The sequence below is a fragment of the Microtus oregoni genome, unplaced genomic scaffold (assembly GCF_018167655.1).
Source record: "Microtus oregoni isolate MIOR12 unplaced genomic scaffold, Mior012 000071F_ref0000514, whole genome shotgun sequence".
In the NCBI taxonomy this organism is placed as follows: domain Eukaryota; kingdom Metazoa; phylum Chordata; class Mammalia; order Rodentia; family Cricetidae; genus Microtus; species Microtus oregoni.
Genome location: NW_024543978.1, coordinates 4,450,402 through 4,522,490, shown reverse-complemented (window position 1 = coordinate 4,522,490; position 72,089 = coordinate 4,450,402). Strand labels below are relative to the sequence as shown.

General features: G+C 46.6%; 1 protein-coding gene and 1 long non-coding RNA gene across 2 annotated transcripts; one reads left to right on the top strand and one right to left on the bottom strand.

Annotated features, from left to right (window-relative positions):
• Positions 1-43,972: 43,972 nt before the first annotated feature.
• Positions 43,973-71,437, bottom strand: LOC121440832. The gene is made up of 7 exons (XR_005973389.1): positions 71,120-71,437; positions 69,475-69,637; positions 61,268-61,473; positions 60,106-60,238; positions 58,152-58,221; positions 45,268-45,459; positions 43,973-44,225 (listed from the first exon to the last, which is right to left on the bottom strand). It is a non-coding gene; the product is annotated as an uncharacterized LOC121440832 (long non-coding RNA).
• LOC121440831 (neuroendocrine secretory protein 55-like) lies at positions 61,132-62,318 on the top strand. The gene is made up of 2 exons (XM_041641794.1): positions 61,132-61,317; positions 61,409-62,318. The coding sequence occupies exon 2, from the start codon at positions 61,482-61,484 to the stop codon at positions 62,316-62,318; it is 837 nt and encodes a 278-aa protein (XP_041497728.1). The 5' UTR covers positions 61,132-61,317; positions 61,409-61,481.
• Positions 71,438-72,089: the final 652 nt, after the last annotated feature.

Here is a 72,089-nt window from a genome sequence, read left to right as displayed (position 1 = left end):
GCAAAACAGTAAAAGTGAATGATAAGTCGGAGCTAGGTTCATTCTCGGTAATATATAACTTGGCCACTAAAGCAATTACTTAATGTAATGTTCCTTGGGAAGGGGCGGGGACACTGAGCTTCCTAAGTGGGTGCCAACTGTGTGCCAGGCCCAAACTGGGCACTTCATCTCCTTTAATCCTCCCTGATGTGCAGATCCTGGAGGCTCACACTTCTCTGACACCCCCATATATTTGTACCCACTAATTATGAGACATTGTGCCATTTCTACTTCCAGACAAGGCAACATTCAGCCATTCTCTTTGTCCCTTCCCCAAGCCCTCTGTGTCAAGGCCATGGGCTTCAAGGAAACTTGCCAATGGGCGGTTCTGTTTCCTTACTACACCTTGAGGGAGACAGGAGAGACAACCAGTGCACCTCGTAATGAGTTGGTCCCTTCTGCTAATCACAGCATAGACTAAAGTTGAAAACAAGGACCTTCAGACTCTTGTCTCAGACCACTGTGACAAGCGGAGCCCATTTCTCCATCTGTAAAAGACCAAGATGGACCCAAAAGTCCTTAGGCCCCTGCCTTCTTTACCGTCCTCAGACTGCGACACACCTCCTTCCCCTGGTTGAGTCCTGCACAGAATTCCCTAGCACCATAACCATCTTTTCCCAATCATTTGAAATTCTGTCGCCTCCAATCTTCAAAGCATCCTCGGTGACCGAGCAACAGAGGAATAAAGAACTGTTGAACTCTCGGAGACTAGCCTCTGAGTAGTCCCAACGCCTAGAAAGCTCTGCTTCTCATGACCTGGCTGTGACTCAGTCTTCTCCAAGCTCGTACAGAGTGGCCCACCAGACAGTCTCCTGCCTCCCCATTCCATCCCAGCTCTCCACCCAGACCTATGCTCTGTTCCTCTCCTGCTACCTTGAAAGCACCATCAAAATCATCCCACAGAGGGAAGGCGGCCTGGGAGCAACAAGGCCCAGATATTCAGGCTTGCTCTGTCATTTGGCTCCCTCCACTCCTCTTCCCAGAACCTCCACCCCTCAATTTTCTCATGACTCTGCCCCACTTCATACTCAGTTTCACTGACCTCCCTGCTCTGCTACCTTGTTCCTAAACTCTAAATTCCTTTACTATTCTTCTTACCAACTAGCAATAGTTGTCTCTTTACTTGCACTGTTTATCACTGTGGAGTGCTCTCTGAAGGGTCTGTTGGTGTGGAGTGCTCTCTGAAGGGTCTGTTGGAAGATCCATTCTAAAGCACAGTATTTGACAGGATGGACAGACGGATGGATGGATGGATGGATGGATGGATGGATGGATAAATGGGTAGTTGGGTGGATAGATGGGTGGGTGGATGAATGGAAGGATGGATGGGTGGATGGAAAAATGGGTGGATGGATGAATGATGGATGGATGGGTGGATGGAAGGATAGATGGATGAATGGATGAATAGATGGATGGATGATGGATGGATGGATGGATGGATGGGTAGATAGAAGGATGGGTGGATGACAGATAATTGGGTAGTTAGGTGGATGGGTGGGTGGGTGGATGGATGGCTGGGTGGATGGATGATGGATAGATGGATGGGTGGATGATGGTTGGGTGGATGGGTGGATAGATGGATAGATGGGTGGATGGAAAGGGGGATGGATGGATGGATAGATGGATGGATGATGGATGGATGGGTGGATGGATGGGTGGGTATGTGGGTGTGTGAGTGATTAGATGGAAGGAAGGATGAATGGAAGAATGGATAGATGGGTAGACGGATGGTTAGATGGATGGAAGGATAGAGGGATAGATGGATGATGGATTGATAGATGGATGGATGGGTTGATGGAATGATGGATGGATGAATGGGTGGGTGTGTGGGTAGATGGATGGGTGGGGGGTGGGGGATGGATGGATGGATGGATGTGTGGGTGGACAGACAGATGGATGAAAAGTAGACTGTTAGATGAGCCTTTCATGTTCCTCCCACTCAGGGTCTCAAATTTTTTTTGTCTTTAAAATAGCAGAGTTTGCACTCAATGGCTTTTTCCAGGTCGTTTGTGGTTTAATGGTCCACTCCACAGCTCCTTTTATGGAGGCCCTATTAAGGGAAGCACTGGGGAGGTCAGACTTGGTCCTGCCTCCCCACCAAGACACTCCTACTGGGGTAGAGAAAAGCTCCCATCTGGAACAGAGCCCACATGATCACAGTGGGAACAGCATACAGAGCATTTCAACCATCACACACACCCAGCTTCAGGAAGGTAGCAGGCGTGGGGAGGGCTATAGTATAAGGAAGGAATGGAGCAATGGGTCACCAAAGAAACCTGCAAGAATGTGATAAAGTCCGGGAACTCCCTGGGCTTGGTGTTTTCTCCCTGACTCTGATCAGAGCATCTCAGAGTAGAATGAACACAGAAGATAAAATGCGCTCCAAGTCAGTACTGCTCCAAAGATGGGAAGGGAAAATCCAGGCGTGGTGGAGCTGGGAGGTGGAGACAGGTGGATCCCTGGTTTGCAAGCACCAGGCCAGGGAGGGACCTTACCTCAAAAACACAAGGTAAAGAGATCTGAGGAATGCCACCTGAGGTTGATTTCTAACCTCCATGCCTACACATACACACCTACACATATGCATGCACCCTATATACACACATACACACCTACCTGTAGACACGCACCCCTGTATGTACACACATACCTGCAACAAACGCCTGTACACATGCACACATACACCTGTGTGCACACACAAATTCACAGAAACGTGTTTGCAGCGGCCCACCTTCTCCCAACACAAAGGCAAGAAGAAAGGTCTCACAAGCTGCCCTGTGGTTTCCAAGCTCCATTGGGACACTCCCTTCTAATGAACCCCTGGTACCTTAGAGCATGCGCTCAGTGATTTCCATGGACAGACTGCCTGTTTCCAGACTATGCTCCAGACGCACCTGAGCTTAGTTAGCTACTCTAGAAGCTTCAGAAGACCAACAGTCAGATTCTCAACTGCCAGAGTGCTAAGTGTGCATTTCCTCCTCTGAGGGGAGCAAAATGCCGCTAGTCATCCTCGCGACTGCACAGGGTTTGCTTCCCTCTGTAAAACAGCATGAAGACACCTGCATTTGAAGGGAAACTGGAAAAAAGCAGAGAAAAATGAGATGGAGGACAGTATTTTTTAAATGCTGTTTTCCAGTGCCACTTAGTACCCATGGCAGGGCCCCTGAGCCTAGACTGGGCTTCCCTCCCATCTGCTCTCAGAGATGTGTGCGTTCCCACTAACATAAAAAGGTTTGCTGGTGATCATATGCCTGCCCCCTCTGGAGACCAGGGGCCGGAGAGCTGTTCCCAGAGAGGCACAGTAAATGTCTTAGATCCTGTGTGCTGGTCTCTCCAATCCCATTTTGCTATGTGGCATGGCAGCATCTGTAGACATCACACAGACAGCTTTAGCTACAAAAGCTGGAGGCTTGGCTATGGCTCAACGGCCAGTTTGCTAACACCCAGAGCGCACAAATGGACAAAACCCAGTCCATAGCCCAAGAGAAGCATGTCTACAGTTGTTGTCCTTTAAATGAAGAAACCATCGTGGTCATGGACTCCGTCACGACCGTCTCATCTCAGTCTGAATGACAAGCTGGATTGTCACCCATGAGCCTTTCCACCATTCGGAGTTGGTCCCCTAAGGGAGCAAACACACCTTAAAAACCCCCATGACTGTTCATTTGCAAACCACGTTGTCATGGAAGGTGCATCGGCAGCCATCATCCCAGGGCTATTAGGTCCTCTTCATGTGCTCAGGTCCCCCATCCAGCCTGAAGACTGAAGCATGACTAGCCTGGCCAATGAGCGAGCTGCTCTCCTGTCCTGGGGACTGTCAGCTCTTTTTCCTTTGCTGCCCTGACCTAACCCAGAAAGAGAGCCCGGGCTGAGAAAATCAACCATCCTGATCCATTGGTCAAAATGGATCAACTGTTTTCCTGAACCTTCAGGATTCTTGGTGATGTTCAGTAGCTTTGTGTGGGCTTCAGGAGAAAGAAAAGTTGCCAGCTCTGGCTTCCCCCCAGCTCACCGACTCCTTCTGCCCCCATGACTCACCAAGCATTGCCACTTGCTGTGGATGCAAAGGTATGACTCACCTCTCTTTGTCATGGTGGGGCCCTGGGCTAAGAATCCAAGGCTGGGTAAACACTTGTAGATGTTAAAATGAAAGATTCTAGATTGGATTTATAAGTCTGTCCTCCCAAAACCTGTGAGGAAAATGAGTTCAAGCCACTGGGAGACACGGACGGGAGACATCGTAATTGGCTTGGTCTGCTAAGAAAAAGAAACTCAGTTTGACTTGGTTCACTCTAGATTGTTAGGAAGTATAGACTTTTTTCTCTTACTGTTGAATCACAGCTGGTTCTAGAACTCAAACTAAAAGAGACTTTCCTCCACAATTTACCTCATTTAAGGCTAAGAGGGGAGAGGGGTTGCGGGAGGGCAGAGAGCAGGCACCGTGTTCAGAAGGGTATTAATTTTTCATTGCATTTATTTAAACCGCAATCTCCCTAATAGATTTCTAATATTTGGCTCATTTATTATATTAAGTAGATAATGCACGCGCGTAGTTAAAAAATAATTCAAATGGTCTGAAAGGGATAGCAGTGAGAAGCTGCTCTGGCTCTCCCTCGAGGCCAGTGCCATGGCTAGCTTTTTCTGTGAACCTCCACAGACAGCACTTTGTATGTAAAAGCGTGTGTACATACACATATCTCATTTTCTAACAAATAACAGCACGTCCTGTATACGGTGTTCTATTCTTTGCTCCCTTCCCACAGCAACGTATCTTGAAGCTTACTTCATATCAATATATATAAAGCTGCCTCGTTTTTCTAACAGCTCCATAACATTATACTGCTGGCACACGCCATAATTTCTTTACCAGGCCCCCTAGCGAGGGACACTCATTCTCTGCTGAAGTTTTTCAAAGAATGAGATTAACGCTCGATTAGCTGAGCCATAGTAGCTAAGCAAGGTGAGTCTTGTAGCTGAGCACAGGCTGGTGCAGGAGGTGCAGCAGACGGAGAGGCTCAAGAAAGACCCTCGTGCATCTGACCCAAATGCACACCCCCTGGCTGTGCTGGGGGAATGTGAGTCGCTCAGACAGTTGGCACTGGTATCCTCGTTATGATAGGAAGGCAACCTGCTCCCCAAAATCCGTCGACCTTCTCCTCCAGGAAATAAGGGAAACATGTTTGCCTCCCCAAAAAATGTCTGAGGAGTGGCTTCAAAAGACAGGTCCACCCCACCCTGTTCCCTCTAACTCCACTGCAGGATCCACTCAGTGCCATGGGCTCCCCAGCTCATCTTTTAGGGGGGCAGGGAGTGGAAGAAAGAATACTGTGTCTAGGTGTGGCTTCCCATTCCTGAGGAAACCCTAATCTCACAATATCCCCCTCTTGCTTTCTTGTTTTCTTGGGGTTCATAAAGATCCCAGCTCAGAATCCATGAAACATGGAAAAACAAACAAACAAACAAACACCCTCAGGATGATGATGAGTGGGGTGTGTGTGTGTGTGTGTGTGTGTGTGAGAGAGAGAGAGAGAGAGAGAGAGAGAGAGAGAGAGAGAGAGAGAGCCTGTTTTGGGTAAGGTCACAGGATACTGCACAGTTTGATTGGAAAGACAGACTTTGGGCATCAGGAAGGCTACAGACTCCTGCTTAATATTTCATAGTGAGAGACTGAATTGCTTTGGCACACACCACCTTTTAAAATAAGAATCCTGCAAAATACTCCACCATATTAGAGACTGGGTTTAAAAACTACCAAGTTTCCCAACCTGCTTCTTAATTTAAAGTTCAGAACAGTAAAAACAAAATAGATCTTTAAGCATATAGACCATCCGTGGACAGTGCCCTGCACCTCAGAAAACAGGGGCCACCTTCACAGAGGGCAGATGCCACAACATCTGCCAAAGGCACCCTGCAAGGAGCCTCAAGGTTCTGACTCCCCCCCCCCCCCCCCCGCAGCTCCAAAAGGACGCCTACAATGGATGACTCGGCAAATGGGAAGAGAATCGAATTCCCTTCTGCAGAGCAGAGCCCATTCGCCGAGTCTATTAGCAGAAGCTCCAATTGCCACCCTGGGGACAGCAGGGCCTGTCAGGTGTGCCTTCCTGTTAAATGGGAAGATTATGCAAGCTGGTGGTCTTCAGAAACTGATCATCAAAATAATGAAGTTGAAGGATGCATGCTAAGAGCGAAACAGCAGGCTGTGGGCTCCCAGCAAACAGCTCAACTGTGCCGAGCTACTCCAAAATGCATCACATCGCCTGAAATGGTGCAAAGGAGACCTGAAGGCCAAGAGAGGCCTTTAGCTGGGCTCTACAGACCAAGGAAGCCCTTCCTCTTATAACCAATTGACAGTGATTTTGTGGACCAGCATGGGACTCTTTGGCAAGTTGACTCTTGACCTGAGAATGCCCAACATTCTCAGAACAAGCAGGAATATGTATGTATTTCTGCTGGGAACTTCCTCTGACCAAACTAATCAAGGAAAGAGAGCTGAAGATTAGATGTGGGAGTAAGAACACTGTGGGCTTGATTGTGGTCATAGGACCAGCTAGGCAGAAGATCCTGCTAGGCTCAGGGATGTCTACCCTGTCCTTGATTGTGGTCATAGGACCAGCTAGGCAGAAGATTCTGCTAGGCTCAGGGATGGCTACCCTGTCCTGCACAATAGAGCTCCAACCTTGGAACACTGGAAATTCTCAGAGCCTCGAGGTGCTGAGAATGTGACAGAAGTACCTTTGAGTAGGGGCAGAACCAACAGGAAAGAGCACCTTCCTGGGCTCTCTCACTGCTGCTTGTGGCTCCATGGGGGACCTAAAATAACCATACAACTTCTTGGGTTCCCCATAGGATTGTCAGAGCAACCGTGCTGTAGACACAGGACCCAGGGAGTGACTGCTCCATTGCCTCTGGAACTTTCCACCCAGGAAACTGTGGGGCTGTTTTCACCGCTGCTGAAACTCCTTGATGCCAGAAGCGCACAAGCATTTACTAAAGTGAAGGCAGGAACTGTGAACTCCAAGAGCAAGACTCTCGACCTTCTCTCACAGCCTAGATTTGCATGAAAACCCAGTCAGCAATGCTTTGAGACTGACCAGTACAGACAGCTGGAAAGATCATGATAAGAAAGTGGTCCTGAACATCCCAAATTCCTTCCGGAACCTTCTCCATGAACTGTGCAGTATTTATCGGCAGTTGGAATAGGTGTCTCGATGAAGTACACTGTAGGTCCTTGTGAAATGGCCTAGGCCTTGAGCCAGCTATAGCTTGCAAAAACCCAACAAAAGTTTGCAATGAGAATAACTCCAATTCAAAACCCTGTTCTGTAGGAAACCTCTGCTGGAGAGAGATGAAGCTTGTTCTCAAACAAGATCTGCACCGGTTTTTATGAGCCACCAAAACGAATCCGAGGGTTGTAGCTTCAGCTAAGCACCCTGCAGGAAAAGGCAAGCTGAGAAGGCGAAGCCTACCACCAAGGAGGCCGGCCGCCTGTGGCTGGAAGCTCTATCTGTTTATTGAGCGGTGATTTGGGTGGTATTGGAAATCAATCCTTCCCTCTACCTGTGTTGGGGAACTTTAGGGTTGTTTAGAGAAGTGTGTTGTGGATCCGGTCATGTGACCTTATTGACAAATGCAAATGTGTTCCTGGTGGTTTCTTCTGTGTCTCTCTGACCCCGTCTACCACTGTGGAAGCCTAGGGCACGGAGAAGGACCAATATACAGGCCCAGGGCACCAGACTGGGTTCTCCAAGCTTGGTCTTCAGGGAATCTGGACAATGCCAATACCAGGGGTGTTGAAGAAGCTAGAATGTCAGTGGGGAAGGACCAGAGTTTTCACTGCACTGAGGGCTCGTCTTCTGTCTGGTCCCAAGTTCTTCTGCATGAAACTACACATGCATCTCCAGCCAAGGAGGCTCTCACCACAACCCAGTTAAATGAACTGCACCCTCTGGGTCTTGCCTGAGGTTGCCTTTAGGGACAATGGTCTCTTGCAATGCTCAGGAGTCAATGTTGTGACCCCAAGGGCTGTCCCTTCCTTGTACAGGGCCTGGCAGTTGACAACTTCTTAGTACATATTTCCAGAACAAACAAAGCAGACACCCCACAGCAGGCGCCCATGGATATTTTCTAAAACATGATCCATGGCTCTCGGTTATTCAGGAAGCCGTTATGAGGTTCCTCCTGTGTTCCCTGGCTGCGCTGAGGATGGCAGAGACCGTCATAGAGGTAGCAACACCAGCTCTGCCATCCAGGGAATCAACAGGTCAGTGGAGATAATGCAAAGAAAACCCATTAAAACAGCATGGGATCGGGTCACATGGGCTGTTCAGAATCAGAGTAGACAGAGACAGAGACCCACACTGGAGCACCAGACTGAAATCTCAAGGTCCAAATCAGGAGCAGAAGGAGAGATAACACGAGCAAGGAACTCAGGACCGCAAGGGGTGCACCCACACACTGAAACAATGGGAATGTTCTATCGGGAACTCACCAAGGTTAGCTGGCCAGGGTCTGAAAAAGCCTGGGATAAAACCAGACTTGCTGAACAAAGCGGACAATGAGAACTACTGAGAACTCAAGAACAATGGCAATGGGTTTTTGATCCTACTGCGCGTACTGGCTTTGTGGGAGCCTAGGCAGTTTGGATGCTCACCTTACTAGACCTGGATGGAGGTGGGTGGTCCCTGGACTTCCCACAGGGCAGGGAACCCTGATTGCTCTTCGGGCTGATGAGGGAGGGGAACTTGATTGGGGGAGGGGGAGGGAAATGGGAGGCTGTGGCAGGGAGGAGGCAGAAATCTTAAATAAACAAACAAACAAACAAATAAATAACAAAAAATAAATAAAATAAAATAAAATAATAAAAAAAAGAATCAGAGTAGAGATGAGAGGAATGTGAACCAGTCTCCCTTGCTTGGGTCATCACAGTTCTTGCAAAGAGACATCTAGTATAGTGAGTCTCGACCACAGGCAATCCCCCCCTTCACTCGTGACATCTGCCAACACCTGGTCCTACTGATGCCTTATGTGTAGAAGCAAGGGATGCCCCACCACACAACCCCACACACTGGCGAGACTGGGAGGACGAAGTTCTGCTCCAGCTTAGCAGCTAATAAATAGCTCAGGTTTCAAGCCAGCCCGCCATGGGGTTAGATACTTAAGCGCTGCAGTCCTCCACTCCCTCATCAGCAAAATGAAAGCAATAGAAGCATCTCCGAGGCAGGCTCATTTCATCCTATGAGAATGGAATGAGATGGCGCACGTTGAAGGCTGGAGGGCAGCTCCTAGCTCATGCATTTAAACGGTTTTGTTCTCTCAGCTACTCTGAACCTAAAAACTGTCAAACTGGAACAGAAACTCAAACTTCACCCCACCCCTCAGAGTTTTCCTAGCCCAGGAAATCTCCACAGCAGGGTGTAAAGTACAACGTGACCTATCTTGGAATTCATCTTGGTGTTCCCAAGTGGGTTCAGTCACACGGGGTTTCACCATCCAAAGGGGAGATGCGAGAGCTCCCAGCTGACCCTGCACTCCAGAGGCCGTGATCATGACTCCTACGCTGGCTCTTGCTTCCCAGAAGAAGGGTCTCAATCACTGAGTGCCTGAGACAGTTTGGGGCCTTCATCCTGTTGCTCCCTTCAGAGATCTCCCTTTGACCAATGTGGTGTCTCTGGGGCTCCTGTCTCACGAGTCCCAGGTTGTGACAGGAAGAACAAAGGAGAGGAGGTGATAGGAGGCATTCCCTGGACCCCTAGGGGGAACTGTGGGACCCCCCAGCCCCTGGAGACAGAAGGTAGCAGCACTTGGGGGACTGGAGGTATCTGCGCTGTGGTATTCAAGGGACCCGTCTTCCATCCAGTCTCTCTCTTGTGTCCCCTCCCTCGCTCCCATTCTCTCTTCTTTTGTCCCTTCTCCCAGACTTGATCTTGCCAGCAGGAGTACCATGGTCCCTGCTACCCTTGCCTCCCACTCCCTGGTTTTATCTCACCTAATCTCCTGTCATTCCCTGAAGAGCCTTTCACCACATACGCTATGTCCTTCCCCAGTGACCATCCTCTCGAACGCAGAAACAGCGTTGAGTAGTGCCGTGGTCTAACCACAGTATTTAAACTCCCAGGCTGGGCCACTGAGAGGGTTCAGTGGGTGAAGAAGTCTGCCACTGAGTCTGATTACCTGAGTTCAGTCCCCAAAATTACAAGGTGAGAGGAGAGAACCAACTCCTACAATTATCCTGACTTCTGCATGTGCGCTATAGCACATACTATCCACCCCAACATACACTAAATAAATAATAATTAATTAATTAATAAGCCTCCCAGGCTACTTCCAGAACCCATGGAAGCATCTTCTCAAGAGCCCATGATGTATCATACATGCAACCATGAGGAAAAGTGACCCACATGAGAGCATCCTCACTTCACACGGCCTGGCAGCAGACGGACGAGTGAAAACTGCTCTCACCCAAGTATAACATTATAGCTGTGCCCACAGACACCCACTGAAGGCAGAACTGGAGAGAGCAGTCAGAGAGGCCGGGATAGGAAGAACCGAGCGAGAGGAGGAACGAGGAGGCATTGAGGATTTAAGGCAGGCAGGAGGAGGGCGGGAGCCCTGATAGCAAGAAGCAAGCTGATGGAGAAGGAAGGTCACATCGTGCGCTGAAGGCCACCGCGAGCATATTAGTCTTCATCCCAAGAGCAAGGTTTAGCTAGAGAGGGAATGCAGGGTAACTCAGAAAGACTGTCTCAGCCTGGAAAGACGGCTTGTCTCAACAAGCATGAGAGCCTCGCTTGGCTCTTCAGGTCCCACAGTTTCAACAGCCCAAGCCCAGCTGGAGAGTTGTTCAGTGGGTCAAGTGCTTGTCTCGTCAGCGTGATGACAAGAGTCTAGATCTTCAGAACGCACAGAAATGCCGGGCAGGCGTGGTGGCCACCCCTAGCTCCAGCACCTAGGAAGATGATGGAGAATGATGGAGAATGATGGCGAGCTAGGCTGGCCAGAGTAGTGAGGTGGCAGTCCACTTAAGAGACTCGGTCTTAAATAAAGTAGAGAGCAATCTAGGAAGCCACTTGACTTCAGCCTCTGACCCCACGTGCATGTACACACATGTAACCAAACATATATGCTCATTCATGCAAAACAGAAAACCCAGGTGTGGTGGCATTCACCTGTCATGCCGTCAATGAAGAGATTGGGGGTGAAGACAGGTGAAGCCTGGAGCTCAGTAGTCATCCACCCCGGCCAACCTGATGACGCTTCAGGTCCGCAAAAGATCCTATCTCTAATAAAAGATGGACACTCCCTCAAAGCTAACTTCTCTGAGTGCACACGAGCACATATGCAAATGTGCACTTCAACACACACCAACACAAGCAGACATGCACGACATGCATGGACACACAAAAAAGCATATCTAACTGCTATACAAAGAAGAGACTAGAGAGGAGAAGAGTATGGGAACAGACTGGCGGGACACTGCAGAGGTACAAGGAGATCTGGGCGGGCATGGCATCTCCTCGGGCAGGAAGGTGAGGACAAGCGGGGAATGAACTGAGACTTGCATGCCACGAGGGGGTTGGTACACACTGGAGATGAGGGAGAGAGGTTGCTTACAAAGCTCTGCTTGATAGATACCCCATCGGCTGTGGGAGAAGTAGAGCAGAAAAAACAAGGATAGTGGGAAATCCTGACAGATTGGGGGAGTCGAGACTTGGAGGCCTTTAGAACATTCAAGACCATTCCCCTGTCCAATCATCGCCCTTGTCCACCTGGCAGCTACTTCCTCCACACCTAAACACACTTGTCACCATGTCTTTACCCAGTCAGGAGCAGGCTTGCCTAAGGGAACTCTTTAGGGACCCAAGCTATCCTTCCAGCCTAGCTTTCTCTCCAAGGCATCCTGTAGGTGTTTTATCCAGCACCCCAGACTGAAGCATCCACACAAGACCTGGCCGCCAACTGCTCTCCATACAACCAGACTCCACTTGGGCCTCTCCTTGAATTAGTCTCTGGTTATTCACCTGGGCTTCTTAGCACCCTATCTGGAGGACAGAAACCCTGGGCTGTAGTGTCCGGCTCACCCCAGATCCACACCTGAGGTCTTGCTCGGTGTTGTCACCCGGTGCCCTTGCTGAATGACAGCCCCCTTCCCAAGTGATGGGTCACAGCCACATTTACATGTCAGGGTATGCATTCCAAATGGGCCGAGGGAAGCGCTTTCTAAAACACCATTCCATCTTGTGCTCCGAGCCGAGGTCGCGCAAATGGATCTGTGCGGAAAACGCTCTTTAAAATGCATTACGGGCACGAGTTTAAAGGGTGGCCTGCTGCTCGGTGAATTTCAAACAGGAGCAAGCCTGTGATGAATGACCTCAGGTTGTTACCAGGCTCAGGAATAAGGGGCTCTGTCTGTCTGCCAGTAAATAAAGTGTGGTCATATATCACCTATGGGGCCTCTGCCAGGGGAGGCTCCAAGACCAGCGGGACAGGAAAACACAGGTCCCAGCTTAGAGCAATAGCATGCAATAAGGTTCCTATTTGGGTAAATGATGGAACCGCCCCATATCCAACAGGAAAGGTACGTAGGGTTCTTGGTCCTACTTGGACACATCTGAACAAGAAGACAGCCTCTGTAGACAGGAAACGTGTGGAAGACTGCCTCAAGACATAGGTAAATAGGTGCAATTGTTTGAGGGTCAGTGTTCACGAGTAGGGGTGTATATGTATGAACAGTGTGTGTGGAGACCAAAGGTTGAAGCCAGGTGTCCTCCTCTGTTGCTCTCCAACTCATTCTTTGAGACAGGGTCTCTTACTGAGCCCAGGCTCACCTGTTTTCCTAGGCTGATTACTCAGCAAGCCCTACAAGGCCTCCTATCTTCACCCTCCACAGCAGGAACTGCAGATACACACTGCCATGCCCAGCTTTCTACCAGGGTTCTGAGGGTCCTCGTGATCACATGTTCAACACCATACCTGTGAGCCATCTTTCCAGCCAAGAGTTGGGGTTTGTTTGTTATTTGTTTACTAACCTAGAGAATTCTACCTTTGAAGTTTCCAACCTGGGCACGCCATGATGAGATGGGTGTATGCTATTTCAGGTCAGCCTGGCTCAATGAGTAAAGGAATGAATGAGTTGAGGTCATTGATGGTCTATTAATGACACACCTCCGTCTCCTATTCTCCTGCAGCTAGCTGTGAAACTCGGAACTGAGTGAGCTATCAGCCAACCATTCATAACATTTCCCACGTCCAGAGCAACATGATAGGCACCATGGGGTAAGCATTTGGCAGCAGCAATGCTTCCGGTGTTCCCAGCCTCGCCATTTATATGTGGACAGCTCGAAACGCATGGAGGTGCCACACACCCGCCATGCTGAGAATATGAACAGGAGTAGGCACATGTGCCCTGGAGATTGGAAATAAAGGGAAGCTGTGTCCCCAGTGAACCACATCCACAGCCTGCTCACACTTGGAGGGGCAGAGCTGTCTGTCTGAAGACTTCCTTTCCATGTATTACACATTGTCGCAAGTCTCCCTGGACTGGGTGCCACTGTTGTCACAGGGAGATGTACGGAGGCAGATGCAGGATGAAGGATGGGCTCCATCTCGACAAGGTGATCAGGTGTATAATCACCCTGGAGACAGGGGTTTGGGGAATTATTCATACAGACTATTTTTTTCCAAGATGGACAGCTTCTCATCAGGACTCAGGGGAGCTGGGTTTGTGACCTTGGACAAGTTATTTGCTTCGGGGAACTCTACCTCCTCACCTCCCCCCAATCTGTGGCTGAGCAGTCCTTGCCAACTAGTCCCCAGGGCGCATCTGCGAGCCCTCCCCACCCCAAGCACTTCTTTATTCCAGCTCACGCTGGGTAAGAGAAGTGATGAATGACGCGTGGGCGCCAGACTTGGCCCTGAGATGGAAGGCAAGCTCCTTGCTCAGCTCCCCAGGGCCAGCCTTATTCATTAAGCAAGCTCTTATTGAGTGCTTCTAAGGTGTCCGGAATACTCGCACACAGTGCTGCTCCAGGGAGAGGCTGTCTCCGGGAGTCTTCTCGGTTTGGCGGTTTGGGATGTCTGGGGTGGTTAATTTGAACTCAACTCTGGAAACACTTTTGTGGCAAGGGTCATACCCACACTTTGCTGAAGAGACAGCAGTGCAAGCTATTGCAGGAGGAGCTTTGGTGTTCTGATGCTTGGGCTCCAACCCCAGTTGTTGGCACTCATACTGCCATGATTCAAAGCAGGGACATTCCTGCCCCAGGAAGAAGCAAGCCACTGAAACCGTACTGATGTGGAGGGACCCCCCCCCCCCCCCCGCAGAGGAAATGGACTTCTCACTGCCTTTGCTAGGACTATTAGGCTCTTTGGGGGTGAGGGGAGTGTGGGTATCCAGGTATGTGTGCATCATTGTTGAGTTCAGAGAGCAAACTAAACGTGCTTTTTTTTTTTTTTTTTTTTTTTTTTTTGAGAAAAGGTTTCTCAGTGGCATCTGGGCTCACTGATTAGTCTCGGGCAGGCTAATGAAGACGCCACACACTCCGGTCTCATCCTCCCCAGCATGAGAACTCCTGAATAAAACCATTCTCCCTTAAGTTGTATTTGCCAAAGGATTTTATCCCAGGCACAGAAAAGGAGACTAAGACCCGCAGTGAGCGAGTCACACACTGAGCTACCTCTCCACCCCTTACTAGAGGCTCTTGAAAAGATCATCTTTGAGGCCAAGTGTGCCCTGGGGAGCACCTCTTCCTTGGGCTTTCTCCCTGGGCACCTACGGCACAAACCCCAGTTTGATGCCTTCTCTCCTGCCTGGTGGCTCTGGACAGCTCTCCTTGCTGGCTGTGTCCGGCAGTAGCAGAGTTCCACCGAGCAGCCTCTGGGGCCAAGAAACCCTCCATGGAGGAAGAGACTGAAAGGGTCACATTGCAGATTGAAGGGACTGGTTTCAGCAACCCCACCTCCAGGTCTCCAGGCCTTGGAGCAGGAATCTCTGGTCCCAAATCCCAGCTCGCTTGTGTGGGCAGAACCAGAAACTACTAATGGCTCTAAAAATCAGTCAGTATGGTGACAGAGTAAACATCAGAGTAACACTGCATGTTTCTTCCCAATAGCACGTCCAACAATCAACAACAACAAAACCCACGTGTTTTTATTTATGAGTTTTCAGTTACTTTTCCTGTATCATCAACACCTGAGATTCTTCCTTTCGTCTCTGCAGCCTGTTGCTTATCCTTGCCTCTGTGCTTCTGTTCCTTTACCCAGATTTTTCCATTTCCAGAATTCCCTCGGGTTGTGTTTTCTTCATTGCCTCTATTTCAGTCTTAAAGTCTTGAACTGTTTGAGCTCTTTTCTTCACCTGTTGGATTGTTTTTTCTGGTTTTCTTGGGTTTCTTTGAGAGATTTATTGATTTCTTCCAATTTCTGGTTTATCTTTTCCTTCATTTCCTTAAGGGAATTTTTCATTTCCTTTTTAAAGGTCTCCATCATCCTCATAAGTTATGTTAAAAACTGTATACTTCTGCTTCTGGGTTAGTATGATCAAGTCTTCCTGTGGTATGACTACTGGATTCATCAGTCAAAGAAAACATTAAATCCAACAAATTATTTTTTTCTTGATTTTATTGATATATATATATGTATATATATATATTTTTTTCTGTTCCCCTCCCAACATTTCCCCTCCCATACAACCTTCTCCTATGATCCCCCTGTTACAAATTTACTCAGAATATTTTTTCTTGTTTCTACTTTCTATGTAGATTAGATTCATGTGTGTCTCTTAGGGTCCTCATTGTTGTCTAGGTTCTCTGTGATTGGAATTGTAGGCAAGTTTTCTTTGCTTTATATCTAAAAGCCACTTATGAGTGAGTACATATGATATTTGTCTTTCTGGGTCTGGGTTACCTCACTCAATATGATGTTTTCTAGATCCATCCATTTGCCTGCAGATTTCAAGATGTCATTAATTTTTTTCTTCTTTGTAGTACTTCATTGTGTAAATGTAACACATTTTCCTTATCCATTCTTCAGTCAACGGGCATTTAGGTTGTTTCTAGGTTTTGGCTGTGACAAACAATGTTACTATGAACATAGATGAACACATGTCCTTGAGGTATGATTGGGCATCCTTTGGGTATATACTCAAAAGTGGTATTGCTGAATCTTGAGGAAGGTTGTTTCCTAATTTTTTGAGAAATCCCCATACTGATATCCAAAGGGGATGTACCAGTTTGCACTCCCACCAGCAATGGAGGAGTGTTCCCTTTACCCCACATCTTCTCCAGCATAAGTTGTCATCAGTGTTTTTGATCTTGGCCATTCTTACAGTGTAAGATGGAATCTCAGAGTTGTTTTGATTTGCATTGCTCTGATGACTAAGGATGTTGAACATTTCTTTAAGTGTTTTTCAGCCATTTTAGATTCCTCTGTTGAGAGTTCTCTGTTTAGATGTGTACCTCATTTTTATTGGATTATTTGTTCTTTTGATGACCAGTTTCTTGAGTTCATTGTATATTTTAGAGATCAAGTCTCTGTCTGATGTGGGGTTAGTGAAGATCTTTCCCCATTCTGTAAGCTACTGTTTTGTTTTGTTGACTGTATCCTTTGCTTTACAGAAGCTTTTCAGTTTCAGGAGGTCCCATTTATTAGTTGTTGCTCTCAGTGTCTGTGCTACTGGGGTTATATTTAGGAAATGGTTCCCTATGCCAATGCATTCAAATGTACTTCTCACTTTCTCTTTTATGAGGTTCAGTGTTTTTAGCTTTATGTTGAGGTCTTTGATCCATTTGGACTTGAGTTTTGTGCATGGTGATAGATATGGGTCTATTTTCATTCTTCTACATGTTGATATCCAGTCATACCAGCACCATTTGTTAATTATGCTTTCTTTTGTCCATTTTATATTTTTAACTTCTTTGTCAAAAATCAGGTGTTCATAGGTATGTGTGTTGATATCCAGATCTTCAATTTGGTTCCATTGTTCCTCCTGTCTGTTTCTATGCCAATACCAGGCTGGTTTTGCTCCTGTAGCTCTGTAGTAGAGTTTGAAGTCAGGGATTGTGATGCCTCCAGAAGTTTCTTTATTGTACAGATTTTCCTTCCTTCCTTCCTTTCTTTCTTTCTTTCTTTCTTTCTCTCTCTCTTTCTTTCTTTATTTCTTTCTCCTTCTTTCTTCCTTTCTTTCTTTCTTTTTGGCTACCCTGAGTTTTTTGCTTTTCCATATGAAGTTGATTATTGTTCTTTTTGAGGTCTGTGAAGAATTTTGCTTGGATTTTGATGGGCATTGCATTGAATCTCTAGATTGCTTTTGGTAAGATTGCCATTTTTTCCTATGTTAATTCCACATACCCAACAACATGGAAGATCTTTCCATTTTCTGGTGTCTTCTTTAATTTCTTTCTTCAAAGATTTAAAGTTCTTTTCATACAGGCCTTCCACTTGTTTGGTTAGAGTTACTCTGAGATATTTTATGCTATTTGTGGCTATTGTGAAGGGTGATGTTTCTCTAATTTCTTTCTCAGCCCATTTATCATCTGTGTAAAGAAGGGCTACTGATTTTTTTTTTATTAATCTTGTATCTTGCTACAATACTGAAAGTATTTATGAGCTGTAGAAGTTCCTAGGTAGAATTTTTCGGGGTCGCTTATGTAAACTATCATATCATCTGCAAATAGTTAGAGTTTGACTTCTTCGTTTCTATTCCCTTGATCCCCTTTTGTTGTCTTATTGCTCTAGCTAGAACCTCAAGAACCATACTGAAGAGATATGGAGAGAGTAGACAACCTTGTCTTTTCCTGATTTCAGAAGGATCACTGGGAGTTTCTCTCCATTTAGCTTGATATTGGTTATTGTATAGTGTCTTTATTATATTTAGGTATGTTCTTTGTATACCTGCTCTCTCCAAGACCTTTATTATGAAGGGATGTTATATCTTGTCAAAGGCTTTTTCAGTATCTAGTAAAATTACCATATGATTTTTATTTTTAACTTTGTTTATATAGTGGATTGCATTGACAGATTTTCGTATGTTGAACCATCCCTGCATCTCTGGGATGAAGCAAACTTGATCATGGTGGATGATTTTTCTGATGTGTTCTTGGATTCAATTTGCCAGTATTTTCTTGAGTATTTCTTGCATCAATGTTCATGAATGAGACTGGTCTGTTATTCTCTTTCTTAGTAATGTCTTTGTGTGGTTTGTGTATCAGGGTAATTGTAGCCTCATAAAAAGGGTTTGGCCATGTTCCTTCTGCTTCTATTGTGTGGAGCAATTTGAGGAGTATTGGTATTAGTTTTTCTTTGAAAATCTTGTAGAATTCTGTGCTAAAACCATCTAGTCCTAGGCTTTTTTTGGTTGGGAGACTTTTGATGACTGTTTCTATTTCTTTTTTATTGTTCACTTTTATTTCTTTTTTATATTGATTTTACTGAGCTATACATTTTTCTCTGCTCCCCTCCCTTCCTTTCCCCTCCCTTTCAACCCTCTCCCATGGTCCCTATGCTTCCAATTTACTCAGGAGATCTTTAGCAGTTATACGCCTATTTAATTTGCTTATCTGGTCTTGATTTAACTTTGGTAAGTGATATTCATCCAGAAAGTTGTCCATTTCCTTTAAGTTTTCCAATTTTGTAGAGTACAGATTTTCAAAATATGACCTAATGATTCTTTGGTTAAACCCAGCAAATTCTTAGTACAAACCATCCAGGAAATCTGAGACACCATGAAAGACCAAACCTAAAGATAATAGGGATAGAAAAAGAAGAACTCCAGCTCAAAGGCACAGAAAATATATGCAGCAAAATTATAGAAGAAAACTTGCCCATCTTGAAAAAGGATATCCCTATGAAGGTACAAGAAGCTTACTGTAACGGCGTAAATGAACGCAGACAGATTGTAAAAATATATACAGCTTTAATGGGGAAATAGACTTACAGAACCACCGTTCCTGCAGAGACCAGGAAAGCAGAAGCAAGGCTGAGAGCAGGCTCGCCAGATTTATAGGTAAACATTAGCCTGAGGCGAACACGCCCCCTTAGGGGCGGGACTTATCCCTACATCTCTTCCTTTTGTCTAAATAAGACAGAACTAAACCAAATACAACTATATACAATAATAACAAATAATAAATATAACAAACAATATTGAGAATCAAATGTTTTGCTAAACATTCTATCTCAAGGAGTCTAAATAATGTAGAAAGTAACTACAATTACATAATCTTCAACTCCGTCAAAGATCTGAGAAGGGAATAAATATTACTTAACAAACAAGATATATCCAAAATGTGCAACAATTGACAGAGACAACTGACTACCTGGGCAATCACCCAAAGTCTCGTTTGCAATGTTGAGTCAACCAACTTTGGCTAATGCCTAACATAACTGACATACCATTATTAAAGGCAAGGAACTTTTCAAAACTATCTTACCCTGTCTTGGCAGGATATGACAGTCCTGTTTTATCCATTGATGCATGCTCTGTATCTCTGTCAGTGGTTGAGGTATGGGCATTTCTTTGCCCAAAGGCCAGTTCTGCCAAAAAGAAAGGCTCCAGGTGGAGTGTCTTTAGTGCTCAACATTCTCTCGGGAATAGAGTGGTGTTTCCAGGAGCAATTGTGTCTCACTATCACAAAACTCTGAGTTAGATTAAAGGCCATTTTCTATAGCTCTTTGAAGAGGTTGAAGATTATCTATACTGAGTATAATCTCTATATATCTAAAGAACCTGATTAGTCTAATTATAAATGACAAACTTAGATGACTATTAATCTATATAATTCTCAATATCTATCTAACTTAAAGACTAAGACAAGAAACAACTGTGTAACAAATGAGGATAATGATCTCCAAATATAAACACTGTACAAATATACATTGCAATATGGTAAATATATATCAATACACAAACATTATATAAGTATCTTAATCAGAGGTAGAAATGTACACTGCAATATGGTAAATATATACTATATATATATATATCAATACAATATATGTCAATACATAAAAAAATGTTTTAAACAGAGGTAGAAACATGCATGCATACAATAGTCAATATAATTTAACTTTGTATCAATATACAAGAATCGATACTAATATATTTGTCTAAAAACAGTTACTCACAATTATAAATCTATTATCCCATCATTTCCTCTTTTTTTTTTCAAAATGATCCCTGAGCTTATAAAATTCCTCCCCCAACCTCCCAACCCCTAAATGATGTCCCTAAACCCAGGGGCAAACTTTACTGGGAGAGGGGACGTCGTCCTCTAGAATTACTTCCAGCTGTCACGGGGGCGACATTCTTTCTGGGGGATCCTGTGAAAGTAAAATGATGGTTAAATTTCAAGATCAATGTCTTTTAAAATTGCAAATAGTCTCTGAGTATTTTGTGGAGGTCTGGCCAGAATGTTGCACAAGATGTGTACCATTTCAGCTAACCAAGTTGGGATCGTCTTGTGCAGCTGGTACCCAAAACAGGTCTTGTAGTAGCGCTATCAGTATCATGATGTCATATCAACCAGGTAGAGTTGTTGTTGTGGGGCAGTCTCTTTATTTAACCAATGAAATCAACACATAGATGACATTCCCACATCACCTGCTGATCCTGCTACCAACAGAAACAGCCTTTCTCAGTTTTAATCCTTGAGAAAAGACCAGAAGTTCTCCAGGGTATCTCCAGGGTTCTGGTGCTAGATCAGAACTGCTGGAGCACCCAGCCAAGGACCAAATAACCTCCAGGGTCTTATCCTGTCAGCCTCAGGGATGAGACAGCTGTTGTTGCTATTTCAGCCAAAGCTGGCTTCATAAATTAGCCTCTCTCTCCCCATGTATGTGTGCATACACACACACATGCATACACACACATGCATACACTCGCACATGCATACACACATGCATACACTCACACATGCATACACACACATGCATACACTCACACATGCATACACACACATGCATACACTCACACATGCATACACTCACACATGCATACACTCACACATGCATACACACACATGCATACACTCACACATGCATACACACATGCATACACTCACACATGCATACACACATGCATACACTCACACATGCATACACACACATGCATACACTCACACATGCATATACTCACACATGCATACACACACATGCATACACTCACACATGCACGTGCACTTGCACACTCATCCTCTTGTTTCTATTCCTCTAGAAGATCTTGACCAATTAAACAAGTTGTACAGAAAACCAGTCCCGAGGAGTGGATCCTGTTGCTGATAAGCCTGTGTCATCAGCCTTTAGGACTGGTCCGTGAAAGAACTTCGAGCTGCAGCTGGAGACGTCCTAACATGCTGTACATGCTGTGGACAGAGCTTGCTGGGACTTCCTGGTGACAATCTAGGTGACTAGCATATGGAGATGTGCACAGATGATAAAGGACCAGCACAGGACGTTTCAGAGTGGAATGATAGCTCCACTGGGACCAGTTCTAGAGGCCATCTGCGTTCAAGTCTGGCAAAGCATCCGGCTGTGTTCTGAGAACATGAGCAAGGCTGAACTCAAAAGTGATAGATGAAGTTGTTTGATGAAGAAAAATGCAAGACAGGACAGCATTTAGGCTGTGGCACGGTCACTACTCACAGCCCTTCTCCAAGTTCACAGTGGAGAAAGCAAGTGGATCAGAAAGGTTGACAAGCAAGAGTGTGGGTTTAAAGCAAGCTGCATGCCAGGTGGGGTGGAGAAGGTAGAGCCATGGAGGTTAACAGCTGTCAAGAGAAACCAGGGCTCGGCACTGAGAAACGTAGGAGGTAACCTGAAAGCAAGACTTCTCATCTAACATCCCAACTTATAAAAACCCAGATTCATCTGAAAGAGGAGACCCCGAGCAGGAAATGCTGTGGTGAAGTTCCCTGATCGCAGATAGCTGGCTAGGAAATGTTTGCTCAGGTTCAGCTACCAAGGCTGCAGTAGAAGAGGCCAGACCACATCTGAACTGGCAACAGAACCTAACAGTAGGTGCCCAGCTCATGAGGTTTCACAGAGGAACAAGGACTCAACTGGGACCCCCACCTGCTGCTGGTGTCAGAGCATGCCGAAATGCAAGAGCAATGGGGTCGCTCAGGCTTGCATCAGGGTTCCAAACTACTTAGACCTGAAAAGACATTGCTTGAGCTCTGACAGGGAAGGTAAGCTGCAGGGGAACCCAGAATGCTGGAGACGCTAGGACAACAAGACAAGGAAACCTTCAAGCATGGAGTGGAACTGGCCCAAAAGAGACTGTAAGTGCGGCAGGCATCATAACTGGAGGGAGAGGGGTACAGAAGCTGTTGGGGCCCAACTGATACCACTAAGAATCCTAATGCAGGGCAGGATTTGCTGTTCGCCTAGAGGCAGGGTTTGTTGTTCACCTAGCTGGGCCCCAGCTTCGATTTAATCCAATCCTTTCTTGCTGTGTCCCCTCTCATCCTTTGCAGAATGGTGGTGTTTACTCTGTGTCATGTATTTAAGAACATATAAGATGGGAACCAGGGATGACTAACTGCCCGTTAATAGCCCACACTGTCTTAGGTAGCATCCATTTCCCCATGGCTTCTATTGTAGCCAAAGAAGAGTCTGTGCCATCAAAATACATAAAACTAAGCTTAGAGGAAACAAATGTATCCTTCCTTTTGTGTCTTTGACTTTCAGGGACTCACAATGTAAGAGATTTCCTGGCTCACAGGAAAGACTACACGCCATTTTTAACCATCAAAATTGCTAAGATTTGGGGACTTTTGGAGTTATACTAAAAGCATTTTTTTTTTGCATTATGGGATGTATTTGAGACTTCAGGGACCAGGAACAAATGTTCTGATTTAAAGGTGACATGTTTGTGTGTCAAGTTGACAAGGGATAGATTAGTGCTGGTAAATAGTGATTGTGACTTTGAAATGACTCAGAAGACCCAGGAGACAAGATGCCTGGCTGTTTCTGTAAAAGCATTTCCAGACTACCCTGAATGTGGACAGGACTCTTCCACGAGCTGGAGTCAGAAACTGGATCAAAATGGGGAGGAGAAAAGATCTGAGTGCCAGCATCCATCTCTCTGTTGCCTTGCTGTGGACACAGTGCTACCAGCCACCTCAAGCTCTTCCGCCACGCCTTTTCCACTGCGGTGGACTGCATGCTCAGACAAGAGCAGTCACAAACCCTTCCTCCTAAATTGATTTTGTCTGGCAGTAGAAAAGAGGTATTTCTTCTGTACTGTCTTGGCAAAACATGGACAAACGGGCCAGGGGAGTCTTGGATTGTCCAAGCCTCCTGGCAGTCAAGGGTGGCTAGTTGCCCATCAATGGCCCACACCCTCTTCATTTCATCTCCATTTTACCATGACTTCCGTGGCAATCGGAGGATATATTCTGCCTTAAAATACATAAAAAGAAACTTAGAAGAAATATGTATATTGAATCACGATTAATAAAAACCCAGAGAGAGAAATTGGGGTTCAACCTGAAGGTCCAAAAAGCAAAACAGCAGCCACTGGCTCTTACCTCTACCTCAGTCTGAAATGGTGATCCTGTCTCCAAGAATTCAGAATGAGACTGTGTCTGTGAGCTCTCTCTCTCTCTCTCTCTCTCTCTCTCTCTCTCTTTCTTTTGATTTTTTTTTTCAAGAAAGGAACTAGCTCTTGTAGTGCAGGCCTTGAACTCACAGAGATATGCCTGCCTCTGGCTCCTGAATGCTGGGATTAAAGGCATGCACCACCACGGCCTATCATGAGCTGTTTCTTTCTTTTTATAATCCTTCCCTGGACTGGGATTAAAGGCATGTACCACCTGGTTTCTATGGCAACTAGTGTGGCTATTGGGATTAAAGGTGTGTGTCACCACTGCCTGGTCTGTAAGGCTGACCTGTGTGGCTGTTTTACTCTCTGATCTTCAGGCAAGCCTTGTTTATTAAAACACTAATGAAATACCACTACATTTTCCCTTTTTGTCTAAAATAAAAAAGAATGCTATAACTAAGAAAAACTGTATACAATAAGTACAATAACTATATATAATATATAGAGGCAATAGATACATCAACAACATTTAGTTCTTTTGCATTTGATAAATTCAGAGAAAATACTCCATATCTATCCTATTTTGGTGAATCCAGTCTTTTACCTAATTTACTTTCTATCACAACATGCTTTCTGTGTCAGGTAAATAGGGAAAGCTATAACTATCTATTCAACTACCTGAGAGACACAAGAAGGAAATAATATTAACTGAATAAGCAGGAAGGGTAAGCACGTGACTTCCGAAAAATGTGAGTAATGACAGAAACAGCTGGATGCCTGGACAGTCACCGAAATATAGATGAAGCAGAAGAAACTTACCTAAAAAATAACTTTAGGAGAATGTTTGAGGCCCTTTAAGAGGAAATGGAAAATTCCCTCAAAGAAATGGAGGAAAAGACAAACAAAAAATGGTAGAAATCAACAAATCCCTTAAAGAAAACAAAGAAAAAGCAATCAAACAGATGAAAGAAACTATTCAAGACTTGAAGACCAAAAAAGAGATAATAAAGAAAACACAAATCGAAGGAATTATAGAAAGAGAAGTTATGAGAAAATGATCAGGGACCACAAATACAAGCACAAACAGCAGAATACAAGATATGGAACAGAATCTCAAGTGCTGAAGATACAATAGAGGAAAGAGACTCATTGGTCAAAGAAAACATTAAATCTAACAAAAGCTTAACACAAAATATCCAGGAAATATGGGTCATCATTAAAAGACCAAACCTAAGAATAATAGGGATGGAAGAAGAAGAAGTCCAACTCAAAAGCACAGAAAATATATTCAACAAAATCATAGAACTTTCCCAACCTAAAGAAAGATATGCATATGAAGATACAAGAAGCTTACAAATACAAAAAAAATTGAAATAACCCCATGTATCTTATCGAATCACCGTGTCTTAAAATTAGAATTCAACAGCAACACTAATTCCAGAAAGCCCACAAACACATGGCAATTAAACAATGCTCACCTGAATCATCAATGGATCAAGGAAGAAATAAAGGAAGAAATAAAAGACTTCCTAAAATAGAATAAAAGTGACCACACAGCATACCCAAATTTATGAGACACAATGAAAGCAGTGTGAAGAGGAAAGTTCATAGCACTAAATGCCTACATAAAGAAGCTAGAAAAATCCCACACTAGTAAATTAACAGAACATTTGAAAACTCTAGAACAAAAGGAAGCAAACTCACCAAGGAGGACTAGATGGCAGGAAATAAGCAAATTGGGAACGGATATCAACAAAATAGAACCAAAGAAACCAATACGAAGAATCAATGAGACAAATAGTTTTTTGAGAAAAATCAAAAAAATAGACAAACCTTTATCCAAACTAACCAAAAAGCAGAGAGAGAGAGAGAGAGAGAGAGAGAGAGAGAGAATATGAAACTCAACAGAACCAGAAATGAAAGGGGGACATAACATCAGACATGGAGGAAATACAGAAAATCATTAGGTCATATTTCAAAAACCTGTACTCCACAAAATTGGGAAACTTAAAGGAAATGGACAACTTAAAGGAAATTATCCAGAAATGAATATTTCTGGATAAATATCACTTACCAAAATTAAATCAAGACCAAATAAGCAAATTAAATAGGCCTATAACTACTAAAGAAATAGAAATGGTCATTAAAAGTCTCCCAACAAAAAAAAGCCCAAGACCAGATGGTTTCAGCCCAGAATTCTACAAGATTTTCAAAGAACTAATACCAATACTACTCAAATTGTTTCACACACTAGAAACAGAAGGAACATGGCCAAACCCTTTTTATGAGGCTACAATTACCCTGATACCCAAGCCACACAAAGTCATTACTAAGAAAGAGAATAACAGACCAAACTCACTCATGAACATTGATGCAAAAGTACTCAAGAAAATACTGGCAAATTGAATCCAAGAACACATCAGAAAAATCATCAACCATGATCAAGTCAGCTTCATTCCAGAGATGCAGGGATGGTTCAACATATGAAAATCTGTCAATGCAATTCACAAAATATAAACAAACTGGGGGGAAAACACATAATTGTCTCATTAGATGCTGAAAAAGCCTTTGACAAAATACAACATCCTTTCATGATAAAAGTCGTGGAGAGAGCAGGGATACAAAGAACATACCTAAACATAATAAAGGCAATATACAACAAGCCAACAGTCAACATAAATCTAAATGCAAAGAAACTCACAGCGATCCCACTGAAATCAGGAACAAGACAAGGTTGTCCACTTTCTCCATATCTATTCAATATACTTCTTGAGGTCCTAGCTAGAGCAATAAGACAACAAAAGGAGACCAAAAGAATACAAATCAGAAAAGAAGAAGTCAAACTCTCACTATTTGCGGATGATATGATAGTTTACAAAAGTGACCCCAAAAATTCTGCCAAGGAACTTCTACAACTCATAAACACTTTCAGTAATGTAGCAGGATACAAGACTAACTCAAAAAAAAAAAAAAATCAGTGGCCCTCCTTTACACAGTTGATAAATGGGCTGAGGAAGAAACCAGAGAAGCATCACCCTTCACAATAGCCACAAATAGTATAGAATACCTCAGAGTAACTCTAACCAAACAAGTGGAAGACCTGTATGACTAGAACTTTAAATCTTTGAAGAAAGAAATTTAAGATGACACCAGAAAATAGAAAGATCTCCCATGCTCTTGGGTAGGAAAAATGGCAATCTTACTAAAAGCAATCTAGAGATTCAATGCAATGCCCATCAAAATCCCAACAAAATTCTTCACAGACCTCAAAAAAACTATACTAAACTTCACATGGAAAAGCAAAAAACTCAGGATAGCCAAAAAAAAATCCTGTACAGTCAAGGAACTTCTGGAGGCATCACAATCCCTGACTTCAAACTCAACTACAGAGCTACAGAAATGAAAACAGCCTAGTGCTGGCATAAAAACAGACAGGTGGACCAATGGAACTTAATCAAAGACCCAGATATAAATCCACACAGCTACAAACACCTGATTTTTGACAAAGAAGCAAAAGATATAAAAAGAAAAAAAGAAAGCATATTCAACAAATGGTGCTGGCATAAAAGAGAAAGTGGGAAGTACACTTGAACACATTGGCACAGGAGACCACTTCCTAAATATAACCCCAGTAGCACTGACACTGAGAGCAACAACTAATAAATGGGACCTCCTGAAACTGAAAAGCTTCTGTAAAGCAAAGGACACAGTCAACAAAACAAACAGCAGCTTACAGAATGGGGAAAGATCTTTACCAACTGCACATCAAACAGAGGTCTGATCTCCAAAATATACAAAGAACTCAAGAAATTGGTCATCAAAAAAACAAATAATCCAATTTAAAAAATGGGGTACAGATCTAAACAAAGAACTCTCAACAGAGGAATCTAAAATGGCTGAAAAACAGTTAAGGAAATGCTCAACATCCTTAGACATCAGAGAAATGCAAATCAAAACAACTCTGAGATTCCATCTTACACCTGTGAGAATGGCCAAGATCAAAAACACTGATGACAACTTATGCTGAGGAGGATGTGGGATAAAGGGAACACTTCTGCATTGCTGGTGGGAGTGCAAACTGACAGCCACTTTAGATATCAGTATTGTGATTTCACAGAAAATTAGGTAACAGCCTTCCTCAAGACCCAGTAATACCACTTTTGGATATATACCCAAAGGATGCTCAATCATACCACAAGGACATGTGCTCAACTATGTTCATAGCAACATTGTTTGTCATAGCCAGAACCTGGAAACAACCTAGATGCCCCTTAACTGAAGAATGGATAAGGAAAATGTGTTACATTTACACAATGGAGTACTTACTCAGAGGTAAAAATTAATGGCATCTTGAAATTTGCAGGCAAATGGATGGATCTAGGAAAAACCATATTGAGTGAGGTAACCCAGACCCAGAAAGACAAATATCATATGTACTCACTCATAAGTGGCTTTTAGATATAAAGCAAAGAAAACCAGCCTACAATTTACAATACCAGAGAACCTAGACAACAAAGGAGACCCTAAGAGACACATACATGGATCTAATCTACATGGGAAGTAGAAAAAGACAAGATCTCCTGAGTAAATCAGGAGCATGGGGACCATAGGAGAGGATAGAAGGGGAGGGGAGAGGAAGAGAGAGGAGTGGAGAAAATATATAGCTCAATAAAAACAATAAAATAAATAAAAGTAAATTCAAAAATCTATCTTGTTATCATATCTATATCCCCCTTTTTTTTCTTTTCAAAACAAAAATCTTGAATCTAATTTCCTTTGTTTAGTTTTTTTTTTTCTGGCCATTATCCATAACAACTTGTAACCAACACACTAAACAGAGAAAAACATCCATAATCCATTTTTTGGGAATGTGGACATAGTTTTCTAGGCTACTTCCTGCTTATTGGGGGCACTGATAATCTTATAGGGACCCAAAAAAAATTTAGGATTATGGTCAAATCCTGACCTGGATCATCTCAGCCAGCAGTCTTGATGCTGTTCTGGATGTAGAACTCAGAGGAAACTGCAGCAGAGGTGCTCTGAAACATTGGATCATCTGGGCCATCTGTTCCCACTGGAGATAATTTTAGGGGGTCTTTCTTGATCAAACCTTATTTTTCTTAACCCGGAATGAACCCACAGATTCTCATTTTCTATGGAAACAAAAGCAAAACTTCTCTCCAAAGTAACATATCTTTTGACTTAAATTTTGAAGTCAATGTATTTTTAAAATATATAGGTTGGATTAATCCAGCAGCATTTATTTATTTTTCATTTTTTATTGTTTTTGTTGTGCTATATACATTTTTCTCCACTCTCCTCCCTTCCTTCCCTCTCCTGGGACTTCCATGCTCCCAATTACTCAGGAGAGCTGGTCTTTCTCTCCTTCCTATTTAGATTAATGTATGTATCTTTTAGTGTCTTCTTTGTTGTCTAGGTTCTCTGGGGTTGTAAATTATAGGCTGGTTTTCTTTGCTTTGTATCTAAAAGCCACTTATGAGTGAGTACATATGATATTTGTCTTTCTGGGTCTGGGTTACCTCACTCAATATGGTTTTTTCTAGATCCATCCATTTGCCTGCAAATTTCAAGATGTCATTATTTTTACTGCTGAGTAATATTCCATTGTGTAAATGTACCACATTTTCTTTATCCATTCTTTAGATGAGGGACATCTAGGTTGTTTCCAGGTTCCAGCTATTACAAATAATAAGCAGCAGCATTTATAATCAAATGACTTTTAGCAGCTGTTGCTCTTTCCTCAGCTGTCAAACAATTTAAAGTCAACACAATAACATACAGTATCCAGATTCTCTGTGTACTTTCCATCACTACATTTTTTTAAAACTTTGTTTCTTTTATTTTTTTTTTGTTTGTTTTTTGTTTTTTTTTTTTTTTTTTTTTTGAGACAGGGTTTCTCTGTGTATCTTTGTCTGTCCTGGAACTCGTTCTGTAGACCAGGCTGCCCATTAACTCACAGAGATCCACCTGGTAACATCATAAGACACCTCCTCACTCCAGGTTGGGTACCCACTGGCCCTGATAGTCCTGGTTCTAGATACCCATGCAAAAGAATCACAGAGAGAGAAAGAGCCAGCCTGTCTCAGGGCCGACGGACCCAGAGTCAAGGCTATGATTGGAGTAGGAATGTGCTCCTAACCATCTGTCCTAATTTCCTTTCTGTTACTGTGACAAAAAATGGACCAAAAACAACTTGGGGGGGGGGGGGGGCGGGGAAGGTTAGTTTGATTTGCAGGTCACAGTCCATCCTCAAAGGAAGCCAAGGAAGGAACCTGGAGGCAGGAACTGAAGCAAAGGCCGGAGAAACAATGTTTACTGGTTTGCCACAGGCTCATGTCCAGCTACCTTTCTTATATAACACAGACTCGACCTGCCTAGGGATGGTACTACCCACAGTGGGCTGGGCCTCCTATAGCAATGAGTCATCAGGAAAATGCTCCCACAAGGAGGTCCACAGGACACTCTGATGAAGTTACCTCTTCCTAGGTGTGTCAAATGGACAACCAAGACTAGCCATTGTGCTACCCCGAATCTTAAGATGCCATCCCCCCAATAGTCCTGTAATTTGGTCACTGTTATCCACACTGCTCTTGGGGACTCCCAAGGGTCGTCTTTTATGCGATCTGATTGAGATGGTAGCTTCTTTTTGGTGTTTTCAAATTAAACGGTACCACTCTTTCCTATTCATTATTCTTACTTTGTGTGTCAGTCTCTATCACCCCAAACCTAGCAAGTTGTTCCTCTAACGTCATCAGAATAATCTTACAGTGTGCGATTTGAATGGAGAAGAATGCTCCAGCAACACTCCGAAATAGTTCATGGTGACCCCTCGCCCCTTTTAACTGCCAGCTTCTCCACGAGATCCATAAAACGAGGTAAGACAGAGGGTGTGACGCTGATCTGATCACACGAAGATTGATAGAATGCTCTTAGGGCCACAAAAAACACTGCTTTCTGATAAGGCTCTATCTGAAAGCTGGCGAAAAGGCTTTGCTAAAACTTCTAGGAGTCTTCCATGGGGTGCCAATGCCTCTGGGAGAACGAACTAAAGGTTTGAGGATGGCTCCCTCTCAAGAAGTTAGCCCAGGGTTTGGAGAATAGAGAAACCAAGGTTAAAAAGCTATGGTCAACAGACAATCCATGACGCCAACACAGAACTTTCAGAGGATAAAAAAGAAGGGAGACAGGCCTAGGACATACTCCATAGTCCCTGCTGGGGATGAGTGAGAGACAGGCTGAAACTTCAGTAGAGGGCCCAGGAAAATCAAGCCATCAAAATGAGACTCTTGTTCTTTTCAAGTGGGTTTTGAGTTCTTAGAATTAAGTGGGGTCTTTGGGGGGGAACATAAATAATTCTATAGATTCTTGTCCCCCACTCAGATGTCCACCTTTGGAATTCATTATTTCTCCAGCTCAGTTTCCGGTTATGATCAGGCCCCATCTCTCGGAAGCACTATTGTGCGGGGTATGACCCCTTAGTCACATGGAATGTGACTTTGAAAAGTGATGGGGGGAAAATTAGCATTTCCAGTGAACTGGAAAGAATGCATCTGGTTTCAAAACGCGTACTTAAAAAAGAAAAGATGCCGAGATAGAGTCTACCAACTCCAGGGCCAGTCTGCCCAGCCAGAGTGGAAATGCGTTTGTGCAAAAGGACAAGTTTATGTATGACTTTTTTTTTTTTAAAGGAAAGAAATATGAAGATCTAGGCAGCGGGAGGGGGAAAAGCGCTGTGGAATTAATATAGCTTGGATTAATCAAAGCGCCTGCTTTTAAACTGCATGCCCACACAGAGGAGAGATTTAATGAGCACTTTATGCAATGAATATATTTTTTTCTTTCATTATCTAGGTATTCCAGAGGAATGTGCTGCTTTGGACTTGAAGCCTCCAGGTACTCCTCTTTCACTTTGCATGTATAATTTCAGCCTCGAGTTGTTTGGAGAACAAGTCTCAGGGTGGAGGAAAACTTGAGGCCCCTACCCTCATGCAAATCAAGCCCAGTCCTCACATCTACAACAATTCTCATCTGACTCCTTCGGAGTGAAGATTCCACTTTGGAATCATCCTCAGGCCAGTCTCTCTAGGGCTGGTTTGGGGAAGGGGTGCTTTTAATAAGAACACAGATGCCCAGCCCCCACCCCCTACCCCATTCCCACCCCCACCTCTAGGAGACTTAACTCTAACAGGTCTGGGGCAAGGCCTGGGAACCTGTATTTTTTTAAAACTCATCTGGTGAATATGCTAAACCACCACAGTGAATACATGAACCGTGCTCCCCTGGTGGTCTGTAGATTCAGGGCTGAACCTCCTGTCTTGAAGGAAGAGAGCCACTGACTGGGGAACTTTCTCCCCCATATCTCAGGCTCAATTGCAATGTAGACCTCAGCATGTGTGGGGCTCTGTAGAAGGGACCTGGGTTTATCACCACCGGTCTTGCTCCAGGAGCTCCTGTGTCTCCTGGGCAGAGTTCTCATTTTCCACAATGGTTCCAGCTTCCAGAAGATGGGGGGTAAGCCAGGGACTAGACAGATGGGATTTCCCAGAACTCCAGGCTCATGACTTTATTCCCCTCTGCAGCTGTACTACACTGGAAAGCCAGAAGGCCAGAAACAGAAGGTGAACACACCCAAGAAGGTTGGAGCCATTGAAAGCTCTGGACATGAATGTCTAATTGGTGGAATGTCCCCGTGCCCAGCAGCAGGCTTTGGAAGAACAGCTTGGACGTGTCCTTCACAGCAATGGTTTCAGCCATCTTCTACCTGTCCCCTCCTGTCCCCTTTTAAGCCAAAGAAGTAGTCCTTGAGCTGAGAAAAGAGGCTCTGTGGACCTGCCTTGGTTTAATCCATATCCCCTGGGTCCCTATGTCCAGAGCCCCAGCATTTGTGATTGCATCTTTCACTCAAGATTAACGAAGAAAAGAGCTGAGACGGCTCCTTGGCTGATCTCTGCCTCACCCCCACTCTTTCTGAGCCCAGAAACTTTAAATTCAAGCAAATAGAAGCAGCCCTCCTTCTGGCCACCCTCCCTCGGCTAGCCTCATTTCCATTAGCACAAGCCGCTGCAGCTCCCAAGGCCCGGACCTGGGTAATTATGTTCTCATCACTTCCATTCACATTCACCTGCAACCTTCATTAGACACTGGTGTAGAAAATGGTCATCTCTCTGTGCTCACAGCCAACCGGGCTGAATCCGCCTCCCAGCCCTCCACCCACGCCTGTTCGCCTGCTTCCTCCACAGAGCGGCTAGCAACACTTCCCTGTCCCCACTGAGTGCCAAAAGAAGTGATTTGGAGTGGGGGAACGGCTTTGTGCCCTCTGCAGACCTCTCCCCTTCAGTGATTCCCACCAGCAGGCCAGGGATCTGAATTGACAATGGTTCTTTTCTTGTGCCTGTAACAGGTGTGGGGAGGGCAGCCATTTAAACAGCATCTTCAGGCTCTGTATCTTCCCTCAATCACCCGGAGCTGGTCCTGTCTTTGGCACTGATGACCCAGGTAGTCAGCAAGCCCTCCCGCAAGGCTGCTTGTGTTTACTTTCTCAGTATACCCTGTATTGAATGCCTACTTGGTGGCAGGCACTGGTATTGTTAGGAGAAGAAACTCAGCAGGGACTCAGAGAAAGCCTGTGTCCTGGTAGAGGCCATCGTGTTAGGAAAAGGGACAAGGGTAAGATGGAGCTGTCTTTAAACAACCAGAGCTGCAATTGCTCTTGGTTCAACTCAGTGCATTGCAGGCAATGACAGACAATAAACGGCCCCTACTCATAGAGATGGAAAAATGGAATTTGCCAGCACCTTCTTGGGAGTGGGGGAGGTTATCCATCTACACCCAGTAGGCAAGCTCTATGATGTCTCTAAAGTAAAGACAAAACCACTCACGACATGCAAGCTTGGGTCAAAGGTAAATGCCTGGAAGACAAAGGCAGAGATTCATCACCACGGACCTCTTCCCAGTTTCTTTTTATAGGTCTGCCCTCTCCCCTGGGAGCTGAAGTGCTAAAATGTGCTACAGTTTGGATATGCCCTGACCTTTCTCTAAGGAACACGTATTCAGAACTGGCATTTGTACAATGTGCTTTGAACTCTCTGTGGCTCCCAGCTTGCTGCATCTGTAGCCATAGGCAACTGGAGTTGTTTTTCTTTTTCCATCATTCCTTGAAGGTGATTCTACTTCTAGAATCAGATCCGGATTGGAGACCTATCCCCAGTGGTCTCCATCTTTGTGACCATGGCTGTAAGAAGGAGAGCCTTCTAAAAATGGTAGGGACAACACCAACCCTTCTTCTAGATCCCAGTAAGGTAGCTACATCCTAATCTACATCCTAAACTACATCAAATGGTTTGGGATCCCTTAGTTACCCAACAGACAGGTGTAGGAGGCTCCCTGGGCCCAAGCCTACTTGCATCCATCAACACAATTGTCTAGATTATCTTTAGATCTCAAAAGGGTATTCCATTTCTGTCCTAGGAGGATCGTGGACCAGCCAACAATGGTGGCTCTGCAGAGCTGGCTTTCCCAGTTTATGATCCACAGCTAAGATGCTAGTTAAAGAGAAAGACCAGCAGAGGAAAATGAACAAGCAGACAGATGCCAACCAAAAAGGTTCCCCAAGGGGACCATACCATAGCACTTAAGGGGACGTGTTAGGTAAAAGGTGTGACTGGAAGATGCTTTTCTGGATGACAGTGACGCTGCAAACACTCAGTTGGAGCTCTCTCTGCTCCAGCTAGGAGAAGCCATTGTGCCTGCTCTGTGGGAAGCCTCTTACGTGCAGCTGTGCAGGATGTTTTGGAGTCCATCTGCATTGAGGTACCCAGAAAGAGACCTGTAAAGCCATGCTCTCCTGTGTTACCTGGTTCTTGGAGCACAGCTCTTTGGGCAGGGGACTTTGTCCCCTACCCCATCCATCTCTGATGGTCTCTCTGACATCCCCGAGAAAGGACTTCAGGCCCTGTGTGGATCTAGCCAAGCCCCAGAGTTCATCAAGAAAGACCTCCCCTCTCAGTTTTCGATGCACAGCACTTAAGGCGTAATTGACCTGACAGAACGGACAGTACATTCTAGAACGGAACACAAAATACACTTTAAAGTGGAATAGCTCGTGAAGGTCGTCCTCGCTGTTCAGAGGTGGACGTCTCGTACTTTGGGGAGGCTGTTTCCCCACATCTGATTTGTTGCTTGCGAGTCACTGAAAGCTTACGGAAAATGCACATTATCTCTCTCTTCCGTTGATCAGTTGATTCAGGGAGTCCACAAGGATGGGGACTTTGAAAGCAATGTACATTTACTGGGAAAAATGAGTGATGGGTACAGAACCGTCTAGCCCGGATCTCAGCCACTGCAGATCTAGCTAATGGTTCCTTCATCTTCTTTTGTTCTCCCTTTATTTAAACACATGATTTGAAAAGGGAATTTGACACTACCATTGTGCATGGAAAAATCTGAGTCACTTGCCACAAATAGGGAACTCTCCATAGTAATAGTCCATAATGTGATTATTAGCATAATAACCCTCCAGTCACCCAAACCTCCTCTGTTTCTCATTAGGAAGCAGGGGTTGAGGCAACAGGAGCTTTGGAATATGTTTTGGTCCATAACTGGAGGGCATTGACACCTCAGTCTTTGGAAGACCCCCAAGGCATCACAGAGCATTAGCAAGGCAAAGCAACTGCAAGCGTGCAAGCTGACGCCAGGCCCAGGTTTCCCAGGAGACAAGGACACTAGTGTTTGTGTCTCCGGAATCCATCACGCCTCTGCTGTGACGTAGTTTTCATAACAAATTAGCACCGGCTGGTTTCAGCTATCTTATTTTGTTTTCTTAAGAAATTAAATTTTATACTTTGATTTTTTTTTTTTTGAGGGTTTTATTTCTGGTTCCCAGATCAACACATGAGGGGATGGGGGGGAAGGGTTAGTCAGTTCAGCCCTTACTATGTAAGCCTGAGGGCCTGGCTTCAGGACTACCCCCACCCAGCACCTATGTTAGGAAAAAGAAAATCTAGGTGCAGGGATGGGCTCTGTAATCCCTGCACCCTGAAGGGGAAACAGGTGGATCCCTTGAAGCTACTGGCCAGTCTATCCAAATCAATGAGCTTGAGATCAAATGAAACACCCTTTCTCAAAAATTGAGGAAGACAGTTGAGAAAGGCACAGACATTGATGAGGAGCCTCTGTATGCATGCATACACACGTGCACATGGATCTGCATGCATAAATACACCACACCCCTACGCACGTGTACACATACATCAACATATGCAGTGGGCCGCCATTGAGGTGCCCTTGGAGCCTGTTCCACTCCCCTCTGCTTGAACACACACAAACAATAAACAGCCACGGCCTACGTTTGATTTCCTCCTTTCTTGTCGCATGTCAGGAACTATGAACACTGTTCTGTTCCTTGCTTCGACAAAGCAGGAACAGGGCTGCTGTCATTATGGAATGCGTTTCAAGGCTCTGTTTGTTTTTTTTCCAGGCCTGCATCGTGACTCCATTGCATGGGGGAGGGGGGAATAGGGTTATTGAATGAGCCCGTGGTGATGGGCACCCTCCTTGTTTCAAGGCTGGTGCTCTAACCAGCAGCTCTGTGATGTATAAACCTGGGTATTCATCACCTGAGCTTCTACAGCAGGGCAAATGGCTAGCATTGTAATTAGTATGTGCTTTAGAAGGTCCTTTAGTGCCTGTTTATAATGCTCCGACCCTATGGGCTGGAGAGGCTGTGGCAAGGAAGTTCAGACAGAGAAATATAGGCTCAGAAAATTTGCTTTTTATTTTCTCCATGTCAAGAAAATGCTTCTCCTGCTCTCAATCTCGGGGGGTGGGGGGGGGTAATTCAATTTGAGCTGCATACCCCCCGACTGGGTTCTGTATGAATTATGGATTTTTAAAAAAGACAGGGAGGTGAGATATTGAATTTCCCAAACTGGTTTTATCTTACTCAATTTAAAGTTCATCTTCTTGTTCTGATTTAGGCTCTGGCGTGAAAAGTGGTCCAACAGCATCCCCCCTGGTCTTCTCTCAATTAGTCAGGGGATGCATGCAATCCCAAGAAACAAGGCATTTATTTTTCCATGTTTGGGGGCTCCTTTCTGTACTTTCTGTTGGCCCTTGGCATTGTTTGTAGAAAAAAAAAAACAGAGTCCCAGACCCTTGTTGTGGAGGGGCTTTTAACAGGGAAACTCCAGGACCACCAAGGGGCTCCCGTCTCAGAGGGAACAGACACAGATGGGAGATTTTTAAAGACAGAAAAACACGGCAGTGACTCAGAAATGCCGTTAGCAGGATCCAGAGGTGGGGGACTGTCATCGTTATGAATTCTTTTTTTTTTTTTTTTCTAAAATACCAGGCAGGCTGGAGCCGAGGGGTCTGTACCAGTTCTGACCTTGGGCGCCCCCACAGGACATTTGCCCTTATCTAGAGACATTTTAGGTTTGTCAGGACTTGCTGGGGCTGGGGCTGGGGAGTGCTATTAGCATCTAATGGGAAGAGGCCATGGACACTGCAGAACATATTACAAGGCCCGGGAATGGGCTCCACAATTAAGACTGATCTCACCCAAACGGTCAAAGGCCCTCTGGTAGAGACATCCAGCCCAGCCCAGCTTTGAGATAAAAATCAAAATTATGCAGGAACTGCTAGCTGCCTAGGCGGAATGGGAGTATCTGTTCCTTGCATCCCGGGGCAGGAGGGTGTTGGTCTGGTCCTGGGTCTGCAGCTCCAGGTAGCTGGCTTAGACAGGCCCTTCCTGAGTCTCCTTGATTTCCGTGTTACAAAAACATACACACAGCCTCAGAGGGGAAGTACATCAGAGAACGAGCGAGCAAGGGAGCAGTATCTCTGGATTCTTAACCATTTTTCCTCTCTGAGCTTCCCCAGGACAATGTTACTTTATATCCCTATAGTATAACCTGAGAAGGACCTGCTCTGCTTGCCTTCCAGATGTGTGTATTTTTCAGCAGCTGTTCCGTACAGCTAGTTAGCGAGGGGGGCTGGGTCAGAATCCGTAAGTCCTGAAGCCCCCCCCGTTTTACCATTTTTACAAAGTGAAAACAGGTTTTTTTTCTGATTATGAAAATGATAACATGCACAGTCTCTCTTAGAAAATTCAAGCTCCACAGGAAAACATGAGAAAGAGGCATAAAAAACCACCCCAGTCCTCAGAGCAAGAGATAAACAAATGTAGCCATCCTGGTGCTCATCTCTCTAGAACTTTCTGTGGGGGCATAGGCCTGCATATTCTTCTGAAATCAGGGGTTGGGGTGGGGGTTCATTCAGCAGCATTGACGTTCCAGGTTGGTTGGTTCTTTGGGGTGTCTGCCCTGTCCATTGTAAAATATCGAACCTCTGCCCTAAGGAACCAGAAATATACCCAACCCCTACTGTGACAACTGAAAACTGTCTCTAGATAATGCCACATGTTCTCTGGGGAGAAGAACAAAATTACCCCAGAGCCAGAAGGGTCTAAATTCCAAGCTTAGGGTTTGTTTTTTTTTTTTTGTTTTGTTTTTCCTTTGAAACTCTACGTAGACCAGGCTGACCTGGACTCATAGAATGCTGCTTGGCTCTTTCTCCCAAGTGCTGAGTTTAAGTATGTGTTGGTGCCATCATGCCCAGCTACCCTTTGGGTTTCAGTATAGGAGATCAGGAGGCCAAGAGCTTTGTGTCAATGGTCTTCCCTGAGCCCCAGTTTCCAGGCCCACAAAATGGAAAGGTGATAGACCTTTCCTGTCCAGTGGATGGCTGTGCAGTGTGTCCTAGGATGCTGGGGGTTGGGTAGGGGGTGGGGGTCCTTTGGGCCTAAGAAAAGTTTGCACTGGTACCCTTGGGTACCTGTCTTCATGGGGGTTGGGGGAGGGAAGCAACAGCTGGGCTGGGGAGGGAGCAGACACCTCAGGGGGTCTGTTGCATCCCTCATCCCAGGTAGATGAGTGAGAATCTTGAGGTTGTTTGAGGTTTGGTTTTTAATTGAATTCTTTTAGAAAACAGAACAAAGCCTGCCTCAGTCCATTAGGCTAAGATTCAGAGTGGGGGTAGGAGTAGAGGAGGTGGGGGTGAGTCTTCTTTTTTCTCTTTCTTTCTTTCTTTCTTTCTCCCTTCCTTTCTTTCTTTCTTTCTTTCTTCCTTCCTTTCTTCCTTTCTTTCTTTCTCTTTCTTTTTTCCCCCATGTAAAATTTGTTGTCTTTTGAGCTTCAGGTCTTTTAAAACAGGAAGAAGAAAAAAATAAAAGAGAGAGAGAGATTTTCAGGACCTGTTGGAGATCTGAGCAGAGAAACAGAGAGCTGGGGGTGGGGAGGTGAATGAGTCATAACCTGATTCTGTTGGATTTTCACAAAATAACCAGAGATTTCAGCTGCTGCTGAGGAAAGAGAGGGGGCCCTGGAAGCTTGTCTTTCTGGCCCCCTTCCCAGCCTGCCTCTATTTCCACACATACTCCACTGCACCCTTGGGTGGCTCCCGGAGGCCTCCTGACCTAACACCAGTTTTTTCTGTGTGTGTGTATCAGGTTCCCATGGAAAGAAACCATTCCTTCCCTGGTCCCTGAGGGCGAACCTGGAGAATGACCTCAGCAGGCCATTGCTCTCCCTGACCCCTGTTTCCTTGTCCATAGCATAATGACGCCCTAGTGACGTCAGCATCCCCCTGGTACCACACTCCCCAGGGGTCAGCAAGCCTGAAAGGCCTGTCTTCTACCCTTGCTCCTCACTTTCCTTCTGTCCTAGCTGCCTGGGGCTCTTAAGGGTCTTCACCGGGGCCAGGTCTCCATTGTTGACTCTATACTTCTGTGATTCTCTGGCCAACCTTCATCTCTCCATCAGACTGGGAGCCCCCGGAGGACTGGGGCCCTAGATTTGCTCACAGTTGTACTGAGACCGCCTCACATGACTGCCCAGAATCATCAGTAGATTTTGGAGGAAGGGGGCATGTTTTCAATCCTAAAATGTGACTTCTTTTCTAAACTTTACAGTCTTTGGAGCACACTCAACTCCACACTCACCTGGAAAACACTCAACTCCACACTCACTCACCTGGAGCACACTCAACTCCTTCCTCCCTTAGGGACTGAGAGGAACATCTATTAGTGGATTTGGGAGATTCACCCATTCAACCACCTGCCTGATGGCCCAGCAGCTACTTTGCTGCCAGCCAGTCAGTGTGGGAAAGAAGCCACGAATCAGTACCCTGCTCCAGTGAGCATGGCACCCACTCCATCCCTTTCCAGGGAACATCCTGAGCCATAATGGAGAAATTATGTGAGATGTAATTTATAGTAAAAATCAAAAGAGCATTCGCTTTAGTGAGCCACCCATGCAGAAAGGGCGTCAGGCTGCTGTGGTGGGAGCTACAGCTGAGGATGGCAGAATCCAGGTTGGGAGTTGACACAGGATGGAGATCAGAGAGAATGCTGGGGGCCTGACCCCTTCTCCGTGGCCCTAGGACATCATTTGTCCATGTTACCTTGGAAGGGTCTCCATCTTGGAGACTACTTAGCAAGTAGACAGCACATCACAACTAGAAGATGGCAGGTTCTTCCTCTGTGCCTCCCAGAGCCCTCAGCTACAGGGCTCAGCCACCAAAGCTGTGGGCCTCACTCTACTTGCTCCCTGTCCCCTCCTCCATGGCTGTATTGCCACCTCCTCAGGACAATTGCACCAGCCCCTGCTGCATCTCCTGACTTTGACTTTGGCTTCAATAAGCAGCCTACAAAGAATCTTCCAGATTGTAGACTGAGTCATGTCCCTTGACACTCGAGAAACATGCCATGGTCTCACCCTCATCCCTGGGTGAGGCAGATAGCTCTGTAGGGCGGTCAAGACTGTCTTTCAAGGTCCACTTCCTGCCCCTAAGGCACTTCTTGTAAGATGCTCCTACTCACTCTGCCGGGACTCTCAGGGTTTAAACCCCACAATAGGACCTACTTTTGGGGGCCCAGAACAGGACCAGCAATGGCTGACATAAGTCCTTGGGGCTGTTTGCCCCCAGAGGTGTAGAGAGTAGAGTGACTCATCACATGGGAATAGGGATGCCACTGTGACCCTGGCTTCTCTCTGCCTCCTCCAGTCTTCCTAGGTCCCTGTCCTGAAGGAGCTTTCTCTAGCAAAGCTGAGGTAGATGCTACCTCCCCCCAGTGCTCTCCCCTCTTTGAACCCTCTGCGCCTTGGTGACAGGCTGAGGGCCTCCTCCCCTTTGGCTGACCTGTGGCACAGATGCACTCTAGGTGTGAAGGCACAGGGCACAGATGGCTTCATTTGCAGGACGGTGCCAATGCCTGGTACTCGGGTGCATTTGCTTTCTCAGAGGGTGGCATCAGCCCAGAATCACCTCAAATTACAAGAACATCCTGCCTTTCAAGAAAGTGAAGAATTTCGGGGGAGCGTAGGGCGGTGTTTTGGGCAAACAGGGCCTCCTCTGAGTTCCTTCTGCCAAGCGCTCTAGGTTTTCCTCAAAGCTGCCAATGGTGAGGCTCAGGCCGTAGCCCTTGGATGGGATGGGCTCTGCCAGGTGGGCCCAGATGATCAGGAAGCTTCTGGGTTTACAGACAACCAACATGGGGCCAATTTATTATGCTCTATGGTGCCCATCTCATTTGGAGGGAGTGACACCCATTTGGCTGGCCTGTCTAACTCTGCTCTGGACGGCTGGGTTGTCATTTTGCGTTTGTGGAGACATAGGTTGTAAATGATTCTGATTTAAAACTTTTAGATTTACAGACACACTGGAAGGAAGGCCCAGAGCTCCCATGGCCTTCCAGTTCCATCCTTTCATTTTGCTAGGTGCGCAGCTGGAGGATGGCAGCTCAGTGCCCCATTGGCTCACTTCATCTGACACCCCTCCCTGTTCCATCCCGAACCCAGAGACACTTGACTTGGTTCTGTCCAGATTCCTTGCTTTCTGTGGTTCGGCTGTTTGAGTTCTTTGTAGGATGTCTCTCAATTTGGGTTAACTGCTTTGAGTCTTTTGTAGGATGCTCTTCAATTTTGGTTGTCTGACATTTGTTTTTTGGTCATTTGGGGGGTGATGCAGTGTCTCTTCATGTTGAATTGACCCAGGGTACATGCGGTATACAAGGGATCCCCAGAAATGCCAGTCTGTACTGTCTCACAAAGGTGTATCCTCGCCGGCTCAAGGCTCATTGACCCTAAGTCTTTCATTAGTCAGTCATTTAGCTGCTGTCTGCAGTGGATGGCACCAACATAAATTCCTCTGAGTTACCTATTCAATGATCTGTGTCCCTTAATGACTCATGGACAGTTTAACACAATTTTTAAAGTTATTGTGTCTGTGGACGTCGAAGTACAAGTTTATGGAATTGGTTCCTTCTATACAGGTCCTAGGGTGGAACCCATGGAGCCAGGCTTGCACCAAAGTCATGTCTACCATTGGGGGTATCTCAGCAGCTTTCAGACATTTGAATGTTGAGTTATGTGGTAGTCTGAATGTAATTGGTCCCCATAAGATTACAGGGAGTGGTGCTATTTAGTAGGTGTGGCCTTGTTTGGAGGAAGTACGTCACAGGGGGGCAGGCTTTGAGGTTTCATATATGTTCCAGCCACACCCCAGTGTCAGTTCACTTCCTATTGCCTGCAGGATCAAGACACAGCTCCTTCTCCAGCACATCTGCACACCACCAATGCTGATAATGGACTAAACGTCCAAACTGTTAAGCCACCCCAATTAAATGTTTTCCCTCACAAGAGCAGGCGTGGTCATGGTGTCTCTTCACAGCAACAGAAACCCTAAGACAGTTATCATATTAGACTGCGCTGAAGGTCCACAATGAGGTCAGTCCATGTTGCACTGCTGACTGCTACATACACACACACTCAAGGTTCATCTAGTCTTAGTAAGAATCACCCATTTCCTCTGGTGGGAGGTTGGTTCCAGGAGCAAATGCACCCCCAGTGAGTCATTCTCTATTCCTCTATCTCTGAAAGAAGGTGAACACCCTCACACCTCAGGGACCCTGGCCAGGTCACAAGCACTACCTGTCCCAGGCTGCAGGACAGTTTGATGCGGTTGAAGTGGAGACGACCCAGATGTTTGGTGTATTTCAACTTGTTTACTTTGAATTAATTTGTAAGTAAATTAAGGTAAAAATCTGTGCAGCTAATAAAGCCCATGTTCTTCCTCTGGAGTCACTTGTCCCCAGTAGGCTCTGGGATAAGATCTAAAGTTTCTGGTTGCCATGACTGGGTAGTGGCAATGGCTACTGATATCTAGTGAACAAAAGCCAAGAAGGTAGCTTCAGTTCCCATGGTGCCCAAGAGGGTCCCCAGCACCCCAGCCCAGCCTCATGTGAGTAGTGGCCAGAGAAACAACAAATACACATGAATAAGGACCCTGGGGATCCTTGGGAAGAGGGCAGCTGCCAGAAGCCATTTCTCTTTCTCCCAGAGAATCTTTCCTGATACATATGGTGATTCACAGCTCCTGAAAGGTCCTCTCCCCACTAGAAACACCCAGGAGAAGCCGGGCGGTGGTGGCGCACGCCTTTAATCCCAGCACTCGGGAGGCAGAGGCAGGCGGATCTCTGTGAGTTCGAGACCAGCCTGGTCTACAAGAGCTAGTTCCAGGACAGGCTCCAAAACCACAGAGAAACCCTGTCTCAAACCCCCTCCCCCCCCAAAAAAACCACCCAGGAGAGAGCCTTGCCTCTGTGAGGACAATAGCTACAGATGAGGATGAGGGTGGGGAGATGAGGGACAGGCAACAACAGAAAGGAAGGAAGCTAAGTGTGCAGAAATGCTGGCGAGCAGTACCAGCATGCCTGAGGACAACAGGGCCCTCCTTCTGGACGCTGGCTTCCCAAAGGAGACCACATTTTACAGAATTCATGTACTCTAAGGGCTGAGGGCCTTACTCTAGCTTCTGCTCACAAGACAGCTGATAAATAATCCCCCAGCTGAGCTTCAAAGCCAATCTGCTCTTTAAAACTTAACCTTTCCTATTTGTGTCGGAATCTTCAATTTCTCTCCATCCATCCTCTATCCATCCATCCATCCATCCATCCATCCATCCATCCAGTTAGGTACTCATCTATTCATCCATGCACATACCCATTCATTCTGTCAGGTACCCACCCATCCCATCAGGGTCTACTGTATCCTCAGTGAAAGATGCTCCTATCCTGTTGCATTCGAGCCTAATCTAATAGATGGGAACAGATATTAAGAAATAAAATCAAGCAAAGTCTGTGCTAGAAGTAGAGGAACCGAAACGAGTAAAAAGGACCACACTCATGCTCTTTAAAGCCCAGGAAGCAGAGCTGAGCAGCGCGCAGAGAACAGAAGAGAATGTGACATCCATCAATCTTTCTTCACAAGTTTATTAGGCAGATACTGTGCCATATACCAGAGAGGCATGGTATTAACAACTCATAAAGCTGGGTGTTTGGGCCCCAGAACTCATTCTTACAGAGGTGGTTAACAACCAAGACACCCTCCAGACTGGGCACAGTGGTTCATGCCTATAATACCCATTACTCAAGAGTCTTAGGCAAGAGGGTTCCAAGTTTGAAGCCAGTATGGGCAACTCAGTGAGATCTTGTCTCAAAATAAATAAAAAGTAGGGCTGCCAGTGTAGATCAGTGGTAGAGCACTCACGTGTGGACCTGGCTTCAATCCTAGTCCTGTGGAAAAGAAAAGGACATCAATGAAAAATAAACCGACCATATCACGGAAGGCCTAGTGCTAGGAAGCAGGAGTGGTGGGACGTCTCCCTGACAAGGATGCAGGAGGTAGCCAGACCCTGCACAAGGTGGTGCGAGCTCAGGACAGCAAGACATTGCCAGCCTACAGCAGACAGGGTGGGGCCAAAGTCTCTGGTGCCTTGGCCCAGCCATAGCATGGGTACCGACCGGGGCTGGAATAGCCTGACAAAGGTTGCCATGAAGGACCAGGTCAAGGGCAGCAGCCAATCCCCAGAACAACAAGGGTCTACTTACAGTGTGATGCTCTGCAGACACCTTCAGGAGAGCCTCCACCCAACCCTCTGAAGCGAGCACAACAGGATTGAGGGGGGGCCCTCCAGAAAGGTCCTTTCCAGTTATCTTCCACGAGGCTGTTCTGTTTGCATAGGGATGGAGATCCCCTCTTGGGCCCTCCCAGTTCTCCCTCTGTCTCTCCAACCCCAAGACCCCAGACAGTCTCTTTCTGGACAAGGTTCCAAAATGATCACTAACCTTGGACAGCCTGCTCAGCTAGCCAAGCCCCCTCCGGGGTGCCTGGACTCAGGTCATGGCTTTGAAATGCGAGTATGGTGGCCTGAGAAGCTCCAGGTACTGTGACAAGACCCTCCCACTTCTCAGTGGCCTCCAGATACAACTGTCTCTGGCACTTTCTACCTCAATCAGCTACCTTGACAGTGAAAGGGACCTCTGAGGATAAGTTCTGTGTATAACCAGGAACATTCTGGAAGCTGTTGGCCCACTCCTAAGCAGAGAGAAGGCTAGTTCCTCCCAGTCATAAAATTCAAGGGAAGAACAGCCCTCCTCTGCCAAAGGCCTGGGCCTCTTCTGCTGGGCCCCAATGCTGTCGATGTCTCTTGAAGCTCTGTAGATTCCACAGCTCTGAGGAGCCACCATGCTGGGTCTATGTTCCAGCAAGACCCATTTTTCTACTCAGAAGACCCCATAAGTACTGGGTCTGGGTAAGGTGATAGTCAATTCTTACCTGAGGAGACAGAGCTCCCCGGAGCTCTCCTGCTTAGCAAACCTTCCCTTCAGGATTGAAGGTTCTGCTCCACATACAAGAGACTGAAGCGGAGCAGGTTTCCAATTTCGAAGGGGCCTTTGTGAGGCTCCACATCACACACCGCGGTGGCAAGGATCCAAAGGGAGCACAGGGCTGAAGGCTCCAAAGATGCTTACAAGAGAAAAATGGGGCGGGGAGTATTAACAGCATAAACAAAACAGATACGGCCATATAAAGTTCTTCGACTTAATGTCTGACCTAGTGGCCAAACAGCCATTAAAAGACATATTTATGGGCAATCTTTGGGCTACTGTTTGACCATGTGAGACATAAGAGTCATGATTTTGGAAATACGGGTCCTTTTCTAATGAGGGAATACAGGTCATTAACAAATAGGCTTGGAAGTCATCTTCCAAGGTCTTTGTCCATGATCCTAGACAAATCATCTTCCCAGAACCCTTTTCTTCAGAGCCCTCTCCCAGGCAACCACGGGAACTCGAGTCTGAAGATGTGATTTCTCAGTTTAGAAAAGATCAAGCTGAAGAGGACATCACCTCAGCTCCAGGCTCCTCTTGGAGCCTCCTCAAAGGCCCCTCCATTTCCAAAAAGCAGCAGAGGGCAGTGTTTGAGAAACTGGCTCTGGAAGTGAACTGACTTCCTAAGTTAGAAGCTAGGCTGTGTCCCTTCCTACCTGTGTGGCCCTCTTTTGTAGTTAAGCTTCCTCTTTAAGTTGCCATGAAGACTCAGTAATTAAATGAACATAGAGTCCCCCTGAGGCCTGGGACTCCACACCGCAGACACTATAAACAGGTCAATAAGAATGAGGGCCTCTGAATCCCCAAGACTGAGCGCAGAGCAGTAAGCAGGTGACATGGTACCACAGGACGCAGCATAGGCTTCCGGAGATGGGAGCATGCATACGGCCTTCTTTTCACACTATCAGTCCTTCCAAGAAGCAAGAGTGAGCTGGGGAGAAGTCTGTACAGCCAAGGAAATGGAAGAAACCCAGGAGGGATAAGAACAGAGCTGAACCTGGGGCCACCTGATACCCATCCAAGGGTCCCTTTCCCCAGCCTCAACCCCTTTCTCATTTGCAAGCTCCATATTCCAGGACCTTCTTGATGATGTCTCTGCTTTTCTATGCCAGGCCAGGCCCTACCCAACTGGGGTGGAGGGAGGCCCAGGGGCAGACAGCACAGATGTTATGTTGCCATGGTAACTATCTAACTCTGGTACAGGCCAGGTTACTAAGGAGTCACAAAGAGGGAACTGGGCAGCCATGCTGGCTTATTAAGCCTATCCAAGGCCCCCATGGAAACTCATTCTCTAGTCCCCTGGCCTTCCCTTCTGCAGACACAGTCTGTGTCAATGACCAAGCCCCAGGCCTCCTAGACCAATGACACAGCAAAGTCAAGAGAACCCAGCCAACAAGTCAGCAGCAAGGTATCTGCCTAGCTCCAAGGGCCCAGTATTCCTGGGACAAGAACAGCTGCGCTGTACTTCAGAAAAGGCAAAGGCTCCCTCTTCAAGATGAGTGACAGGTTTGGGTGACAGCAGGCATCTCAGTGGACCAACAGGGGGCAGTCGCCCCTTGCCCATGGCCACCTGTGGTCAGGCAGATGGCGGGTCCAGAAGACCAGAGGTTCCTCTATGTCTTAAGTTACATATCTGAGGATTTTGGTAAAAACCTAGTATTTAAACACTAGTCAATGAGCTATTATTATCCAGACCAAGGAAGGAAGGAAGAAGAAAACTGTGTGGCTATAACATCACGTATTTAGGTGACTAGGACGAGGGAGGGGTGGTCTCTAACTCTGCCTTACAATGGTGGGTGTTCAAATATACTATTTATCACCAGGGCTATTGCTGGTAGTTCTTTCTGAGGCCCAGAGCTTGGTTGGTCTCACTTTGAACCCACTCAGATTCTTGTCTGGAGTTCTAGAGAAGAAAACAGGGTACTGAGTTTAGCATTCATTTCTCCTTAACACCAGAACAGGGCCCGATCCATAGGCTTTCTCCCTGACCCCATCCATCCCTGAGAGTTCTACCCTCTCCACTCCATCCTGTTCTGTCTGCCCTCAGACCCCACACTTGCTTCAGTGTTCCTCACCTGTCCCTGGTACCTCCGGCTTATTCATTATTCACAGGTTAGGCAGTGCCCAGGCCCTAATCCTGCCCCATTCTCCTGACCATATCTAGTCATAGCAAAAGTGTCCTCCAAATCCCATCGCTCTAGCCTGCTGCCAACCGAGCTGCCATTTGGCCTATGACATTTAAAACCACCTGCCTCCCCTTGCCACATAGGACCCAATACTCCCAGTTGCTTGGACACTGCTGGCTTGCTTGGCTCCACACGCCTGGCTCCCAGCACACTTGCTTGCTGACCTACAGCTCAGGCCATTCAACCCTTTTTCAGTCAGCCTATCTTAATTTGGCTCCTTCACCCCATGGATGGCCCCACATTCCTGCCCCTATAAGGAAAAGTCAAGCAGGGGACTAGGGGCGTTTTGAGCGGCAGGACAAGGTGCAGGCCATCTGTATGCCTGTGACATGGGAGCACATGCCTAGAGCATGGTGTGATGTCCGCCACAGCTGTCCCCTTCTCCTTGGCTTCCAACTCCAGTGGGCCCCATGGCCCTGCTATTAATATAATACAAAGAGGCCTAGCAGCTGGCTCAGCCGAACTCTTTCCACAGGCAGTGACAACTGTCATCATGTAGACTCCAAATGTCCCCACCATACATTCTTCCAAAAAGAGCACAGCTGAATCTGCCTGGATGCCTGCTACTGGAGATGTGCTGACTGGCCCTGACAAAAACAGAGACTGCCAAAGACTAATTTCTCCAAATTCTTTCAAGGGTTCCCAATGCAAGAAGTAGTCGTAAGGAAGTCCTGGGGCTACAGCGGCCTAAGGACCCAAGGTAGTGCCCAACCCAGCTGAGTGGCACGGTCACCAAGCACAGGATAAAGCTGTTTGAAAGTTCCCTATCAGCTCTCTGCAAGGAAAAGAAGACGGCTTCTTCCTCTTACCCAAAGAACCAGGAAGGAGCAACAACCATAAACTGAGAACAGGGAAGTCACTGCTGTCCAACACTGCCAGGCGAGCTTTGTGCATTCTGGGCCCACCTGCAGGGCTCCAGGAGAGGAAGGGGTGTCAGTCAGCAGAGGCAGAAAGGTGGACATGCAGATGGCTACCACAGCCACACTCAGGCTGTTGACCTCACCTCCACTTGGGTGTATTTAAAAACTTCCTTAACAAGCTTAAACGTTGCACATGGTAACAGGATTCTAGAAACCCTAAGAGAGACCCGTGCACAGAGGCCTTTCCTGGGCAACCTCTTGATTTATGGAGAGAAGAATCAAGTCCCCACCCTACCTACTCCCCAGATAACCCAAGACGGCTCCAACTAACCCAGACCTGAAGGCACATGCTGAACACACACTTTAAAATTTTAGCATTGGGGGCAGAGTGATGGTGGCTCAGTAGTACAGCATTTGCCTCATATGCCTGAGTCCCTCGATTCTCTCTCTGGCACTGGAAGCAAGAAAAGAGAGAGAGAGAGAGAGCACCTCTAGCATTTTAAAAATAGTATCATGAGCCCCTGTGACTTGGGGACTAGGTCCAGTCAGGTGTATGTCCTGCTCACTGTGAATAGTTCCAGTCCATCATGCAGGCATGATTGGCTCTCTGTGCAAGGAGTCCTGGACCATAAGACAAATCAGTATTTTTAGGCAAATCTTCTTGGCATCACAGACAAACAACATAAAGTGAAAGAAGTCTACCTCCTTCCACCTGAATCCTGAAAACCCAAAGGGCCTTGAGGACAGATGTCATCCTATGAGACTGATGAGACCCTGGCCAGAAGCAGAGCTGGCCCTGGCACACGGTACTCTGGGAAGTAGTTCACTGGAGCACAAGAGCAAGGGAAAGCTCTTATGATAAGGCTGCTTTGTCTGCAATGCAAACATGCACAGTGACAGCAAATGTCACATCCAAGTCCCTCAAGACAATGACTTCTGTCCGTGTATTATTAGGAGGCAAAGGTCAAGGAAGGAAAATGGGCCCAAGGCATTTCTCCTGGTTGCAATTACACTTATTGGAAAGGGAGCCCTTCCTCTTCCCCAGTACAAACTACCTCATCACACACTCACATCTGGCCTGAAAGTTGGAGGAAGGCTGGTGAGACAGTTCAGCCAGCATCAGGGCTTACTGTTAAGCCTCACAATCTGAGCTCCATTCCTAGAATCCACAAACTGTCTGCCCTTTGATCTCTGTACATGTGCACAACCACATACACAAATAAATGATGAAAGAAAGAGTAAAGGAGCCATGGGCGAGCGAAGTCACTCTCTGGTGAATGCATTAAGAGTGATAAGATAACACTACATTCTCTATTTTCTCTATGCCCGTGTCTTAGCGCCTCACATGGCATTCATAAAGGAGTCCCACTTACACTGTGACTAACTCAGAAGTGTCTGGGGAGAGGCAGCGGGGTGGGGCTGGAGACAGGGACCTTGATGCCTAAAGTGAGGAGCATTCTTTTAATTATGGCCGTTCCTAGCTTCAAATGTCTAGATCCGGGATTAGCAGGGGAAGTCTCCTCTGGGCTCCAGTGCTATCACAGGAGGAAGGTGCAAGCCTATGCAGAGTACTGTTAAGGGTGCTGCAGGGGTCACCACCAAGACTAGAGGAAAGGAAATGAACCCACAAGCTGGAGTGTAGCTGTCACTGTCACCCCCTTCCCCAGAAGGAACACCCTCCCTCCACCACCCTGCCCATGTCTTCCCTCCCTTTTTCTTCACAGCAAAGCTCTGAAATCCAAGCTGCACACTTTTAATGCTTCTCTGTGGCTAAAGAGTGATTAAACCCAGGTCACACCCGGCCCCACAGGCAAAGCAAACAACCCCAGCCCTCTCCCACGCAGACTCTGGGCACAGAGGTGAGCGTTAGCTCTGCGTGGCACTGTGGGGTTATTAGATGGTACATATCATTTAGACAACTGTATGTCCCTGGGAGAGCTTCTGGTCTGCCATGGGTTCATGGGGCAGACATCTTGAGAGAATGCAGGCGCTCGCCTTTCTTGCACCTCAATTCCACAATTTGCGGCGCAGTTTAAGTAATAACTGGTGCTTTTAGAGCTGGATATAGATTTTGAATTGCCAGCAGAAAAAGAATGTCACTAAACTACATTAGTTTTCACCTTGGCCATGTCCTTCTGGCTGTCGTGTGGACTTGGCTAGGCCTGACTACCCGGGGCATGGTATGGTTCTATTTCTAGCCTTCAAGGCACTTCTAGCTCCTGCTTCCTTCAATAAGGAGCCAGTGGAATGCCAGTTCTAAAGTGATCAAGAAAGGAATGTGGAACTGTGAACTGTCCATTTGGTTGTGGAGAAAAAATAGATCTGATATCAAGAGGGTTGGCATGTGAGCCTGGGCTCACTTTCCGTCTCCACTCCAAGACTCTTCACCTGGTGCATGCAAGCTTGAGACAGACAGAGCTCAGACTAGGAAGACAGCCTACAAGCTGGTTCTCCCTGCTTGTGTTCTTACGGGTAAACTAAGGGCAGCTAAGACTAGATCTTTCTGGTCCCTTCCATTTCTAGAACTTCTGTGAAAGTCCAAGAAGCTAGATCCAATGTGGAGCGCCCCTTGAGGTGGCTCCTTGGCACTAGGTTTCCTCTACGTACATCAGAGCATCTCCATTGAGGGCCAGATTCAGACATCTCTGCATCATCTGATGCCTTTTCCTGTGGGGCCAAAGAGTACTACTTCTAGACCCCCCCAGGCTAAGACAGGAGGATACTCAACATGTGGGAGCATGAGACGCAATATTATCACACACATAGCTGAGCTCCCCATTTCTTTTGCTCAATGAAAGGGGACACATCCCCCTTGGCACATCCATGTTGTCCCCAAGCCTTGTGACTGTTACCACCACCCATTTTATATATTTCTATAGTTAACTCTCTTGGCTACACCTACTCTGGTTTTCCATTTTACTTCCCAATCCTGATACCAGAGCTTTCTAACAAACTTGATTAGGCACCTTCTGGTCACCAGGGTAAGTAAGGGCTTCAACCAATGAAGACCATTCAACATGGCCTCCACCCCCAACTCAACCCTATGTTCTACAACTCTGCTGACTGCCCTATCCCTTCTGCTGGAACTGACTGTCCCATCAGTCTCAGCTCAAGTGTTCAAGGAGACCTTCCCAGGAAAGCATTCCCTGACATCCAAGTACAGGACAGTTTCCAGCACTGTGTGCTCTGAATACAAAAGAGTTCCTTTCCAGGGCTCTCTGGCTCCTTGCAAAGGAGCCGCTCTGCAGTGTGATGCCCACTGCATGGAGAGGAGAGGCAGTGTCTGCTTTAGCTCACAGGCATCCAACCTCAAACTGGCTCTTCTGTACTCTATTGCCTCAGTCCTGTCTAAAACAAAACAAAACAAAAACCTCACTCCAAGAAAATTATAGGTGTATTTCATACAGACAACCCAATGTGTCAGCATCTGACTTCCTGCCTGAGGTCACTGAATTCCTTCCTCTAATCTTTTGACCTTTCCCACCATTGCCACCATCAATACCACCACCTTTATTGGTGCCATCACCATTAACACCAACTACCTAACACTGAGAAAACAAAACACAACACAGCTGTAGAGAAAAAGCTCTTTAAAATAAGCAGAAGGAGCTGCGCCCTTGCGTTCTCATTGGAGACACCCCCTCTTTCTTTCATATATGAGCCATAAATGAAGGGTGAAGAAATTGGGGGGAGGGACAAAAACAGCAGCCTAATTAAACCACTAACTAGGGCAGTGGTTCCCAATATTCCTAACTCTGTGACTCTTTAATAATCCTTCATGTTGTGGTGACCCCCCCACCATAAAATTATTTCTGCTGTTACCTTATAACTTAATTTTGCTATTGTTATAAATTATAATGCAAATTTCTGTTTTCTAATATTCTTAAGTGATCCCTGTGAAAGGGTTGTTCACTCCCCAAGTGGTCATAATCCATAGGTTGGGAACTGATAGAACAATCTAGAAAAATAAAAGCAAAATAATTCTCAAGTAAAAGCAGCCCAGATTTACCAAAGATTTGAATTCCAAAGCCCAAGATGGCACTCAGCTGCAAGTTCTGGATTTGTAGATTTCAGATTAAAATTTCAAATGAAATGTGTGGTGCTAGGGGAAAAAAAATTCCTTGAAAAACAAAAAATTATCTTAAAAAAAAAAACACTCTTGCAAGGGTTGTAGGGAAATTTGGAGATGCATGTCTCCGGTTTCATCCTGGTGTTTGTCACTGCAGCACAGCTGCCATGGTTTATATGACTTGGTGTGAGCTGCTGTGTTTTATAGTGTTGGTAGATCTCAGAGTTGTCTGGTGGGCTTTTAAGGCCTTCTGTGTAGAATCATAGCATCCACAAACAAAACTTTGACTTCTTCCTATGAGTGATGCACCTGCTTGTTCTCTGGTCTCAGTGTTCTAATTAAGATTTTACATACCATACCAAATAAAGGCAGAAGCAGGGGGCACCCCTATGTTGTGTTAGATTTTAATGGAAATACTGGGAATTTTCCCCACTTATAATGTTGGCTACAGGTCTGCCATATATGGCCTTTATTATGTCAAGCAACGTTCTTCCTACTCCAAGTTTCTTCAGGACTTTTATTCTAAAGGGATGTTGGAGCTTACACAAATCCTTTCTGCATTGTTTCAAATGACCTCATGAGTTCGTTTCCATGACATGTCACATTTTTAGATCTCTGTGTGTTGAGTTATCCCTGCTTCCCTGGAATGAAACCTACTGTCATTGTGATGAGGTATCCTTTTGATCTTTTCTGGTTGGAAATTTTAAAAAATTTATTTGTGTGTTATGTGTATGGGGTGTGCCTGTGCCATGACTAATGGAGGAAGGATCACACAAGGATGAATTCAGCTCTTTCCTTTCAACATGTAGGTAGGTGGATGGGTTATGTCCCCAGGCTGGGCAACAAGCTTATATCCATTGAGCCATCCTATGAGTCCTTGTAATTATCTTTTGGGGCATTTTTACAACCATGTAAAATGGGTGTATAATCTGCATGTGTGTTTCCAGCTTTGGCATCTCAATAATACTGGCTTCTTAACGAGTTTGGAAATGTTCCTCCCTTCCTGTTCCATGGAGGAATTTGAGACGTGCTGGTCTTGGGTCCTCTGAGAAGGCCTGGTAAAATTCCCCAGTGAACTCATCTGAGCCTAAACAATTTTAGTCATTTTTATTACACACCAGCATCACTACTCACTATAGATTTGCTTAAATTATTTATCTCATTTGGGTTTAATAGTGGTCAGTCACATGCATTAGAAATCAAGATTTCTTTTTGAACTCAAAAAGGAAATTCAAAATCAATTATTTTAGATTTTCCAGATGGGTGGAATATATGTATTTAAGCCATGCACACGTGGTTTGCTGATTCCTCACTTCTGCTCTGCTGTCTACGCCGTCCTATCTAAATTTATCAATTGGATTGTCTATCCCTTTCTTTTGGTCAGTTTGGTTAAAGACTTGCCAATCCTACTCAAAAACTAGCCCTTTGTTTTTCTTCCCCAGCGTAACTGTTTCTGGGCTACTCATTCTGGTTATTAACTGTTCATGTTTGCCTAAGGCCCTGACATGCATCACAGAGCTATTCATTCAGAATTTCAAGGATCCTTTTTAAGTATCTATCTATCTATCTATCTATCTATCTATCTACCTACCTACCTACCTACCTATCTAATCTATCGTGTGTGTACACACACACACACACACACACATATATATGCAGAGGTCAGAGGACAAGTTGGCCACATGGGTTCTGCAATTGAAGTCAGACTGAGCCACCTTGCTGTTCATTAAGGAGGTGCTGAACTGTAAACTCTTTCTTAAAACTGAGTCATTGGTACCAGTGATTGGGTTTGTTGTGTTTATATCCACTTGCTTCTAGGAGTTTCTTAATTTCTTCTTTAGTCTTCTCCCACTTGTCTATCACCCAGAAGTGCGCTGTCTGGTCTCCGAAGACTGTGAATGTCTACAGTTTCACCTGCTAATTAGCAGTTTGACACCATCAGCAGACGCCAGGAATTCCATTAGTTCCTACATTTGGTAAGGTTCTTTTCGTGCCCTGACACCAGCTTGATTTTAAATTATTGGGGGAGTGGTAAAATTCAGTTTGATTTTTAAAACATTTCCTACTTATTTTTAAAAATTTAAAACAAAACTAACACTCCCATACAAACTTCTAATTGTCATTCCCTGTCCTTCTAAAAAGGAAAAAAAAAAAAAAAAAACAAAATCCCCAAAGGTGGGAGGTTTGTGTGGCCCCAGTCAGGTGAGCACCTTCCTCAACTCAGTTGGAGTGGTGAGAGCTCAAGGTAGAGTCTTCACCCCTCAGACCAGCACTGGGCAAGCTGTGCAGGAGCTGAGCCCTCCACCCTCCCCTCCAGAAGTCAGCTGAGCATGCACTAGGGAGCCACTGGGGGCCTCATCAATCAGCCCATTCTGGAAATAGCAGAATCTAAGGTAACTGTACAGAAATCAACATCATCCCACGAACATGTTATCAACAGCCCGGAAACCTAATGAAAAACAGCCAGCCCGTTCACAAAACAACAACGCATCAAACGCCTGAGAAACCTACCTATGCCACCTCTTCAAGGATCAAATACCACATTTTACATGCAAATTGTACAAAGAAAATAAAAGCCCTTAATGTGGGAAAGATCTGAATAAATGAAGAGACTCCAGGCTGAAGACTTGATGCAGAAGACCACAGTGCTCCTCATTTAATTTATGACTTTATGCAGTTCCAGGCAAAACATTACAAGGTTATTACAGAACTTGATAAATATGGTTTTTAAATTTGTATAGGAAAATAAATGGGCAAAACTATCAGAGAGCTAGGAATCAGTATCTGGGAGGAAGGCACAGGCTCAGGCAGGTCTTAAAACAACGATTGCCTGGCTATAAACCAACTGAGGGAAGCATCAGGAAGATGTACAATTTAACAAACTCAATAGGAATAAAACAGATCACAATAAAAAAGTGCAGACCACACGATGCATCAACACTCAGAGGGCTGAAACGTCCTTCAAAGCCTCTTAGCCCCGGCAGACAGCAAGGCTGTCTTTCTCTTTTTCATAACAGAGAGATCAGAACATTTCAAAGGGACAAGATGGAGACTTCCTGACCCTGGGGAAGAGCAGTCTTTCTTAATTTCCAATCTCCCAAGGTCCATCTCAAGCTCTTGGTTCCTGAAGCACTGACAATCAAAGCAGGCCAAGGCAGCTAGTTAAACCCACATTGTTCTCTAATTATGCATCCAGTGTGCAGGAGGGAGGCTGTGCAGGCCGGTCTCCTGCCTGCTCTGTCACCCCTCTGTCAGGTGGACACCCAGGGCACCAGGGAGCCTTCCTATGGGACAGTGGCTAGCACCCACCCAGGGTCTCTGGCTTTCCCTCCTTTCATCACAGACGTTAGATGGGCTAGGAGGGAAGCCAAGGCCAACACGAGGAGAGGCCTATAATTAATGGAGGTTTTTTTACCACAGCAGTGAAGGTGGGACCACTGTCTTCATTTCTGGACTGAAGACCTACATTTTAGTCCTCTAAGGAAGGCTTCACTGTATGCCACGCCAAGTCCTCATGGGTCCCACTAGGAACCACGTCACCTTAACATTGTACATTAGTGACCCAGTTCAACAACTCAGTGTGTTGCACAGAGAAAGGTATCCATTGGAAGGACAAAGGCAAGTTAAAGGGAGCCTGGCATAGATCGCACACCTACAAGCACGCCTGTGTAGAACCCTTGGGGGCACAGGGCAGGATAGGATGTCTACTAGACTGCTTTTGAAAAACAAAACCAAGTGAAAAATAATAAACAAATACCTCAGAATCCTCTTTAACTCAGAGTAAGTCCTGTGCATGAGGCCCATCTTGTCCAGTTATCAGGACAGGCTGGTTATAGAGCGCAGACTCATTTGCCTGAAGAAAACTGCCTCACTTCTCCACTTCACTATGTACATATAGGAAGAGTCCCCACCTGCCACAGCCTCAGGACTAGACACGTGAGACTGGTCTAAGCATAGATGGAAGAGCTCAAGCTGAAGGGGTTCTATGAGCATGAGCCTGAACCATGATACCACCAAGGGCTTTCTCTGGACTGGAGGCTTTCCCCTTGCTCCCTAGCTCCCCCCCCCCCCCCCCACGCCTGAAAACTGAGTCAGAACCCCAGGCAAGATGAAAACCACTCTGAGGCTCTCTGTCTGTGCTGGTGGTTGACGTTGGGGTGGGGGTGGGGCACTGAGATACTCAGGAAAGTTGGACAGAGGCATGGCTGGGAGCCAAGGGCCTTCTGGACAACCAGATCCCTAGCAACCAGCAATATTTCCACCCCAAGACACCAGGTTCCAGGCAGAAGTTGGGGCAGAAGACATTCAAAACCAGAGGCCTCTAAGCTCGTGATTTCTTACACTGATGTTTCAGCTAGAAGCGTAGGCAAACTAACTCTAACTCTACGCTGGGATGTGGGTAAAGCCCACTCCTGACATCTGCATGGAAAGCAAGGCTCATAAGCTCCAGGGACAAGACCCAAATCACTGATTTCATGGAAGAGAGAAAGACATAAGGAACTGTGTGTGTTGATCTGCATAAAGCAGAAGGTAAGAAGGGGCAACTTTAAGTCTTCTCAGGGTTGATGTGTCCACCTCTAACCTCATCCTCTTCCCAACAGAGCAGTCCAGATGAACTCTATAGTGGTCAGGACAGAATCCTAAAGTTGGCTATTTCTCCTTGTTGTTTCCTTTTGGCTCCAGCTGGCCTTTCCCCCTAAATCACAAGATCAGGAGTTGGAGTTTTCATAATTTCTCCTGGTGAGAGCCAGTGGAGATCAGAGAGCTTGAGTAACAGCAAAATAGCACCCCGGAGAGAGGAACCCAATGTTCCCGCATTGTGCCTAGTCCCCTTGGAGGACAGGAGGGAGGAACCCTGTGCCAAATTCCCAGTGGGGTTGAGCCTTCCTGACTGATTGCCACAGTGAGGGGTGGGGCGCACTTCAAAGTCCCTCAATTCATCTCTCTCCAAAGGAGAGTCTGAAAAGCCCTCCATCTCCCAAAATAGTCCTTTCCAGCGACTGTCCAAAACATGCTCAACGGAGACCGGACCACTTGCCAGGCAGAGCAGAACCCAGGCTCATCTTGGAGAATGTGCTGGTGCCTGTAGGACCTCTGACAACAGCCTGCAAGCCTTTACAGACTCACATGACTCACCTGTTGCCCAGAGCAACAAGCACATTGCCTTGCACATGGGAACAGGTAGAATGGAAGCAATCTTTTTATGAGTTTGAGGGAAAAAAAAAATCTTGGTTGGACTAGGTCTTAAAAGACAAATGGAGACTAACAGTCAGCCCTGGCCCCAGAAACTGGAAGAACTCTACCCGTGACTCCAAGTCTGGCTCTTAGCCTCCCTGCCCTGCTCATTCACTAGGGTAGAATTTGTTACTCTGAGCCCACTGGTAGTATGTTAATATTGGGGGGCATCTCATATTGATCTGCATTTTGCTGGATGGCAGGAATTGTTCATCCTCATTTACTTCGATCTCCCTACAATGCCAGGAATAGTGTCTTGGTCATAGAAGTGACTCAATTTGTGACTGCTAAATAGCCAATTTCATTTGTAATTTCCGAGACAGCTCCAGGAGGGGAGGCAAAGAAGGCCAATGTAATTAATAGATGGACCTGACTAATGTCTTTGCTCCAGAAAGGGAGTATTGTAGAGCAAAGAGCCTCAGAGGCCTGCCGGCGAAGAGGAGCCCCAAGACAGGCCACTGGGGCCATTTGTGCTTACCTGGATTGTCTCACGGCTGCCATTCAAACACTCCATTCTGTCACCAAGCAGCAGGCATCTTCAAAGTCTTCTGAAATAGAAGCAAAATGGAAGGTTTGAGACCCCAACCCTTCTCCTATAGCCTCCCCCACCCCACTCCCGGGAGGGAACAACATCTAAAGAAGGTTGCTGTCGAGCACCATGGAAACATCTCCAGAACATGGTCATCTGTCCTTTGTGGAGGGCATTCCACTTCAGAGCCCTGATTGCTAGAATATTCCTTCTTGGGCTGCAGCCTTCTATAAGCACCACCCTCTGGAGCTATGGAAAGGGACTCTGAAGCCTCTTCCACAGGACAATCCCCTTCACAGCACATCTCAATAAAACCCCACTGGATGACACTCTAATGAGCTGGAAACTGCTTTCTTGTACAGCTGGTTTAGGAGCCTGCCTCTGGCAGAGCATGCAGGTAATATATGAACACACTTTATTTACCAGCAGACACAGAGAGATCCCTTGCTCTTAGTCTGATAACAACCGAGGTCGTTCATCATCCACTTGGTCCCTTTTGAAATTCACTCTGCAGCAAGCACTTTTTAAAGTCATGCACATAATACATTTTAAAGAGCATTTTCTGTGCAGATCCATTTGCTCGACCTCAGCACTAAGTGCAAGATGGAACTGTCTTCAGCGCAGCCCCTGTTCCTCCTGGAATCGGTGCTGAACACATGCTGAAATGAATTTGTAACTATACATACCTAAAACCAGGGCTTGAAAATGCAGTGTTTTGTTAAATGTCCATTGATTGATTAAAATGCATCTTGCAAAGAAAGAGCATTGCTAATGCAGAATCCTAGTCCAAAAATATGTATTATGTAATGCATATTTTTTAATAATGCAGGCAATGTCAGTGTATTGGTATTAGTGAATTGGCTTTGGGCTGCCATCTCTGTTACAGGCATAAAGCACTCCATCTGAAAAATGAGGCACTTTCCTCCATACGTTAAAGAACCATAACCCATATAACCCCCCTCACTGCTGACAGCTGGCATCAGTTTCCATCAAAAGGGCATTTACCAGCACCCACACAGCCTGCAGCGCTCCCTCAATGTGCCTTAAAATCAGCTTGACCAATGTCTCTATGCACCAAATGCTCGCTGGCAGAGCTGTGCTAACTGAAAACCTGGGATAGGCATGTGAAAGTGGTCAGATCCCTCAGACATCCCCCACCAGGCAGGAAAGGGGATCTTAGGTCTCAAAATTCAGCAGCCCCGAGCAGGGTCTCCCAGGCAGTACCCTAGGGTCAGCAGGGCACAGCTGGAACACTGTTTCCAACACAAAGTTTCCAAGCTTTGCTAAACCAACCCTCTCTACCAGAGCAGTTAGCACTTCAGGGCTAACAACATACCAACTCCTGGACCACAAGATGCAATACAGATATAGCCAAAGGACAGAAACAAAATCCGCAACCCATCCAGCAGTGGCTGGGCTCTTACTAAGCCCTTCATTAGAGCATCTGGATGCTTTAATGCAGTCTGGTGCTGAGGGTATGAGGGTAAGTGACCCACAGACAGCACTGGCTTAGGACATGACTGAGAATTCCGCTTCCAGGAAGGAATCCTGGGGAAGCAGAGTTTAGAGAGGCAGCAGAACCTCTTCTTTGAATTTCTTCACATGGACTCAAGAAAAGAAAAGAAAAAAAAAAAAACAAAAACAAAAACAAAACAGCCCAACCTGTGACATGTGTCCCATGTAAAATAACCCTCCCGGGACTTCATGCATTCCATAAACACAGCTCTGTTTGTCTCTGTGGCCAAAACAAAACAAAAAAAAAAAACCTTCATATTTAACTAATAGCAAGGCAAGATAAACGAACTCCCCCACCCCACCCCAGCGGCGGTCACACACAGGAGGAACCTGAAAACTTCCCACTTCCCACCACAGGGATCTGTGATCCGTCCCCTCCCGGACTTACCTAATTCATCAGGTTTTCCCGGGCTACGGAGACCAATACCACGATCTAGTGGTCTCTAGCCGCCCCCTAGCCATGATGTTCTGGCCGATGCACCTGCTTTTCTCATGTATCTCAGCTGGATGAAGTCACGATGCTGAAAGAATGAGTTGAAGCTCTGGTTAAGGTACATTAACCCCCTCAACACCCTTCCTCTAATCCAAGACCCGCTGGGGTTCGCCGCTGTATTCAGCACCTAGAACAGAGCCCCGCCTGTGCCGGAACTCAAGTTCGGTGGTGGTTGAACCCTCTCAGCTGAAATCTATCAGTTTGCGCTCAGTAACTACCCTAAAAATCCGCCCAAGAGTAACGGCTGTAGGGCCTTCTCCTGGTCGCTGGGGGCTTCCTACGGTCTTCCAGCACACCTCAGTGAAGCAGAGTTCACCATCAGCTAGCCATCGCCCCGCAAACTCCCACCTCTACAGCTGCAGGGGACTTTCTTGAGCGACGGCTTGTTTGTCGACGGGGTGACTACTTTTTGGAAGCTGTTCTAATTACAGTTACTGTAACAGCCCCGACAAAATGTCGTGATTAATGACTACCTGAGGTTCCGATCCCTCAAACCATCAAGCCCTTGGAGAATACCAGGTGTTGGGTCATTAAAACTCATGTACGAACCCTCATTCTAGAGAATGTTCGCAATTTTGCGTCTTGGTTTTCAGTTGTCCAAGGAGAAGTTGGGGAGTGGGATAAATCCCGCAAGAAATCCACACTCAGCTTCGAGACTGCTAACCTGTAGCTATCTTGCTCGCTTGGCTCATTAGAACTGACTACCATCTGCCCCCCCCCCCCACCCAAACGTCGATGCTTTGGCCAAATCCTCTCAAACAAGGTTCCCGCCTGCCACCTGCCGGCCCACTAGGGTCTGCGCCACAGGCTATGCGCCACCGCGCATCTAGCGGGGAGGCACCCCCACCTCTCTACTGCACATGCCCGGCAGAAGTCCGCGCAACTTTATAGGGCCACACCGCCCCATCTCGCCTCAGTCTCCTCTATCCTCTCCCTGATGAGAGGACCAGTGGAGGCACCTCTCGGAGTCTTAGACTTAAGAGTCTGAGACTTAGCGAGAGGAGCCCAGAGGAGACAACCCTTCTCTGTCCTTTACCTATCCCTTTCTTTTACTTACAGACGCAAGCTGAGGCGCGGAGCTGTAGAAAGTTCGTAGTGGTCGGGAAGGTAGGTACATCTTTTCTTTTCTCCCCGAGGTGAGACTGGGGTCTCCGGACCCAGCTTCTCACCTCATAAGGTTCATCCTTTTCGGCTCCAGCTGTTCTTGCGCAGTGGGGCCACTCTCTGCAGAGCCAGAGGGTGAGTCGGCTTCCCATTGAGCACCTAGGAGAATGGATCGCAGGTCCCGGGCTCAGCAGTGGCGCCGAGCTCGCCATAATTACAACGACCTGTGCCCGCCCATCGGCCGCCGGGCCGCCACCGCGCTCCTCTGGCTCTCCTGCTCCATCGCTCTCCTCCGCGCCCTAGCCACTTCCAACGCCCGTGCCCAGCAGCGTGCTGCCCAGCGTCGGAGCTTCCTTAACGCCCACCACCGCTCCGCCGCTGCCGCCGCTGCTGCGCAGGTACTCCCCGAGTCCCCTGAATCCGAGTCTGACCACGAGCACGAGGAGCCAGCGCCTGAGCTAGCCCGCCCTGAGTGCCTGGAGTACCCTGACACTGATTACGAGACCGATTCGGAGACCGAGTCCGAGACCGAGTCCGAGACCGAGACTGAGACCGAGACTGAGACGGAGACCGAGTCGGAGACCGAGTCGGAAACTGAGTCCGAGTCTGATATCGAGTCCGAGTCCGAATTAGAGAGCGAATCTGATACCGCCCCCGCAACTGAGCCTGAGACCGAGCCCGAGGACGAACGCGGCCCCCGGGGTGCCACCTTCAACCAGTCTCTCACCCAGCGTCTGCACGCTCTGAAGTTGCAGAGCGCCGACGCCTCCCAGAGTCGTTCGCAGCCCACCACTCAGGAGCCCGAGAGCGCAAGCGAGGGGGAGGAGCCCCAGCGCGAGCCCTTAGACGAGGATCCTCGGGACCCCGAGGAGTCAGAGGAACGCAAGGAGGAGGAGGAGGCCAGGCAGCCCCGCCGCTGCAAGACCAGGAAGCCCGCCCGCCGCCGCGACCAGTCCCCGGAGTCCCCTCCCAGAAAGGGGCCCATCCCCATCCGGCGTCACTAATGGGTGACTCCGTCCAGATTCTCCTTGTTTTCATGGATAAAGGTTAGTTGACCTGACCAACCTGGGGACCCTGAGACAGTGCGGTGGGGAGGAAGGGGACAGGTGGGGAGCAAGGTGGGAAGGGAGCGGTGTCCACTAATCAGCCTAAACCGCACCCTGGAAAAGGAGAGAGGGTTCCTCAGTTTTTTCCAGGGCACCCAGGGGCGCTTGGGAGGCCAAAGGTTTGTTGGACGGCGAGGCTTTCCTGATGCCTCGCTGGAGACAACCTGAGGTCCCCGAGCTGGCACCCAGTGTGCGACACTGAATTCTGAGAGCGCTCCAAGTTTGGAAACGCATACCTAAAAACGGCAAAGGTAAGTCCCTTGTTTTCTACAATTTTTTTTTCTCCCTCCTAGAAAGGTTAGCCTGCAGCACTGGAGTTGGCTTGGGCTAGAGCCCAATGGGATCTACGGAGGTGCGCGCGCCAACTTGGGCGATCAGAGAACTGCTGCGCCGTAGCTACACTGTTGCAATGCGCAGAAAGTAACTAACTGCGCAGGAATTGGATTAGAACTCTGGAGCCTGTCTCCAGAGCAAAGTCGCACGTGCGCTCAGCCGGCGCGGGGCCTGGAAATCGGGTCCCGGAATGGCCAATTTCGTGGCTGCGGGACCCTGGAGCCAGTGCCTCTCACGCCGTGCAAGCAGTCTTGGCCAACACCGCTCACTTCTCGAGGTTTGCGGAGACCCAGAGATCGTGAAAAGGAGCGCGCGCACCTCTTCTGTGCGCCCCAGAGCCAATCTTCCGGCACAGATAGGCGTCTTTCACTAGTGAACGGTGCTTGGACGGCATAGTGTAGGTACAGGGGCCTTTAGGGGTGCCCTTTTGGGCGAGCTGCGTTGGCAGCACGGACAGGATCACATCGGGTTATAGCTAACCTTTTGGGGCAGCCGGTTGGGCGGATCAGACTTGTCTGGAGAGGTCCAACACTGTGCGCCTAGGTCCTAGAGGCAGGGAAGAAGGAATGAGAGCGGTATCAACTGGTCTTGGGCAGAAAGATAAAGTGGATCAAGGCATAGGCTGAGTAAGGGGGTCGTGGATAGCACTTGGACACCTTCCAAGGCGTCCCCAAAGATCGTGCCACTTCCCAAGATGTCGGATCCTGCGCTTAGAACCAAGAGGGGACAGAAATGACGCGCTACAGCAATACTAGCCATCTTAAGCTCGGGTGGAGCTGTATTTGGAATCTGTAACCCGAGGGGAGATTGCCAGTGATAGTCAGCGATAGTCCCCAAGCTGCTGTAAGCACGTGACACACGTAGGAATGTTTTCCTCGCCAGCCTTCGCGGGAAAGGCTGATAAAAAGTAAAACGCACCTACTAAATTTCACCCATTTGGAAACATTTTTCCCCCCAAAGTGCGAGCGTCTGGTCATGCGGCGGCTTGAGTTACTTTGATGGGATGATTTGGAAAATCTGGTTAAGGAATGCTTTTTAAGGCTTGAAATCAAAGGCGGCTGGGCTCCTGCGCTTCTTAGAGAGCAATGCGAGAATGCATTACGTAGTCTCCTTCCAGGTCCTAACCTCTTTCCTTGGGATGGCGTCGCCGTCCCCAGAACTTAAGTGAGGGTGGGCTATGCGCACTGCGGCTAATTGCGTCTTTGTTCTACGTAGGGAATGGGTTTGTTAGCGGTGGGTAAAGGACGTGCGGGTAGCCTGCGAAAAGGAAGTGGGGGTTTTTGGATTGAATGAGTGAAATTCATCTTTCTGAAGTTCAAATTCTCGACAGGCTAATACGACGATCGTGACGTTTTCTTGACGTTAGGTGCCATTTTATCTGGGATGTTTTGGTAGTGCGAGTTTACCAAGCAACAGGTTTCTAGTTAACAGGTGGAGATGCCACGCTTTTCAGCGTGTCTTCTCCAACGGGGAGAAGTGTTTCCGACAGAGTTGGCTCTTTATTAGCTAAATTAGAATGCTGCCTTGTTGCTGGATGAATAAAATTTTAAAAGCGTCTTCAGTCCCTATAGCCCCCACCTCACCTACGTTGCTCCTTTAAAAAGAAGCCCAGAGTCAGGCTTGGTGGCGCATGCCTTTAATCCCAGCACTAGGAGGGGGAGGGGTGTGTGAGGCGAGTGGAACTCTGCCTTCAAGACCAGCCTGGTCTCCAGTTCCAGGACAGCCAGGGCTGTTAAACAGAGAAGCCCTGTCTCAAAAACAAAACAAACAAAACAAAATAAGAAAAGAAAAAAAAAACCAGCAACAAAGAAGCCTAGCTGAGCAGTATACCAGGCTCACTTCACACACGGGGCACCCAAACAGGAAGGCGCATTTTGCTGTCTCTCAGTAATCTTCAAGCTCTTACCTGTCACAGCAGATGCATTTGCACCCCAGTCTGCTACCCAGCAGCAGAGCCCTTCCCCCTTCCTAGCGCTCCTCCGACTTCAGGAGAAAAAGCCCAGGGGGCATATAGGAGTATAGCACACTTGGGAAAGCACCCACCCACACAAGGAAAGGTTTTGCTAAACACACATTTCAAGTCTACTTTCTGTGAAATAGAGATTCCAGTCAGTGGGGTTCAGCTACTTTCTTTCCTTTTCCAGGGGCTTTTCTAGCAGGTTCTCAAACATTTCCAGCTCCCTAGCTTCCTAACTGGCCCTTTGTCTTACACGGTTAAGCCGGGGTTAGCATTTGAATGGGCTGGCTTTTCTTTTAACAGAGGTAGAGTGGCTGAGGGAGACTCACCCTGGGAAAACCCGACCGGGGACCCTGTAGACCCCAGCCATGGGGGGTGGGGACGGCAGCAGAGCTAGTTAAAATTCTGTGCCATAATATTTAGGGTTCTTCACTGCATTAATCGTTTGCTTAATGGAAAAACTTTGCTTCTATAGAGGAGGAATGATCTAATAATTGAATGTAAGTGCCTTTCTTTTATGTGGCAGCGTTCAAATACCATGTGATGACAAAACCTAGATTAAGTATTTTTTTTAGTTTAACAATAAGACTTATAGTTGTATTTATGAGCATTGGAAACTGAGATGGGGATGTGACCTCTTGGAACAGGCTCGAAGGTTTTTTGTTAGGCGTTGCTTTCATGCACCTGAAGCTAAAGCTTCTTCCATTCTGGAATTGTTTGCCACCTTTCATCCTTTCGCCTTCATGGTAGCAGTCGTGTTTGGTTAACAAGAAATTCGAAACAGCAGTACTACTGGTAAGAATAAAGTGTTTTTCTTTTAAAAAAATGTATGGATTTTACTTAATTTCTCCCTGTTGTCACTGATCAGTGACCACGATATACATACAGGGGCATACAGGGTGACAACTTATTACAAACACAAATCATGAAAATCTACTCCAGCCAGCCAGAGACCAGTGATGTCAACTCAAATATTGCTCCCCTCTAAAATAATGCCCAGAAACAATATGGGGTACTCAAGTTACACTTCTAATCCCACCCACAGCGAGGGATGTATCCCAAAACCCAAACAGGGCAGCAGAATCACAGACAAAAGGCAAAAGATACTGGGATAGCCCAGGCTGCCTCTATCCCACCCTATTTACTGGCTTTAGTCCTCCCTACCGCCCCTGCCCAAATTTAGTTAACTAAAAAGTACCAGCTGTGAAGAAGTCTGTCTTGTGTTGGTCTAATATTAGTTTATCAAACATGCTTCTCAGCTCGTGGCAAAAATGAATTAAGAGGGCAGGGAGAGAATGCAGGATTCACTATGTCCTGTGTGGGTGGAGGCTTTCTTGAGAGCCCACCCCCTGCATTCTCCCCTGGAGATTAGTGTCTACAATGAACCTTCCAGAGCCTGTTGTGGTGCATTCCCGGCAGGGAACGGCTAGCTGTAAAGCTTGAGGGGCAGCCGATTGACAACTGCACTTTAGATAACGACAGCTTAGAGGCTCAGCCTAGCTGGGGTGGGCGAGCATGCCTTTCACTCAACCCCTCCACCCCCCCCCCACCCCCGCTTTTCTTTAGTGGTCCCTCTCTCCATAAAATTTTAGTAATATGTCATCTTTTATGTATTGCAAAGCCTGGTAATAGCCAAGTTCACACACACACACACACACACAAAATATGAAGAAAAATAATAGACACATAAACAAACATACATGACAAATTTGGCTCTATTGCCTGGGGCAAACAAAGCAAACACTTCTCCCCAAAATGGCGTCTACAAATTAAGTGACTGGCTTACTGTTACAATTTATTTTATGTTTTTAGTTCCTTTTCAGCCACACACACACGTATCAAATTTTACTAATATTTTTCTCAAAATCTATTTGATAGGGTGGCCCCACCACCACAACCAGGAGGCAGGATAGTTCACATAGCCGGTGAGTCTGAGTAGACAGACAACCTAGAGCCTTAGGTCTCTAAGTCCAAGAGGCTGGCTGGCAGAGAGAGCCACGTGGTACTCAGCCAGCAGAGGCAGGACACCCTGGGGGGGGGTGGCGACTTGACACCTCTACTGTGGAGCAGGAAAGCCGCCTACACAGATTCAATTGTAGGCAGAACCTGTTTTTTTTACTATGGGCCTATTTTAGGGCAAGAACATTAAACATTGGCAAGGGGATGTGGCTGCTCCAGGGCTAACTCAAACTGTAAGAACAAGGAATGGCTGGAGGCAGTAATTTGGGGCAAATTTGAGAAAGACAAAAGGGTGGTGAGGTTACAGGGAGTAAAGAAGCACCCCTGCAGGAAGGAGCTCCAGACCAGGAGGGAGGTGACAAAAACAGTAAATTTATAACTATGCAAAAGTATTTTGAAGGGTTTAGGAAGAAAAGGGCTGAAGATACAATCAGATAATGGCTGGCTGCAAGTCTCTGGCTACTGAAGGAGTTAAAACCAGGTGCAACAAAGAGCAGGTGTCACCTCTAAGAGCCAAAGATGGCCACTGATGAGGATTTCAGATAGTCACCCTGAAATCACTGTGCCCTCATAGTCCCACAGAATTTCAACTAGCACAGGAATTTCAACTTAATTTATCTACAGAACGGAGTTTTCAAACAAATATCTCAAATTCATCAACCAAAAAGACTTAAAAGTCAGTAATCTTATTTAACAATTTAAAACCTGAGCATTGGGTTTTGACTCTAGGAAGGACAGCCTCTGAGGCTTCCACTTTCAGACTTGTGAGTGAGACCCAAAGACTGCTGGGCAGCAGAAGCTGGCAGGTTTCCCCTTCCCCCAAGGCAAGAGCTGTCTGGGTGTCCTGGCTTATGTTGCTGCTCCAATTAGACTTCATTAGGAAGATTTGCTTTGGGTAATTGAGGTTGTGTGAGAAGGTGAAATACACCATTCCCCTTAAATTCAAATAGCATTCAGGGCCCAGAAGCCCTCGGGGTGCCTGGAATTTCCACCAGGAGTTACAGAAATCTTAAATAGCTTTTCCACTAAACCCACCTCCCACCCCACCCCCACCCCTGCTAGCAGCCTTCCCTGGTGCTGCCTCTCATCTGAAATAGGTACCCCTCCCTCAATAGCCTCTGCAGCATCCTTAGCTGCTCTGCACAAAGAAACCATAGCACCGCGTGGACACCTTGTGTGGCTGCAAGTGGCAGGAGCATGACAGGCTGAGGCACAATTTGGTGGCCATGCTACAAAGAAGGCTGCGATTGAACCCCTGCTCACAAGCCTGAGCCTGAGCTTTATTTCATCCAGAGCTGATGGGGTGGATTCATAAACATCATCTCATCCCCCTAATACCCGTCCCACATCAGCCCTGCATCCAGCGTCTTGACCTATCTGATAGAGGCTTCTTTCCTTCAATCAGCATGTGCCTCAAATACTCGCCACACAGCCCCTTCTGCAGCCCCTTCTGCAGAGAGCAGTAAGCTGCTGCTGCCTCCACCGGCCAACACTGGCAGAGGTTCTGGCAGAGAAAGGGGGGCTGCAGCAGTCTTAATTGAGCGGTAATTAATTGAACAGTTTCAAAGTCTTATTGCTACTCAGGGAAGCACTCAGAAAACCTTTGTCACTGGGAAGATTAGAAACTTAGTGGTTGCCCGAATTCTTTTTTTATTTTCTCTTTTTCCCGTGTCAGTTTCCTGAAAACCAATGGTACAAACAAGAGCTATAGTGCAGAGAAGGCTGCCCCTTCCCCAAAGCCACAAACCAAAGGAACCCCAGTGCCAATGAGCTTGCTTTTCCTCTTGCTCACTCTACTTCTCTGCCTCCCAATGGTCTTCCCTACTTGGTTACAGGGAAGAATCCAGAGTCAGGATATCTGGAGGGGCCTTGGGCTTTAGTCAGGAAAAAAAAAAAACCCTAAAATGTAAATAGAAACACAATTGCTGATCATAAACAAACACAAGCGTAAGTTTTGAAAGCCTGGGGTATCACAGGAAAGGGGGACCACATGGTTTCAGGTTAATGAGGCTAACGGAGAGTTTCAGTTGCCCTTACTTTCAAAAGGACATCTGATTTCTCACTTGGGCATCTGGGTCTGCTGCACTGAGCAAGTTGCCTTTCCTCAGAAAAGCAGAGTCTAATGGAAGCATGAGTAATGTGTCCATGCTTTTCTAATACAGCAAATCCTGTTCCCCAGACGATAAACCATCATCTCCCCATAGCCTTCCACTCTAGCACATTCCGCATGTGGATGAGGTCAAGAAGCAGCTTAGCTCTGGATCCTCACACCTATTCAGCCCTGTTCGGGCACTAGCCTGTCTTGACTTCCTCTTCCCTTGTTCTCAATTGCACCTGAATAGTCCCCTCCTCCCTTGTCTATAACAAAGTCAACTGCAATAGGGAAGACATTTAACATCCTTTGTCAGGGAGCTGGTGAGATGGGTAAGCAAAGGTGCTTGATTCATGGCACCCACAGTGTGGAGGGAACCAGCTCCTGCAAGTTATCTTCTAACCCCCACATGGGCACATGCATGCCAAGCACATGCACACACACACAAGTGTGTAACACACAAATAAATGGGGAAAAATAAGATCCTTTGTTAGTGTCTAGTTATAATGGGGGAGACCATTAAAAACCTCATTCCTAGTAGGGTAAGGCCCAGCTCAGGTGCTCCCCTCACCTCAACACACAACGCCGATTCTTCTCAACACATCAGACATATACTTCTCTATCAATTCAGCAAAGTCACCAGCCTCCACAGGCTCACAACCCAACAAGGTGACCCCCAGTCAACCTGCATGCTAATTATCTCCAGCTCTTACCATTCTGGGTTTTCCAAGTCCTTGGGCCAGGCCATCCAGTTATCTTTTGTGCTGCTTAGCTTCTCCAACACCTGGCTCATCTGCAGGGCCCTCTTGAGCCATGCTGCTGGCGTACAACAGCCTCAGCACTTAGCCCCACTCATCCAACTCACTTGCTCAGTAACTAGAGGAAAATGAGAGGGGGATCAGGATTAAGTTCTGAGCTCTATTTTTCCCAGTATGAATTTACCTTTAAATTAAAATGGTTTCTAGTCAAGTGAAAATATTCTTTCTCAGCTCTTTTCAACCAGGAGTGATTTTGCACTCCAGAAGCTATTTGGACAAAATATGAGGACATTTTTACTATGGCTACTAAGGAGATGCTAATGGCATCTAGGAGGTATAGACTAAGGAAGCAATATAATATCTTGCCACACACAAGACAGTCACCATAGCAAAGAATTAGCCCAACCTAAGTCACTAGTGCAGAGGTTGAGAAGCCAGGGTCTAGAGGGAGCTGCCCTCACTTTGTCCTCTGGAGCCATCCCTGCTCTCAAATCAAATATATCCCTTTTATTCTGACTATCAGAATTTTTATCTGATTCAGTGATCTCAAATCCTAGTAAGGTTGATTGCCAATTTGAATGTATGCTTTCTACCCTTTTCCTAAAAGTCAGACCTTTCCTTCCCAGAAACAGGTTGTAAAGATCCGCCCCAAGGCGTCCATCTTCCTTTCACATCTGCCATGTCTGAAATCAAACAAGACTCCTTCCTGCCTCCATACCAGCCCCTTCCTGGCTTCCCCCTGCAGTTCCCAGTCTTGGATTCTTCAGCCCTTTGTGACCCATCTAACATAAGGGCTTTCGGGGGACATCAGGAAACCCTTTTGATTCCCTTTTTGTCACTGAGCCTGGGTCCCCCCTTAAAGGACTTCCGCAGCTGCAGCCTTCTTGGTACACACCCCCTTTCCTTTGTTCCCTTCATCCGAACCAACCTCCATGTTGGTTCTGTCTTTTCTAAAATTTGACTCAAATCCTCATCCACAAAGGGGGAGAAAACACACCTTTTACCATCTAATCCATTTCCTCCTTTTCACTTCCTGCCAAAATAGCCCGGATGCTCCATGGATGCCTCAGAACGCCCATCCAGTTGCTTTTTTTTTTTTTTTAAAACCACCCCGTCTTTCCCACCGCTTTTATAGGAGCAAAGGGGTTCGATCGTTTACACGACAGGGACCCACACTTCCTTTTGTAGGATTCTTTGTTCCAGATAGGTGAAGGTGTGCCCACCCTGCCCCGCCCCTTCTATTCACAGTCAAGACATCTTTCTATGGAGAACCATTCGAGGCGCCATTTTCTCCGGTCGGTCTTTGCAAACCTTCCGACTGGAGGCCTTCTCTTTTCATTTTCATGCCGTTCTGCTCCTTCGCAAGGAGATTGGCACGATCTGTTTCTTTTTCCCAGTCAGAAAAACACGATATGAGAAAAAGCGTGGAACAAAAGATTCCCACAGACCATGAGAATGTCTGAACAAAGAGAATCTGAATCCTTTTTTTTTTTTTTTTTTGATGAATGTGCTTTAGGGGCGGGTGTGAGAGGCCTGGGAAGCCCAAGAAAGCCGCGTGGCGGTCTCCTTGGGTCTCAAACCTCAGCCAGCGTCTACTGACCTTCCACCTTGTGCAGGGTTCAGCATCCCTGGAAAATGACCTCTGTCCATTCTGTCCTGCTCGTCTCTCTCTCTCTCCAGGGGCCTGGATCACCATCTCCAGGCCCTGGAAATGCTTCTTCGCGGTGCCTCAGCGGTAGCCATCTCTGTAAAGAGGGTTAGCCAACCGCCATCATGACCCCAAGGGGTGGATCATGGGAGACCCCGACCTTCCCACTTGGCCTTGGCGATTAAGGGCATTAAAAAGATTGACCCTTAAGGCACCTACGGCGCCCGTGGCCTTCTAGGCCTGGTCGCCATACGCACGCCCGCCAACCGCTTGCAACCAACCCAGCAAGCACAACCTCTTTGGGCGTTCCAACGCGGCGCCCCCTATTGGACCTCCCACCCATATCCGGTTTCCGGTCTGAAGCCCCCCGCTCATTCGCCAGGCATCCTTGATTGGCGTGACCCCAGCCCAATAGCTGACCTGACGCTGGGGTCGGAGGGGAGTGGGTTGGTGGTTGAGATTCAGTTGGACCATTCAGAGTGTGTTCAAATTGTTTCGCCATTTTGCGTGGGAGTAGTTGACCGAAACTTTGGACCAAAGTTCAAAGTATTCGGCATGGAGTGTGTCGAACCGTGTCGAACCGTAGAGCTGAGGGCACGCGCCTTCGGGTGGTCCCAGGGATTCACTAGGGGTCCACTTTGTCTGCTTTCCTTTACTCAGGCGACCACGTGGATGCTGTAGGTAGGGCACAGTAGTGTTCTGAGCCTGCAGTGAGAAGAGGGGACACGTTAGACTTTGGAGAGGTAGAGCTTGCCGCGGTACACCCGCATGTGTCTTGCAGTACAGCCAGCTACATGGTGCATAATTGCTGCAATCTACCCGTGTATGACTCCACAGTCTTTCTCCTACCCCAGGGTCCCACAGGTCCGACAACCACCTACCCACTGCCTGGCTGCACTGCCAGAGAAGACAATGCCTCGCG

Excerpts from the sequence above, each read along its gene's own strand:
- LOC121440831 (XM_041641794.1), top strand. The coding sequence starts at position 61,482 with ATGGATCGCAGGTCCCGGGCTCAGCAGTGGCGCCGAGCTCGCCATAAT.